Here is a 72,089-nt window from a genome sequence, read left to right as displayed (position 1 = left end):
TATAGTCTTCTGGTTTTAACTGACCCAGTTGGAAAGCAAAATCCTTTCTTTACTAGTTCTTCTTCACCTCACAGTATCAACAGCATAGTTATCAGCATCTTAATATTTTTCGGCACGTCTACTCATGTCATTTTCCCTTCAGACATTTAACTAAATTAAGTATTTAAAACAAATAACCCTTAAAGAAAAAATTGTTTTTAATTACCTTTTTATTAACTAGAAAATCTCCTTAAAGCTGTTAAGCATTAATGTTCTCTTACAATGCTCAAGCTGTGTCTTAAAGTTATAAATCGATTAGTCACTGTAATTATTGACTGAAGCAAGTCCAAGAATGTTGCGGTAATTTCTAATATCCGGGTCACGAACAGGGTTTGCGATCCCAATGCAGATAACTCGGATTTAGTTCTATAAACTATTACAGGAACTACACTATAACAATTTTAATATAGACGTTTTGCCAAAAGGTCTCTATTAATTGAACTGAAATAAAAAAAAACGACTTGATGTAAAACATCTCAAAAATAACATTTGCTTAACAAAGATATTTGCTAAAGAAAGATATGTTGCTAGAAAGAATAATGGTTCCTTAGTATTTATCGTGTGTTTTATAAGTAATTTTAATTAATATCACACAAGTGATATTCGAGACCGAAGTCAAACGTCAATTACCTAACTCCAAGCCGGTATTGGAAGTTTATGGCAAGGAGCCTCAATAATTAGCGATTATTTCAACCGAACCCAGGACTTCGTGTTGATAGGCAAACAAGTAAACCACAAGCATCAAACAATCTTCGTTTCGTAGTTTCCTCGACTTAGTTAAATACAAAGTAATTACGAATTACGAAGTAATATCGAAGGATGCATAAGTATATTTCATAAGGAACCATGTTTATTTTTTCAAACATACGAATTCAGAACATTCGAAGTGTTTACTAATGACAACCCTATTCAAGATAAAAGACTGACACGCACATAGTACCTACGCTACGCGACACGTACCTAATAAGGTGGCAAGAGTCACAAGATTTTAATTTTGCATGTGATAATGGGGCTGTATCCGATTTCTTTCTGTAAAAACTATAGCAGTGGTTGACTCAAAACTATTAGGTTTTCGGTTTCACAGTTAAATCTAAGAGACAGTACATAATGTAACGCCTGTGAAGTATTATTTCGGTTTTCATTTAAACGTTGCATAAACGAGAGCATTAACCACATAACGCTTAGAGATTAACAACCAAGAATAAATAAGTGTTTATAATCCTATCAACCCATGACCGACCCACGCTAGCTAAGATTTGTAGACTTCACACGCCCTTGAGAACATTATGGTGACCTCTCAGGCATGCACGTTTCCTCACAATGTTTTCCTTCACCGTTAAAGCAAGTGATATATAATTCCCAAGCAAGGTACGACCATCTGCTGCGGAACCTCTAGCAATCAATATCGTATCCAATATTTAAACGTAATGCTTTAAATAGCCAATTTATAAATGTTTTATCACCAACCCGTCTGCCCAGCGTGAAAGGCAAACCTTCCCGTTGGGAGTCGCAATTAGTCCAGTGTTGAACCGTTATATGCTATTAATAATGGTACTTTAGAATTAGTACGGAAGACGAAAAAGAGACGTGAAGTAGTACAGTATAAACCAAAGCATTATTTTTATAATTGTTGCAATCCGAATTTTGAGATCCGCGTTATTTAAAAACAAATTGCATATTATTCCGGTGCTGTTCATACAGACCTAAACAATTGCTTAATTGGCATATGGGCTAATCCGAAATAATTGCCGTTATCATACTCATCCTTTCACTGTATAATTTTTTTTATAGTAATAACTAGCGGTTGCCCGCAACTTCGTCTGCGTTTGTTTTTGTTTTTCGAAAGACATGTGGCATTCAAAGATTTGATGTAGTTTAAAAAAAACAATTTACATAATAAACAATATCTAAAAAGAACTGTATAATCAATCTCAGCTTCTCCTATCACTTACAAAGAATAGTAATCGTTAAAGGAAGAATCGAGATCGCATTATTAGTTGATTCATATGCTAAACGTAATGATAACATTTCTGACAACTTTTATTTAGTCCTAGCACCTGAGGGCCTTATAAATGTTACAGCACTTTATGTATTTAAGATGGCTAAGCCTTAAATGACGGGTTTGCTGCTGTCCGCTGAGTAGTTCTGTCCTATATCTCCAATCACATTAAAAATACATTATAACCTCTAAAGTACAAAAGTAATTATTTAAATCGGTTATCATTTGTCGGCGTTATGGTGTAAAATCGTCGAACACTTTCGTCCCCTCTCCCAAAAGAACTGAGTTTAATTTCAGGATAAAAAGCATTCTATATTACTTCTATTACCTTCAGGAATATGTGTACAAATTTTCATGGTGATCGGCTTAGTAGTTTTTGCGTGAAAGCGTAAGAAACAAACTTACATCTACTTATAGTAAATGAAAAACCATCGCTTATAAACATAGCAACACTTCGCAGGGCATGCAAGGAGCACGTTCTACAAATTACCTCCCTGTGTCTGTCAACCTGTTTGTGCTAAACCTCATGTGCCTGCAATTAGACCGGCAAGCACGCCCATCACCGGAACACCGCAACGCTGGCAGCTATAATGCAGCTAGTGGCAATAATATAAAAATAAGCACTGCGGTAATACTTCGCTGGAGGAGCTCTGTCACAAAAAGCTCGAGTATTACTGAATATAGTCTTCATGTAATATGTTTAAGAATATGGGACTTTTTTGCAAATTAATGACATCGTCGTAGGTATCTCGAGACTTGGAATCCATTTAGTTTAAAGCTTCCTCATAATATTTAAAGCTGGCTTCGCGGTTTCCCAAATGAAATATCCAAATTTACTCTTTACTAAACTTAAAGCTCCACTACTACTTAGCAAAAAGGTCTACTACTACCGTCTTACATCGGGGCAAAAATTCTCTGCTCCTCTCATATAATGCGGGAAGGATTAAGAGCAAAATTCTAACCCGCTTCCAACTCGGAATGTGCTATTATAAGTTTGCACGCTATCGCTGGCAGTTTCAATATCCGGAGATGCCATACCGAAGTTTGTTTGAGCAGTTGCTGCCGCGTATTACCATATTGTACTGGGCCATGAAGGATCCGTAGAAATTAACTTACGTATGTTAGATTTTCCCGTTTTCATACTATATAAAACAGTCCTATTGAAATGCTATCTTGTGTCAAAATGTTAAGAAATCCAGAAAACTAGTGGGTCAGGCTTCGGCATATCTTTTGAAGGGACAGAGTTCGATCCTCGGCACGCACCTGTAACTTTTGGAGTTATGTGCGTTTTAAACAATTGATATTATAAATATTAATTGCTTATTTTTTTTGCGTAAACACTTTTTGTATAGGTTTCCATTCAGTACTGGGCAGTCGCTACTTCAGTATCTTGGGACCACAGCGTCCTTCGGTTCTACCGCTGTTGTCCTGCCCAAAACTATGTACTTTAAGGTATTTATGAAGAACACTTGAAATTTTTTGAGTTTTTTGACTTTTAAATTTTTGAGACAAAAAGTACACTCATATTTTATTCCAGAATGCATTCTGGAAACAAACATGAGGGTACATTTTGTATCTGTGTGACGAGTGTTCTCAAGATTAGTTCATAGGTTGAGCCAATGTACAAAAGTATTTTTTTTTCTACTACATTTTGTTCCATTGACTGCAAGCTCACCTGGTGATTACCGATGATGCAATCAAAGATGGTAGAGGGCTAACCTGTCAAGTGTACAGCAGTTATCCTAATCAGATAAATCCCTATATACATTAGTATATAGGGGTTTCTACATTTGGTGGCACTAGAGGTTGGTAGGGTGGTAACCTCCCATCAGACCAGATCACACTTTAATTATTTCCATCGTTTCAGTACCAGGGTGTCAGATCAATGTGGTAATCTCCACTCCTAAAACCACTGTGCGCACAATTGCATTATTATTAAAGAAACTAACTAACAAACTTTTGCATCTATAGGTATGGAAAAATGGCTGAACATGCCCATCTAACTTTACAATTTTTAAACTTTACCGTACAACTGCAATCAAAATATGTTAATTTATACGTTAACACTTATTAGGCAAATTAAAATTCAACATGTTTCATTATTATTTCACGCACAATTTTTATAGTAATAATTGACTGTACAAACAGATGACGCCTATAAACTGGGCAATACTTCGCAGGGCATGCAAGGAATTCATACCGACCTGTGTCTATATGCCTGTATTTACACTGGCAACCATGGCCGTCAGACCGGAACACAGCTTTGCAACAATGCTGCTTACAGACAGGAATAAGCACGGTGGTAGTACTTTCCCAAACGAGCTCTGTTTTGAGAAGCTCGACTATTATTATTGGCAACGGCCAAGAGTTCAAACAACTTGCTTATTATTTATTAACTTTTATTTTCCTTATTCGTTTTTACACTTCTATTTTCATTTATCACTCGACACTATTTAACTCAACTTGCTACTTCGTTGAACGTTCGCGTTCGAATGCCTAAATTTTCGTACAATGGCCCCTGAGGCGCCATCTTTGTCCACTCCTAAATTGTTATTGATCACGTGATATTAAGCAAAGATGCGCGAACCGGAAACGAACTCGCATCTCAATTACATTCATAATTAACATCCAGAAATAACAATTCCCTAGTCATACTAGGATCTTGATTATGTTAATTTATATATTTAAACATTTACAGTAACAGTTTACGACAGTAAATAATCTTGAATTAATAAATAACCCTAACATTATTGAATATAGTATTTATCTAGTATTTTTAAGAATATGTTACTTTTTTGCAAATAAATGACAACGTCGTAGGTATCTCGAGACTTGGAATCCATTTAGTTGAAAGCTTCCTTATAATATTTAAAGCTGGCTTCGCGGTTTCCCTAAGGAAATATCCAAATTTACTCTTCCGATATAAAATAAACGAAATACCTATCTACGTTTTGGTATGGAAAAACACGTTTTCTACGCTCAGTTTTGTATTTTTTTGCTTATTGTTTGGTGTTGGATGAATTTAAAAATCTAAAATCACTTTCGAATCGTAAATATATATAACTTTGTTTTGGTCCACAAAAAACAAAGACCTCTAAATCTAGTAAAAACAGTACAAAAGAAAATATAATTATAATAATAAAATGATGTTCGACTAGTCTTGATAGAATCGTTTTGTTTCATTATCTCAAATCCCCGTACCGAGTTTAATTTGTTCGAATAAGATAAATATTAGCTTTACAGAATCTAATTTATATGACTTAGTGTTTTAGTTCACAGCTTTAATTCGAGCACCTTCTGTCGTAACCTGAACATTCCAAAGTTAAATTGGCTTAACGATTGTATTTGGATACAAAATTGGCAAAGTTAGATATTATTAGAATAAATGAAACACAAAGGGTAAAAGTCAATTACTAAACCTCATACATCATCATCATCATATCAACCTATTACGGGGCTCCTACCACGATGAGAAGGGTTTTTAGGCCGAAGTCCACCACGCTGGCCCAATATTTATTCTTGGACTCCACACGGCTTTTAGAAAATTATGAGAAACCCTCAGGCATGCAGGTTTCCTCACGACGTTTTCCCTCATCGTTGAAGTAAGAGATATTTGAATTGCTTAAAACGCACATAACTTAGAAAAGTTAGAGGTGCGTGCTAGGATTCAAACTCGGAAAGTGAAGTCAAAGCTCTAACCACTGGACTGGATCAACAGTTGATTAATTTAAAACTCGGAATGGATTTATTGCAATCAACAAATACCTAAAGAATTTCGCCTCTTAATCTAACTCTCTAAGTCGAACGTCTAAAAACAAAAAAAAATCAGAGTTGCTCTTTATACCATTATGTATTTTTTTTATATATAGTATTTAGAAACCTCCGTGATATTGTCGGTAATAAATTGATTACACTGGTTTATAAAGCGCTGTGCCAATCTCTTCTGATCTATTGCATATCAGCTTGGGGAGGAGCCGCTACCACGCATATGACTGAGGTGGAAAGAGCTCAAAGAGCTATTATAAAGGTCATGCTTACTAAGCCCCGCAGATTTCCTACAACTGAACTTTATACAATATCCAAACTTCTTACAGTACGGCAACTGTATATCCTACGTAGTATTACACGGTACCACCGGACCGATCGAATCCAATCTATTAAAATTTCTCCCCGTCGTCGACCTACAATACATATTCCTCGAACAAACAGTGCATTTGCACTGCGTCAGTTTTTGTATTTAGGGCCATTTTTATATAAAAACATTAATAAAAAACTAAAAATAACACATTTAAATAATTACAATGTTACAAATAAACTGAAGAATATGCTGAGTCATCTAAATTATCAAGATACCGAAAATATAATTCGTTCGTTAAGGTAAATTTACTAAATATGTATAATATTTTATTGAATATTAATTTGAATAAATAATAAATAATCACCCACACACATGCACGCACGCACACACAAACTACACACACACACACACGCATGCTCGCACACACGCATAAACAAACACTTATATACGTAATAAATACGGGCACAGCACATATGGGAAGACACTGACCCCCAAGACACGGGATATCCTAGTTTGGGGTCCAGGGTAATTTTAGAAAAAACATTGTACTTCTAAGCAAATAAAAACTTTTTATTATTTATTATTATTATACATTACCTTTTTATAACATGAAAGTTGTAGAACATCAATTTCTGATCGAATCTTGTCTAGACAACATTTACGAGGATCAATAGATTACATTATTCAACAAGAACGGAACGTAATCTGTAATATCCATTTGGTGTAAGTGTATACATCTCGAATAAGTTTTAATGAAATATTCAATGCCTTTAAGGTCATGAAGACGTGAGGTACTTCCTAGAACACCTCTAAAAATATATATGATCATCATATCAACCCATCACCGGCTCACTACAGGGCACGGGTCTCCTCCCACAATTAGTAGGGGTTAAGGCCGTGGTCCACCACACAGGCCAAGTGCAAATTGATGGACTCCACACACCTTTGAGAACATTACGAAGAACTCTCAGGCATACCTGTTTCCTCCCGATGTTTTCTTTCACTGCTGATTTTTTTTTTTTCTTTAATTGGAAAACCAACAGTTGTAAATATTAAATAGTTAACAAATTGGTTGACTTAAAACTAATAACAGGTTTCTACAGATAAGTTTTATGTTTGATAACAGGGCATTGCTAGCTAAACTAACACCTTTTCATTTTAGGTATAACCGACAGTCCTCTGTGCAGAGAATGCATGGAGGCAGATGAAACACCGACTCACGTATTGCTCCGATGTAGAGGAGTAGCAGAGCAACGCGCAGCATACCTTGGCTCTACAGCATCACTCCCTGAAGCACTTGGCGACCTGGGCGGTCTGCTAAGCTTCTAGAGTGAGCTCGGCTGGCTGGAGTGACCCAGTGGGGAGCTGTACGGAACGGTACCTTCCGTTGTACGTAATGCCACTGGCATTAAGTACAACTGAAGGTTCCGGCCGACCAATTACGGAGACCAGCCCAGAGAAAGAAAGAAGAAAAGAAAGAAGGTTAGTTTAGTTTACTGCATTTTTGAGGATAGAACTAAGCCAAAATGCAGCAAACTATAACTAATAATAAAGTTTACCTAATATGCAGTTTATCTTATAGGTTGCGACGTACACTATTTAATTGCCGAAAACGTACATTACTTAGAAAACACAGAGGTGCGTGCTGGGCTCGACCTTGGGCCCCCGAAAGTGAAATTGAAGTCCTATTCACTGGGCTATTACCGCTTAGTGTTACACTGATATAAGGTGTTATATGATGATTTATTATTAATGACTAGCTTACCCTTCAACTTCGTCTGCACCAAATCGGTTATTACCGGAAAACACGAATAAAATGTCATTTTCTAAAAATGGATCCTAGCTAGATCGATTTATCGCCCCCGAAACCTCTTGTATACTAAATTTCATGTAAATCGTTGAAGCCGATTCCGAGATTCCAATTATATATATACAAGTATTGCTCGTTTAAAGATACGAGTATAAGATTATTTGTAGGTAAATAATAAAAAAAAATAGTTTTCATGAAGTGCCGTTAAATTAAAACACTGTACCTAGGATAAGGGCTCAATTAGGCTGAGGATGATGATAAATCTGAGTCACATTTCTTTTTCCGCTCAAAAGTAATCCGCAAGAAAAGTTTGGTAACATTGAACACAATACCCAATCTCTAAATAACATAGCTTCTACGTGACTTGCATTGTTATATTTCTATAATATCGTTCAGATTTTCAATGGCGGTTGTTATCGCAAATGCCCCGCCGGGCTCACTACAACCCCCATCGGGGATTTGAAAAGGCTTACTTTGTTACTCGTAGCCGTCGCTTGAAAGCCAACGTTTTCCTAAATAGAACGCTATTACTTTTAGGATTTTGTCGATACGTTGCTTGGAAATGTTGGTTGACAATTTCGTTTATTTTGTTCGTATAGTTAAATTAACATTTCTATTATTCAAATTTATACTTTTATTTATGCTTTTTAATTTGTATATGCTCTGCGTATTTTTATAACATAAAGACTCTCGCTCATATGTCCATTGTCCAACATCGTTTAAACCACACCGGTTCAAACTCAAGATTCCCGATTAGTTGACCACGAGTGGACAACGCGTTTACAGCTTGGCATTGAGTGCTACCAAATCGACAACACGCAACTCAACGGGAAAGTACGAGTAGTTTGTCCTTCTTTTACACATACATTTCAGATTCCTAAAATTAGCAGAGTGCACGATAATAGTTCCAAGAAATGGTAAATAAATGTATACTAATAAATAAATATACTACGACAGTACACACATCGCCATCTAGCCCCAAAGTAAGCGTAGCTTGTGTTATGGGTACTAATATAGCTGTTGAATATTTTTATGAATATAATACAAATAAATACTTATAATATACAGATAAACACCCAGACACTGAAAAATAATCATGTTCATCACACAAACATTTTCCTGTTGTGGGAATCGAACCCCCGGCCTAGGACTCAGAAAGCAGGGTCGCTGCCCACTGTGCCAGTTGGCCGTCAAAATGGTGAATAAACAAATGGTGATAGAATCAATGCAATAAGCATTCACAAAGAAACCAAAGAGGGTTTAATTTATTCGAAGAGAAAATATTTTCTCAGTTCATCAAAATGTCCAAAACAACAATAACATTTTGCTAGAAACATTCTTCAAACACGTGAACGTTTAACAATCCTGTCGTTCTAATCTAACAGCTTATATTGAAAACCTTTTCGATCAAACCAAAAACTGCGTACCTATTTCATTCACACCGCGGGGGTGCTTGAATTGTTTATAAAATACACCTACATTTTTGCAATTCACTCTCAAACCCTTACTAAAGTACACTAATATAAATTTAAACGTTCTGTTTCAATAAGGTTATAACAAAATTTATAATTCACTTAAACTTTTTTTAGCAACTATACAATCAGGTAACGGTGCCAAGAATGCTGGCTGCATTTCTGCGTAGAACACCACGGTCAACAATTTCGGCCAGTTGCCTGGAAGAAATCGCTATGAAGCGATAAGGCCGCCAAATGGTATACGTTGTATTGTTACACTTTTATTTTTTTATATACTTTTTGTAGTGCGCAATTCATACGCAACAAAACTCCTTGGAACTCGGGCCTCCAGAGCAAACGGGACTAATATATTATAACTCTCATTGAGAGAGTTATTAAAGCTTCCCGCATACGGATGCGGCAATGTCTCTTATATCGCCATTATGTTATAGATGGTCAACATAAACTGCTTCTCATAAAAGGTTCCTACTTGCTTAATCAACTGCCGATAACTGTCCACTGCTGGACTAAATGCCTCTCCGAACGGAACGATTTGACCATTATCACAACGCTGGGTACATGGGTTAGTGATAGCGTAGTAGCCCGTTCTCCGTATAACTGAGAACCACATACTTACATACTAATTATTTTTTAAAAGCCATCAACTGAAAATAATAAATCAAAACAATATAATACCAAACACAAAGCAGATACCAGTGATAAACAAAAATACATCTATAATATACCACATACAAAACCTAAAATAAATGCCACAGTTCAGCGGTTTACCAGCCCCGTATTCCGATAAACGCGCAGCATTGTTCAAATGTATAGTGACAGATAATAAATTGTTGAGTAAGAGGAACAGCCTTTTGTTCTCAGAACAAATTCAATTCTGCCGATAACTTCACGAGCGAGTAATTTTATCATAGCGGGGAAAGCTTGTAAATGTGTAAGTTCATTTTGTAATACATTTAATGTCGGGAAGAGTTAGACAGCGTGTTTTCTATTTCTGAAAATTGATTTATATGGGGAAGGGTAATTTATCAGAAGCTAATAGGTTACGAGTTGACTTATGGCTCTGAAACATGGTTGCTAGCTGTGGTAGTACTCGGAATTTCTCTGCGTGATCAAATTCGAAATAAAGAAGAAAGTTTCTTATAGAGGCATCTAAACTAGCAATGGGCGAAACAGGTGCAACGTGTATTAGCTCAGAGAACAGATGGACGCTGTAATTCCAAGTTGGAATGTCAACTCTGTACCGAAATATGCGCTTATTAACTTTCCTCTGGGTGGTCAGATAACATCAAGCGAATTGCAGGAATCCACTGAACTAAAAGTGCCTATAAACTTTAAATTGAGAGATCTCTATAAAAGACCACTTCCAAGCAATATCGACCGATTGTTGTAGACATAAATCGGTCCAGTGACGTTCAGTCACCTGGGGGTGGTGTCTCTCTATCTTATTTTCACTAAATCCAAAAAAAAAAAACATATCTAATATTGTTAAGAATTGTTGTGCACGCCATTGGTTATCAGTTTTCTTTGAATTTATACACCATGTTATTGCGAAGACATCTGCACGCTGCTGGATGACATTTTTCACTGAATGCAAGCACAATAGTGTATGCGACGGGTTGTGAATTTCCTCTGAATGCATACGCAAACCATTATTGCTAACCCCGTAAACCTTTATTGAAATCTGTTCAAAACGTTGGGGCGAATAGGAAACTTGAATCTTGTTTACGTTATATATTAAAAGTTACAGTACACATTTCCGACTCGGATTGTAGCTGTACGTAGAATTTGTTTACTGGTGAAACATGCTTACAGGGTTCTTTAAGGTTAAGTAAATAAATAACCCTTTTTAGTCGGCACTCCGTAGGTTTATTTCTAAACTCATAAAATTGATTGGCACTATTCGTAACATTACCAATTTTAATAGAAGAAACTTCGAACTGGAAATTCTTTAATTTCTGTGTGTGGATATTCTTTATACATTTATATAGAAGAAGCCATTTATATTTATATTTAGATAAATAGTAGATGAACAAAATACGCAGATCGATACAAACTCTATTATAGTAGCGGTCAGAGGTATATCTATTTTGACAGTTGATATAAAGAGCTGTCATAGATTTTGCAGTCACAATATTCACATACGATAACAATGTCATAAAAATGCGGACATCTCTTTAATAGTAAAGCGAAAATGTCACTATAATATTATGTAACTACAAAAATATGTTACATTATATTCAAAACCTATAATTAGAAACTATTAATAAACCAATTTGGAGGGAAAATAGGGAATGAAATTTTCAAACCATTAAATTATTACTAAAGCTGCTTTTCGCAATATGTGACTTAATATATAATATGTAGTTACAATTATTAAGTTCCAATAAATTCCATTGAATGCGGTGGCCTTAATATTTGGTGCTCACGTTAAGATATGCGAGCAGCTTTATCTTATATAGTAAGTCGATATAGATACACTACAGGATAGTTTAAGCTAGGCTGCTTACGTAGTCAGGAAAATTAGACATTTTACTGACGTTGCAACAGCTAGGCTTCTTTACTTTCCGTTATTACATAGTCTAGTCTTATTACAGGGCAAAACGGCAAATATTCAAACTATATTTATATTGCAGAAAAGAGCTGTGCGGTCAATATATTGGCGAATAACTTCGTGAAATATTTAAAGAAATAGATATACTTACAGTAGCTTCACAATATATTTATAATATCGGTGATAGTCACTATAATGAATTTTTAAATTAGGTTTCTTTTTGTGTGATAATTTCACGGAAAAAGAATCCTGGTAAATAGAAATGGTGGATAGATGTGGGTTTAAAAAAAATAAAACTTAAGCGTTAACAGCGTTTTTCAATTATACAACTAAACAGTTTTACTCGCTAAATTAAATAAAATGCAGACTAAAATCTTCTCGGCGTGAATTTTGTAGATAGCTTTTCTTTATTCAAATGAGAATTCATTTTAGAAAACGAAACTGTTCCATTGGAGTGTAAATAAAATTTAATAAATAAACACTTATTTTCTTTAACCAAGATCCGACAGTATATGTTTCTTAAGATCACTACAATAGGTTTAATTCTATGTTCTTCAGATTTAAGCTCTAACCTCAATACAACTCACCAAACCATAAAACATAAACATAAAAATAATAATTATACTAAAATCTACCTCTCTGAATGAATAGTTGATGCGCGCGACCTATTTTTTTTATTTTTAAATAGGTGCCTTCTCATATACCTACTATTTGGCCGACGTCTTTTTTTTATTTTCCGGAAAAAGTTATAAAACACGGTTAACCGGCTGTCTCTCGAGTGATATCTGTTGTTTTTCAGTGTCTGGGTGTTTATATGTATATTATTCATTAAAATATTCATCAGTCATCTTAGTTCATTCATTCAATGGCCTGTACGTCTTGAGAGACGGTTCAAACACTGTCTAAGCGACACTACTTTGTATGGCTAAATAAGCCGATGCCCGAGCGACATTCACGGCAGCAAATTTGGCAGGTAAACCCTTCGGCGCAATCTTAAGATCCCGTGGTATGCCTTTGCCTTCTTTGAGCAAGAACACCAATCCAAGCTTCGTCATAGATACGGCATCCCTCATTAATGCTCTTGCGCCATTCAACTCTTCCTTCCGCACGCCTCTCCCAATGTCTAGTCATCTTAGACAAAAAGATACCCCTACCACCCTAAACAAAAAGACTTGTCGTTTCAAAGATGCTTTATAGAAGCCTGATCGCATTCGAATTTGATGTAATATTAATTATGCCAGGGTATCAGAGTAGTTTTATTACAGATACTAAAATATATATTTTTTTTTTCATTCGTTAGACATTTCAAATACAATAGATCCCGATATTAAATCTTAGCTTGGCATTTTAGTAGCCTCGTAATATTTGGGTAACGTACAACAAAGGAGACGAGGGTGTACCGTGTATAGGTATATACGCTGTGTCAATATGAGAAATTTATGTCAAGAATACACATGAACTAGGCGGGCGAGGCAAAATCTACGCAAGGCGTGCTTTTGTGTGATCAGGGTGAACTGTGTAACTTGGTTATTTTTACATCAAAGATATGATTTCCCACATTTCTTGTTAAGAAAAGAGTATCCTTTTACACAAAAATATATATGACTGACATAACGAAGCGGTAGTTTACTTTGAACGGCGTAGCGAACAGAAGAACGTGAATAAGGACCCTGAACGTGTTCGAAATTTATAGAAAATATTTCCTAGAAAATGCAAATACTTGTATCAAATACGGCTACTATGAATATCAGCTAAACTATCGAACGAAGTTGAGTAAAAATATTGACAATCCCACAAAATATTAGTAGGAAAATACCTTTTTGCTCATGCTCCGAATGATAACATCTTTAAAGAAAGGATCGAAACGAACGAAAATTAATATGAAAATATTTTCATATTAATTTTCAAAGTACGTAGGACTTATAAAGAAAGTTTGCCTTAATTTTTCAGTCATTGCAGAAAACTTCACTTTCTCTTCATAAATGAATCCGGTCTCTTGTACCAAAGTTAATGAGAAAAGTTTAATTAATCTAGACGTTTAATTACCCTGAAAATTGTCAAAACTTGAAACGATTCTGGAAACAACCATTAGTTAAGGAATGCCGGTTGCTTTTTTATCAAAGTTTTCGTGGAGACTTTTATTTCTGCCGGCCGGCCACTTGAGTTACAAAAGTCAGTGCACGGGAGCTGGTGGCTGAAATATCTACAGGCATAGGATAAAACAAAAGATTTTTAGTATGCTCGTTCTGTTGCAAAAAATTGGTCCTCGTGAAGTACAAAGCAATTCAAAGAAGCAACATATTATATTTACTTGTTGTTATTTTTCATGTTTGGTTGAAAAACTCAACTGTCACTGTTTAGTTTCTCCACAACTGCACAAAACCTGGAAATGGAACCTAACCGAAAATGTTTTGCATTCCAATATAAATTAATGTTAATATTAAAAACACTTGGAATCTATTGTTCTGACGTCTGACACTTCTAATTTAGTTTGTCCCAACGTCTATTTATGAACGTAGTTTAGTAGATGGTGGTGTTTATAAACATAACTATAAGCTAAGGATTTAAGCAAATTAAACTTGTTGTGCCCTGATGTATTATATACTTTCGTAAAGAAACAGGTGCTTAGCTTAGACTTGCCTCGATTGCCTTGCTATGACATTTATTACCTTTACTCTCAAAACGTAATAAACTAATCATATTTTAACCAAATCAAATTGCTACTAGCTCCCGAACTATATCGGTAGGTGTGGAAAATGACTCCGCATTTTTATAACGAGTCTCTTAAATTGTCCGATAGCTTGACGTTAATGTCACAATGAATTCTTTTTACTTCGTATAAAAGAGACTTTAAATTATTTCACGCTGGATTTCATAGGTATCTTTTGTGTAACGGTATCGTAGATAAGATTTACTTAATTTATATTTTATTCGGTTTAATTTTATAACAAGCCCTTAGATAACTTTAATTAAATGAACAATAAACTTAAGTTGCTATAATTCGCGAAAAGCAGGAAAATGTTTATGGTGTAAATTTTATTGTCTTCAATCTTTCTTTATTCTTTATTGTGATGTCACAACAAAGAGATCTTCAAAAATGTTCTCACTACGCACGTTCGACACCAGAGCATAAGTGATGTTAACTTTACAATGTATATCTTATCAATTGTTCATTGTAAAGTCAACATGAAATCGAATACTGCAACGTAATGCCAACTTCTATGCGATATAACTTCAAATCTTTTGTTGTTTTATTTTGTTAGAAAACTTGTGAGGTATTTTTAAACCACTGTCGGACATTTCTCAAACTTGGCACAGGTGTGTGAAATTAAATTGTTGGTAATATAATTTATGATTTCAGATAATAGCGTAGAGCTATGCTAGCTAAGCCGAGTATGGGATAATTAGAACAATCATCGTTAATTGCAGTGAGTGTAGAGTTTTATCCCCGTCACACAACTTAAAATTTTCAGGGTTATGTGTGTCCGGTGATCTTTGGCAATGGGAGAGGTTGAACGATAATTTATTTTGTTAATGAATTGCGAAATAATTCTGTTACAAATTGTCAAGTGCAAACTGTGTCACGTGGCCATGATCATTTGTTTGAAATGCAACTTGACCCAAATCGAATATTCCTATTTCTACGAGCTCGTAAATTTTGCGTTCAAAATTATCATTCCAATGGGACTTTTCAATAATTCCTTAAAAACTTTTGAATTATTTATTGCTCTCTTATCGCGAATTGCAAGAGGAAAGAATTATTACAAATTCCGACATAGCATTGTTAATAAGATGTTCTTTAAGATAAAAGGGTTTTGTTTATATTCTCTTTGGGAATTTAATAATTCTTGTAAATAACCATTGATTGAAAAAAAAAATTTAAAAGTAAATTAAAAATAGACCACTGATTTTATTAAAAAGTAGCTAATGCCTAAACTAGTTTGTTTAGCTCTTTAAAGAAGCGCGTACAATCAGTTTATTTACCCGGGCTTAAAAACTATATAGATGCAAAATTTACTCTTGGTTTTACTGCTAAGCCATTGAAAAATAACATTTCATTTTCAGGTCACAAAGTTTTAAATGTCCTCAAGGAAGCAAGCTATCAGTGTGTCAAATTTCATCAAGATCGGCGAAGGTTAAGCCAAACATAGAAAGTAAACAAATAGACCGACAATCTTTCGCAATCGGCTTACGGCTTCATCTTCCATCTTACCTGTTATACGTTTAACTCCCTATCATAATTTACTGCTAATAAGTAACAGCAACGTTGACTTCAAATAGTAAATTGATGAGTCACTCAATTTGGAGGTTTGAAAGAATTTAGCGTATGCCCAATCGTTAAATTAAGAGACAAAAACATACATAATTATAATGCCGTAGCTTAATTGGTGAAAGCGCTCAGGCCGCGATTGCCCGAGAATCGCAGGTTCAATTCCTGTCGGTTCCGAAAATTTTTATATGCATTTTAAATTTATAAAATTGATAATTCCTCCAAGTGTAGGTAAAAACACTGAAAAAAAAATTATAAAAATACATAATTATAGTTGATTAATTTTCAGGAGATTAAGCAAGAAAATTTCTACCATTTTATTATGAGGTGTCAGCAGACATGCCCTCATATTATTTGTGGCATGTCTGTACATATAAGGCAACTTTAAGTCGTTAGTCAGTGGGTTGCTTCTGTCGGCTGAGGAGATATTTTCTCTATCTCACCAGTTATGTTATTGATATTCATTAGTTCGAAAAAAAAAGATTTATAAAAATGAATTTTATAATTAGTAATTAATTTTATTATTTATTAATTTTATAATTTATAATTAATTTTATTATTTATTAAAATTGGTTTCCATACGACAGAGTTATGCTGTAAAATGGTCTAAATCTTTTGTCCCTTAACCCTTCAGGAACCTAATAGTTGTTTGGAATGAAAACCACTTAAAGTTTAACCAAGAGTATCATCTATAAGTATACTTAATTACACTTAAAGTCGTTCAGTAGTTTCCGCGTGCGCTAACTGACAGACAAAAACAGACAGGGAGCTCCAAATTCGCGGGCCTGGGCCGCTTGTTACCAGCGGCTTCCAACGAGTCGCTTTAAGTCGTCCGTCCACCTCACCGACTTACGCTGCTTTCACTGGTGCAAGGTTGTCATTCCAGCACCTTAGAACCACAACGTCCATCGGTTCTCCGAGCTACAACGGAAAGGCCTTTGAATATTATTGCATAGGAAAATTTGGGTCCATATCTACAACGTAAAAAGGTTATTAATTTAATATTTGTGAGATTTAACAACAATAGTAATAGAGATATTAAGGGAATTCAACACAATAAATGGAAAAAATATAAAGTATTCCCAGCTAATGGACTGAGATAATATGCTTTTAGTAGAGGGCGTGGAACGCAAACAATATTATGACTTTGACCTTTAGCCCTTTCTTTTAATCACTGCTTCAGAGTTCGCTCGGTATTCGTGATATAAAGATTTTATTTTTAGGTGATTATTCTAAGTAAAATCGAGAGAACTGGTTAATTGTGAGATGGTGATAACAAAAAAAAAATTACCTAGCTAAGTTTGTGATCCTGGCCCCGCGATTGGAACCCTCGTAGCTTTAGGTTTAAGTTTGCGAACGAAGTTAACACCATCCCCACAATTATGTAAAGATATTATATATATGAACGCTTAATAAGTGCCTGTGAAATGAATTTGGAAATAAATGAAGTTTATAGAAAACACATTTATATTATTTGATATTTATAATTCGAATATTTACAAAAATTATACGCATAAGGGTGTTAAAATTATACATTTTTTTAGACGCAACCAAAATGGAGACGTCTGATAATACATAAATAAATAAATAGTTTTTTCCTTCAGCCCCACTTACTTTTTATTGGCACCACCAATGGTGTGATAATCCGAATTAAAATATAACACTCAACAGTAAACCCTGTCTTCATACTGATAATAATATAACTATTATATTTGGCAACATTAAGTAACATTAAAATAATATTATGTAACAATATATTATTTACAATATCTCTATTAAACGCAGAAACTTTTTTTTAAACAAATTGGCTATATAATTTTTGAGCAAAACTTTATAATTCTTCTATATATTAATGTTGTTGATTAATAGTAGGAAGTTAAACTAAGAGTACGAATCCAGAACCATTTCCATCCAGAAGTTGTATGTATATGTGAAGTAACCTAATTAAGTACGTGGATTTTACCTCTCTATACCTATACATATAATATTACCATCACGCTACGAACATTAGGAGCTGAGTTAACGAATAATATAAGTTTTTGTCAAGTTCATACACGGAAAATTTACCTTAGCATATTATAAAACAGAGTCCCCGTCCGCTACCGAACGGATTTACACTCGGAAGGTATATTTTATTTTAGTTACCTGCGAATTGGCAGAACTGAATGTTTTTTTTAAATAATTCGACTGAACTAATCTTTATTAACTATCAGAGCTCTAACTTTTTTTGGTATCTTGTATTTACAGGTTATTGGATAGTGCATAATAATTCATACAGAGCGGTTAAGATATTGAAATTAAAATCTCAATTCGTTGAAAACTACTAGTTGATACACGATCGGAAATATATTTTTACCTTAATCTTGTTACGTGTTAACCAAAAAATTATAAAATAGCATTGGTTGATTAAAATCCTTAATGGTTTAGCCATTTGGTACTTAAACACCAAATAAGTGGACTATAACGTAACTATCTATTGCGCTCCTACCACTTTTTATTTGAACTATTTTGGAAGCTCCTATTAATGATCTAGAATTGTTTTATTATAATCCATAATATTCCAGTCCTTCAGTATTTAAACACCAGTTGACCGGACTGTTACTATTACGCTTCTATCGTTTTCTTTCGAATATTTTGTTTGTAAATATTCGAAAGGTAAATCGTGTTAGTAATAATGAAATAATCGGGACTGATTAGTAAAATTATAAAAAGTCCATTAATTTCGCATTTTTGCTGCAAATTACTGATTTTTAGTGCATACTTTTATTACTTTGTTAAGGTAACTCTTATTAAAAATAATAATAAAGCCTCGACTATAAAAAAAACTTCAATAGTCCAGCCATTTGGTATTCAAGCACCAAATAACTGGACTTTAATGTATCTAATCTAGTACAGTTCTTGTACCAAGACACTCCCACATTTACCCTTCTCATATCTTGCTTCAAAGTTAACACTTATTATTGTAACAATACTTTACTGGAATGGATTTCAAGAAAATGCATTTGTTCTTATAGAAATTCACTTAATTAATAATAATTTCCTATTACATCTAAAACATGTTTTCTTTTAGGAACTTCTCCAGTGCGTGGTAAAGATGCGGCCTCACACCGCCCAAACCATGGTCTTCGTCTGTATAACTCTGAAAACGTCAAATAGGGTAAAAAAGAATTATTAAAATGTGAGCAAATTGCGTATGTTACGTAAGTACTCACAATAATGCCGATTCTGTTGTACAAAAATCTCTAAACTAATTTGACATGTCTGAAAGTACTACTGTCCTTTTCGCAGGTTGGAAAATTACCATTTTATTTGTAACTATTTAGTTCAGTTGAGTACAACAGACTTAGCAGCAATGGTTGAAGTTAGTTTAGTATTGCATATATTATGTTAATTGATTGCGAGTAGATAGCTATCATTAAAGAGTTTGATTGATGGATTTGCCAACTCGTATCTGAATGGTTCAAAATTATTAAAAAGAGAAACATTTAATCGTTCTACGACGCAGATACGATCGATCGATCGATCGATACGATCGAAAGCAGATAAAACGAAATTTGATCACACTAATTACACGATTCATTCAGAAATAGGACTACATTTCTCAGTCCTGTTTCTGAATAAACGGACGTTACGTAATGATGCATTATTGTAACAGCCTATAGAAACCTATTTAGGAGTATGGCTTTATTGTTACTTCCGTACCCCTTAAGCCATACTCTTAAATAGGCTAGGCTATACGGCTATGATGATAAATAAATTTTTCTCGTGGGAGGCGATACTCTTAAATAGGCTAGGCTATATGGCTTAAGGGGTACGGAAGTAACAATAAAGCCATACTCTTAAATAGGTTTCTACGGGACATCGTGCCGGAACACTAAATCACTTTGCATCACTTCTTTGTCCGTGTGGTAACTAGTCACGCCTCCCACGAGACAAATTTATTCTGAATGATTACTGTGTCCGTTGTTTAATAGGGCAGAGTACAAACCATTTGATGGAAGTAGACATCTCGCCTCTGCAGCAGTCTGGATATCAACATGGCGTGCTGGTAGTGCACGTTGTCATCTTCTGTGCCGTGCACAAGGAAGTAGCGCTTGTTTCTGTATGCCTCCACCTAAAGTAGGTACAAAGACTTTTACTTACAGCTGAAAATACCGCGAGAACCGTTAGCTATTCTGACTATATATGGATTTATTAGTTCGTCACATCGTTCTCGATAATAATGAAAAGATGGGTATATTTAGATAACCCCATCTATTGATGGGATATGGGTTTAATATTATTACAACACCCCGAAACAATTTAAATCAGGGCCCTCTTTTAGAATGTTCATGAACTACCACGGACCACGACAAACTACGTCGTGTTTCTATTTAAAGTGTTAGCATCAATACGTAACTAGGGGCCATTTATTGACTCGCAAAGATTAAAATATTATTCGTTTATAGGTATGTCTCTAAAATAGGTAAGGTTCATAATTCTGAAACAAGAATGTCTTCAATGATTAAGCCATGGTTATAAGCCCCCTGTTTAGAGACATTGACTGGGATTTAAAGTGACAAATTGTGCTACTTTAATTCCGGGATAATGTAAAGGTAAAACGATTAACTCGGATGAGTTTCTTTGGAAATTTTATGAAAACACGAGAAATATTTGTGAAATAACGCCATCTAGCGGCAAAGCAGCAGACTTCGCACTCACCACTTCGTCAGTCAAGAGCGAGGAGTTCAAGTAGCCTTGAACATTGTTTTGTGGAGTGTCCATATACCTCTCCGTGTAGATGGTGTCTGTAACAACAGCATTACAAACTTAAAAACCTTTTTAAAGGAATTAAATATTCTAAATTGGAAAAAATCCTGTATTTTTTAAAGAAGTTGAATGTTTTAAGACAAAAGTAAATTATCGCTGGAAGATACTTGTAGCCACGAAGTTTCACATAGTTTTTATTTTTTCTTACGAACCATAAATCTTATTGAATTGATATTATTTTGTCTGCTTGAAGGCGCTAATCTCAGAAACCACTGATTTGAATTATAAAAATCTTTTTATGTTGAATAGTCCATTTATCGAGGAAGACTATGGGCTATATATCATCACGCTACAGAGCAGATGAGAAAGGTTGCAAAAACGGGTAAATTTATTCCCTTTGAGCTTTTAAATTTGAAATTGTATGCGTAAACGGTTAAAATTACGCCAAAATCACTAAGTTATTCCCCTATAAAACAGCTTATATCTTAAAGGTTGTATAATCCCTCTAGTTGATAATAAGCAATATTAAGTCTACCAATCCGCACTTAGCCAGCGTGGTGGACTGCGGCCTAAAATCTTCTGAATGAGACCCGTACCCTGTAACCATAACAGCAATGGGCCGGTCATGAGTTGTTAATAATGATGATGATAAACAAATAAGTGCTTAATTTTTAGAAAAGTGCATTAGTATTTAAATATCCTACCGTAGTATCGCCAGTCAACCACCGGTGCGACAGCAATAGCGCATCTGAACACATCACCTCCGCGAGCCAACGCTAGAGAAGAAGCGTAACCTCCGTATGACCAGCCCCAGATGCAGGTGCGGTTACCGTCAACCCAGCTCAGGTTCTGCTGGAGGTATCTACGGAAAAAGGAAATACAACATATCGAAAAACATTGGTAAAAAGCAGGCGCTCGCCATCATTATCAACCCTGACGGGCACCTGTCTCCTCTTAGAGTCAGTAGGGTTTTGACCGTTGCTAACCAAGCTGGCCAAATGCGAATTGGTAGACTTCACTCTTATTTGGGAACAAAGCAGGCGTAACCTCGCGGAAATCCATGATTCATCACAGTCACTACTATAAATCAATGCTAATAGATATTCTACGTCTACTCAATAATAGTTTGTTCTTGATAAAATTTGGCACAGCGATAGCTTGCATCCCGAAGTAAGATATAAAATGTTTTAGTCGGGAAAATCATCTGGAGACAGTTTCTGAGGGGATCAAGAAATAACGTTTGAATATCTCAGAAATGGCTTGCAACCTGGAGACTGTCGTAAATTATTTTTTCATCTGATGAACTTTTTTTTTAATTTAAATAATTGAAGGATCTAGCAGATGGCCGACCTGATGCTAAAAGTAGAACCATAGCTTATAAACAGAGCAACACTTCGCAGAGCATGCAAGGAACAATTCCTGCAATGTGCCACCCTATGTCTATCAACCTGAGGCGAAGGTTTTAAGCCTCACGTGCCAGTAATAACACCGACACCCACGCCCTTCACACCGGAACACAGCATTGTACAGCATTGCAATGCTGCTTAGTGACAGAAAAGAAACATGTTGGTCGTACTTCTCCGGACGAGCTCTGTCACCAAAAGCTCTACTACTACTTAAATTTGTGAAAATTGAGAAAGACGAAGGTGGAGGAAGTCAAGAGCAATTGTTCGTTCGTTGGATGTAGAAAAAGTTATATAACAGTCCCAAATACCTGGTAACAGAAATCTGGTCTTCAATTTCAACTGTTCCAAGTTTCCTGTTCACAGCAAACATAGTTTCGACTCCTTGCAAGCCAGAGCCTCGCCCGTCGATACGTGCAACTGCAATGCCGTAGCGATTGACCAGAGATGTGCCCCAGTCAAGAGTCCATTGCTTCGTGACCAGCGCCGTGTCCGGACCTCCATAACTAAAATCAATTGGATAGAAGCAGATGTTATTTGCAGAATTCATTGATGTAACACAAATTATTGGAAATGAATGTCTTGACAGCTATTCATTGTCAAGTCAAAATCATCCAGAAAGCGTCATTCAGTGGTGGACCGAAACGAGCGTAGATAGTGCATCTTGTAAGATCTGTTTCGAGTGGTAAATAAGTATTAAAGAAATCATAAATTGCACGGTACTAATCTATTCTAGTTTATTCTGTTCTGTTCTGTCATGTTCTATTCTGTTCTGTTCTATTCTGTTCGATTCTGTTCTATGCTATTCTGTTCTATTCCATTCTATTCTGTTCTGTTCTGTTTCGTTCCTTCCGTTCTTATTAGATTATTGATTGGATATAAATTGCCCTAGTTTTTTATAATCATTTATAACATTATATTCTATTCTGTTGTGGTATTCTAGTCTATTCTGTTCTGTTCTATTCTATTCGGTCAGTCACGGTACTGATTTATCTTGTTATCGCAAATTATACAAATACAAAGTAAGCTAACTTTCACCGTCTTAAAACAATTGCTTTTTTCTTTATTTCTTGAAATTCAAGCAACATCACAAAAATCAACTGTTGTGTTTTCTGAACAGGGGATCACATGTCTACTGCTCAATCAAAAGTATTTAATACGAAAGCGTTCTTGTTTATTTGCTACCTATGTTGGGCTCAACTACTGCACTGAAATATATATATATATCTCATATCCTAGAAATATTTGACATTTTTAATTCCGGAAAAACATAGATTTTAGATTTTTAAAAATAGCCATTTTGTTATATATATACAGCTCACCAAAAATTTTGCATCTTCATGCAAAATTTTTTATTTTCCACCCTGGAAACAGACACTTTCAGAACACGCAGCTATGTCGTTAACTCCTGTTCTTTTATGGATATAAAAAAAGTAAAAAGCTTTACCGATATCCCTAGTTTCTTCACGTAATAACTTTCATCATCAGTTACTGGCAATCCGAAAAGCTTAAAAATTAGCCAATCGACTTAAACTTACACATAAACTAAAAGCGGTACATTAGTGCGGGATGCATAGTCCGATGGCACCTGGATCATCACATCAGCTTCAGTCTGACCAATGCCGGTAACCGTTTGATGTAATGTCACTGGTATAGTGTGTAAGGCCAACAAATCTGCTACTCTCGAGTTGTCATCCCATACTGTTAATAAAGTACCATTCTGAAAAAGATAAATGCGTCTTGAATTTCTTACATTTCCGTAAATTAAAAATAGATGAAGTATTGAATTTTTTCAACTTCTTTTGACCAGTTAAAAATAGGCTTTTATTAATAACACGTGGTTAGTCACAGTTAATAGTAAACCTTTCTATAATAAAATACATCACACACTTTTAATGCGCACATTCTGTCCAATTCAATTCCTGTTAGAGCAGCCTAGACTACATTAATTCGGGCTGTTTGGTTTTAAAGATTTTTTTAATCATTTAATTAAAGCTTCGCCGAGCTAGGAGACTTATAGGCGAGGACTTTTGGCTAAACTACAAAGTCTTGATCATCGCCGTAAGGTAGCCAGTCTGTCGGTGTTTTATCGAATATACTTTGGAGAGTGTGCTCAGGAACTATTCGATCTCATCCCCTCCTCACCATTCTATCACCGCACTGCAAGGAACCGGGCGGATTTTCACCCCTATGTTGTTAATATCCCAAAAACTCGCACGAATTGATTTGCATCTTCGGTTCTTATACGCATGGCTCAGGTTGGAACACTCTTCCAAGTTCTGTGTTTAAAAGGATTTAAACACAGAACTCGGAAGACTCAGAACCTAATTCTTACAACCTGGGTTGTAAGAATTAGGAAAATAGAAAAAACCAAAGTAGAGTATCAAACGCCTGCGTTTGATACTCTACTTTGGCTGTCTTCATTTAGAGCGTCCCTAAATACTACGCTACACTTGGGATATATTCGGCGCCCGTAGCTTAAGAAATTGCATTAGTTCTGTGTTGAACAATCTACTAATTCGCATTGGAGTTTAGCGACAAAGACTCACCTTATCGTAGATGTAGATCTGTGGTATCTCCGGTCCAGCACAGTTGACAGTGATACGGGAACCGGTGCTAATAACTGCGTCATTGTACAAACATTGTTTGCCGTCGGGTCGTTTGATGTTACAAGTAAAGCAAGACACTTGTCCATCAGAGGTCACAGTGTAAATGTGTTGCTCAGCCCTGTCTGTTATACCGGTCGCTTTGTACCAACTGGAATTAGAATTTTAATACTTTGTGATTGGTTTTTTCATCTCTTACCGCTGTAAAACCCTAATTAAGGAGTTAACAACTGCCAGTAATGAACACTTCTCTCCCTTGAAAATCATCTTCTACCTAGTGTCAAGTGTAGTTGTACTTGGCCAGCAAGTAAAGAAACTTGGGGAAACGCGACGTGCGATGCCTTGCAATAATAAAATATCGAAACTTTTTTTAAAAGAAAATATGCATCATAGGTTTATTGTAGGAGATATATAGAATCAAAGACAACATTAACAAATAAAAATAAATGTATTATTATTATTAAATCCTTTTAAAAGGTTAGCTTGATTTTATCTACGTCCACCGTGCATCGTCACGCTGGTCAGTTTAGATGTTAAATATCAAAATCGGTTTCACAGTTTTGACATGAGTTTTTTTTTTTACTTACATAACATTATCATCAGTCCATAGCAAAATTTCAGCAACGGTGTGAGCAGTGTTGATGCGATTCGATGAACTCCATAAACCGGAAGTTGACAACTTTGTTACTTGCACAATTTGCTTGTAACGAACACCGCCCACTTCCTGAACATTAAGAACAGTAGTTCGTACAACGGTGAAGGTTACTGAAACTTTAAGGCAGAACGCGCTGTGTGACTGTTACTTGACAAGCTAATGCAAAAAATTGTTAGCAACTTGGCCAAGAAACCCGTGGCCAACTGTAACCTAATAGAAACCAATTAGAAACCACGAGGAACTCCAATAAGATAACCTCAAAGATAACTGTTTTAATCTTAAACTAAGCTTTGTCTGGTTGGAGACTTCTGCCGTGACTGGTTACAACCCTACCATGATAGTGACGAAATTTAAATTATAGGTATATAAATTTTAAATTTAAAAATCTCTGACTTTAATTATAGTTATTTCATTATTCTAATGGTCGAGCCCTTTCATTTGATATACACATTAAGAGAGTTGTAAAAAAATATAATTCGCCATTTTGCGGTGGCGGCCATCTTGGATTTGAAAAATGCTATTATCTATGGTACACTACTAGTCAAGCCCTTTCACTTGTTACCCATATAGAGGGTGCGCCTAGTTAAACTCCAAATCGGTTCATCCGTTCGGAAAAAACGATGCCACAGACCTGTGACCTATGACATTCGGACGTTTTTGCGTCGGGGGTAAAACTGCAGATACAAACGAAGTATAAAAAAGGCCACTTGGTTTAAATTATTTAATAAAAATCTACCGAACCGCAGAAAAACATTTATTGCATCAATGTAATTTAAGTAAATTATACTTTCCAAGTCTTGCGGTTGTGTATGTTCATGTTTTTATTTTTTAATTAACTAACTGCATAGCAATACATACCGCTGGCAAAATGGTGATAAAAGCATTTCCTTGCGTATTGAATAGCAGAGGAATGTTGTCAATCCATCCATCATCTTCAGTATACCTGTAGATCTGAAAATAAAGATAAAAATTGAATCAATCCAGTCCTCATTTTGATGCAAATTGTCATCTTATTATTTCACTAACTGACCGGCGGGGTGCATAGGCGTAATCTTGCAATCACTACTGTCAAACGTCACTTTTGTTTATTTATTGTATGGAAAAGTGATGTTTGACAGCAGAGTTTGCAAGATAGACGCCTGTCGCAAGCCGGTCGCGAGATACGTAATCACCCTGCCGGTGAACTGTATACCACCTAGAATAAAAAAATTCTTTGTGGTTCCTACTAAAGTTTAATAAGAACCAAAGTTAGTCGATTCATCCAACTATTTGGTAAGCAACTATCGGTAATCTTTGTTTATCCAGCGATATGTTTATCAAGTATTAAATAATCATCCCACCATCCTAATCCCGCCATCACGCCATTAATGCTTCACTCAAGTCAGAAGGTTTAAGCTTTAAACCTTCTTTTCTGTCGAGGCTCACAGAAAAGAAGGTCACAGAGTTTATCACCTTACACTCTAACCTAAAGACAGTCATGTTGGTAATAAAAAAGAGACCCAAGTATTAACATGCACTCCGAAGGTGGTACTATGAAAATTTCCTAACTTCCTGAAACCTTGAAAGTTCCTTGATAGAAAAATCCAATACCTCACAAGTTTCACCCGGTCTCTAATATCCAGGACTTCGTAATTTACAGTGGTACCCTACCTAGTACACAACAAAAGTTATCAAACTTATTTAACCCATTACTGGGCCATTACAGAGCACGGGTTTCCCCCCACAAGAAGATGGGCTTAGGTCGTAGTCCACCAAGCTGGCCATGTGCGGATTGATGGACAGGCATAATAAGACCACCCCGACTGTTTAATCAGGAAATGGCAGTTATCAAACCTGTTATCATGTATTTTGTCTGATCAAATTAATCTTACCGCATTGCAAGTGGCTGGTATTAATTGAGTTGCTTCCGTGCATAGATCGATTCTCAATGCTGTCTGAACTCTATTGGTCCACATGACAGCAAGTTCGTCGTTCCCGACAAATGATACGGTTTTCAAAATTGGTCTGGAAAAAGATAACAAAAATTTACATTTATAAGATTATATCGATTGATTAATGTTATGTACAAGTAGTTACGTCGATCCAGTTTTTTTTATTATTGTGATAAATTCTTGTAATATTTTGTTCATGCAATGCATTTCTGTTCTAAGCTACCATCTCTCTCATATATGTACGAAATAATTTCGTTTACAGACAACAGTAAATCACTCTCAATCAGTTCAATAGTTAAGTGAACCGTAACATTTTCTACGTGTAAAAGAACCTTAGCTTGTAACATAAATTAAGGTTATCAGCAAACTTACTCTTCAAGATCAGATGGCGCATTTAATTTTGTATCAGTGTTAGTCGCGATGTTCCGAATAGTGACCATCACTGATGGATTTTTAGTGCCAGGCTGTAAATAAAAAATATTATTTATTTGCGGGAGTTAAGGGTGGAACTGTGAAATTATATGGTCATCTACATTGGTAAGTGATTTAAGTTAACACTTATTGTAAACGGGCTTTATTGATTGTAAGTGCTACTTCGTGGAAATCTTTATATATATATGCATCGCCGTGTTATTATTTATCTCTAACTCTTGGATTATATCGGATATATTTTAATAACAATCACGACACGAATCAATTATTTAATGATACATTTTTATCCACAACCTCGAGCAGAGCAACCTCAGAGATTCTTCGTTTCTTTGTGATATTGGTTTCCTTTAATATAATATTATGCTGTTTACATGAATATCTATTTATATAAATGTTTTATAATTTGTATTTAATCACAGTAAATATAATAAATATAATACAGATACAGAGTATGTATTATGTATAATATATAATTCGTAAATCTTCAAGGTCGAGAAAAGGCTAGCCCTCCTAAGTACTGACAATAAACAAAAATACGCTCTACGGCATTTGATTGAATCTCTTGAAGCATAACATTTGGGTACGCATGTTTTCTTAGAAATAATATTATACTTTTGTTACAGCTCATGTACGGTCCGTTTGAATGAACGTAAATATTTCAAAGGTATTATTATGATTATTTATCTTTAATAATTTACTGGTTTCAGTTTATATCAAGTCTTACACCGTCTCACAAAAAAACTAAAGTTGGTTGGATTTAAAAGTAAAGTATGGGACTTCAATTATACGTACTTTTAGAAGGTACTTTACCCGTGTTCTAGAAGTTTATGTACAAGTATTTAACCGACTGACAATTAGACAGGTTAATTCTAAGCTCAGCCAAACAAATTTGGCAACTAATTTTTTATTTGATAAAATATTGTTGTTAACGTTAAAGATATATATTTTCATTATTGTGTAAATTGATAGGATTAAGGATATAATTTTTATGAAAAAATGATAACAAGGAATTTTGCTACGTAAATAGGAAATATAGTGAGAATTCTGGAAATTGTTTATGCCTAAAAGAAAAGCAAATTTAAAAAAAAATAGACAAATAAAACCCCTTTGATGAAAATATTAGTTTGCTTTAAATTCTCACATACCTTGGGATAACGAATATCTCGGTGCGTGGTATATTGATACTCGACAGATCCAGGAACTCCGAAGTGAGGGATCTTCATCACGCGGACTTCAGAATCGTTAAACGTTGCGTACGCCAACTTAGCACCATCAGTCGAGAACCAAATTGCATTGTTGGAACCAAACACCTCCTCTGAAAAAATAACATTTTTTCTTTTCTTCATTAGGCTGTATCTCATATAATTAATATAAAATAATAGGATTAAAATAAAATCGACAAAAGTTTTTTTTTCGTCATCTTGTAATGATTTTGAATCTATAAAAGTACATATTATGTTTCAGGAAAGTGGCAAATCAGTTAATATGCTTAAAAACCATTAAGTTTGTTCATTGTTGTTGATCTTTCAAATATTCTTAGACCTGCTAATACAATCAAAATCTTTACTTCCACACCCAACGAATTGTCACTACAATGAATCAGAGTTTACATACCCTCGTATACCCAATCAGGAACTCCATGGCAAATATCATTTTCTAGACCCGTTGTCGTCAACTGCTGCGCTGGGGTAGTTAAACTCTGTTGGTAGTATACATTGTTGGCGTAGACGAATGACAAAGAAGTTCCTGAAGGTCCCCAAACAAAGTTCTGTAGGGTCGCGTCCTCTGCTGCCACTCCTGGAGGGACAATGTTGATCATTTGTCCAGAGTAGCGGTCGATAGCCGTGTATCGAGCGTTGAAACTATGTCTGTATACCTGTATCAAAGTAACATTCAGGTTGCAATCTCTACATTTATCGGTATTTATTAAACTGCGGCTTCGTTCGCATTAACAGATTTTGTCAAATTAGAGATGTCCATCTAAAATAGTTATTTTTCCATACATCACAGTAATTATTTCCTGAATGGAAGGTATCCCATATCCCCATCCCCATGTACCCCGGTAAAACTGTATGATCATCTTGATGATCGGTTGAGCTTCAAGACGTGAAACATGAAAACCAAACTCAAATATGCATCTATAAAATAATATTAGGTTAGAATTAGAATTTATGGTGTTCTTGCTGGAACTCTATATATGTACGAGTATCTTAATACATTTTTATTTATTATGTGGAATAACTAGATTTAAAAAACTTTATCTCGACTGTTTCGTTTTACCGAAGTTGAAATTAAGATAGCTTTGAGAGAAAAAAAATCGTTAAAGAATCGTTAGACGAAGAACTTTATCTATTCTTTAATTTTTTTTTTAATAACGATATTCGATAAAAAAAACACACATTGCTACTATTTAACTGGTAGGTAAAACATAAAATACAAAAGTATAATTATGCTTATGTAAATTACCTATTTTATGCCTGAAATATTATTTGCAATTTCATCCAAACACTTGTGTCAAGAAATGGAATTCTTAACGAAAATAATAAAAAATTGCGTTCTTCAGTGGCAAATGTAGACGTAAATGGTGTTTAAGAGTCGACTGACTCAGGGCCAATTATTCTCTGCCTTAGTCGCTATAGCCCCTCAGTGTTAAAAAAAACTGTGAATCACACACACTTCACACGTGGATGGTGGAAAAAAAAATCATTAATATAATATTTTCTAGGCTGATAGAAATTAATAATTCACTATTTTCAATGTAACTGACAAAGCCAACTTTGTCCCTAACACCATGAAACGTATTTTTTTCTTTGTGTTTTGTTGCAATCAAGAAATTAGCAAAAATAATGTGTAAGCGGTGATCTCCTAGTGGGTAAGGCTGCGGCTTAACTTCCGGTGAAGGAAAACATCGTGAGAGGACCTGCATGCCTCACAGTTCTTCATAATTTTCTCAACGGCGTGTGAAGTCTACCAATCCGCACTTGGCCAGCGCGATCTACACCCTTCTATTTTTGAAACGAGACCCGTGCTGTAGTGGGCCGGTATTGGGGTGATGATGATGATGATGATCTATCTCTCCATCTAATTTCATAACGAGAATTAACTCTAGTTACTTACTCTACTCTAGAAAATGATTTCAAAACAATTGTTTGTACTATATTGTTTACTTTTTATTATAAACTAAACTTGCTTGCACATTCGCATCAACACATTATGGAAAACTCTCAGGAATTCAGGGTTCCTCACGATGTATTCCTTCACCGTTAAAGCAAGTGATGTTCTTATTAAATAAAACGCAGATAACTTAGAAAAGTTAGAAGTGCGTACTGGGATTCGAACTCGGCCCCTGAAAGTGAAGCCGAAGTCCTAACCACTGGGCTATCACCGCTTCATGTAAAATCCCATAATTATTATCCACAATGTTCTTAAGGACCTGTAAAATCTACCAATCCTCACTTGGCCAGCGTGGTAGACTACGGTCAAAACCCAACTCAGGGTGATGATGATGATGATGATGATGATGATGATGATTATCTATCTATCTATCTATCTATCTATCTATCTATCCATCTATCTATCTATCTATCTATCTATGTATCGATCTATCTATCTGTCTATCTATCTATCTATCTTCATAACGCGAATTAGCTATACTCTACTCTAGAAAATTACTATAGTGACTCTACTCTAGAAAATGGTTAGAAAACAATCGTTTGAACAATATTTTTTTGCTTTTTATTAAAATGAAACTTGCTGGTTTATTATAAATATTATCTCAATTATAATGAAGCTAACCTAGCTAGAAATAATGAAAATTAGGTTAACAAACGATATCGCTGAACATTATTTAAGATCACGTACACTGAGGTCTGAGCATTAAGGGCTACAGAGGGAATCGCTACTTAATTTGGTTTACTCAGCGTTGCTTACTTTGTGAACTATGAGCACAGTGATAATTAAACTCCAGTAGCTTAACGGTACAGCGAGAATTAGTTCACATTCAGCTCGGTTTATTTTGAATCATTAGTATAGTACCTAGTTAGCAAATCCGACTACGAATCACGTAGTCATAGACTCGTTACTCAGGTCGGTCTGCAAAATGTCAGGTATAAAAAATATTCCGTACAAGATATGTATAAGCAAATTTGCGTAGTCTACCACATTAACACAGAACAGATTACTCTGTCAGTTGGGGCTTTAATCACAAAGATGTGTTTACAATCATTGAAGCCTGCAAACCTACACTAGACCAGCATGGTATCAATCTAACCCTGTCCAAAATAGAGACCTGCGTCTAGCCACCAAAACCACCCCAGATTAAAATCCTGCGATAATAGCTTTGGGGCCTCGTTGGTAGATGCATCTGGGTGAGCGTGCCGTTTCGAACATAATGTCTTAGCTAGACCATAGTAAATATTATTTATTTATTTATTTATTCCCATCTTACATTTTTGTCATTACAGGAAAAAGTTATCCTAATACGACAATGCAGCATGTTATGTAAATGACTATAGTGTATATGATAAAATCCAAATGGTCTAGCGTTGAGGCATTAAAACCTATGGACGATGATTGTGGCAAGACTTTTAGTATTCCAGATTTATTTGAGTAATCCATTCACATTATCTTAAAATGAGAGCACGATTTGAGTTGACCTAAAGATTTACAGTGGTAGAAGTAAAGTTGTTAATACCCAGTGACTCTGAATAGACGAGATGAGATCTCGTAATATCTACGGAATATAATTAATTCATTAGTTAGCGTAACTAAAAGGATTTTTCACAAGTTAGAAGATAAGTTTGCCTCGATATGAAAGTTTGCATAAGTAGATTTTCGTCGTTACTCTATCACCAATTGACGGCTGAACGGTTATCAGTCGAATTAACAAAACCTTTTATGTAATTAATGGATGTAAATAAATCACAGTATTAAATGTTATATTCTTACCGAAACTTCGTTATAAGAAAGCACCACATAGTTCCCATCAGCGGATAATGATGTCACACGGAATGATTGTTGCAATATCTTAAACAATAAACAAACATATTAGGTAACCATATTACGAATAACATGTACATTAAACCTAGAAGCTATTATAAGCACTACTGTAACCAATAAAAATAACGGTTAAAGTTTAGGCCTAATAATTACTTTCTGAAGCTTTACTAATACCTACCTATTAGATCAACGAAATATGAATAAAAACCTATATAAACCTATTAATGAATAATATTTCCTTCTCGTGTAGGTAAATCACTATTAAACTTTTTTATAAAATAATTAATTAGAATAATAAATTATAAAACCTATTAAGTCGAAAGGTACAATGATGTAAGTACCTGTCTGCCTGCTTGAAATAAATCGAAAGTAAAGTATTACTATGAAAAATGTTTACCTAGTAGGTAACTAAAATAAATATCGAGGTTTAGAGTAAATAAATAACTTCTAAATATGTGCACTGTATTAAATTTATGTGAGCCTAAACCATTATTTCTAACAGTTTCAGAAGATCATATATTAATGTCGATACTATCTTCAAGTTCTATATAGTTGCACCAGTCAATATAATAATGATGACACAGATTTAAATCTTGTGACACTAAGTATGGTTTTTGGCATCGACTTAAACCAACAGACACTTGTGACTGAGAAACCGCCAAAGCAGAATAATTATTTCTTTAATTATCTTGCGACCTAATTTGTATTTTGGATAAGACTGTAATTTCAATTCAGATTATTAAATTAAGCAGGCACCCCCGCAAGTCAGCCATTGTGAAGTTGACCTTCAATCCTATCCCAGGATAGGCACTTGTGGAGATCACATAAAACTTGCATCGTTACTAACTGTGAGTTACTAACTTTGACAGTTTAAGTTAAAATTAAGCTTCAACTTCCAAAATTAATACATCTATGCTAACTAAGTTCAAGGGCGTGCGTGTAAACTATTCTCAGCTAAGGTTAAAATCTAGTTAACGCTGAAAATTCGTATCACTTTGGCAAGCGTCATAAATTCTAAACAAAAGGATTTTTTCTTCTCCAGCGCTGCGGCCTGTGATTTAGAAAAAATTTAAGGTTTGATTTTCAGCCGGATCAGTCTGGGAATTCTTAATTACTAAATTTGGTTTGGTGGGCTGGTTGGTGACTTTGCCGCTGTGACGGTTATTTACCGGCAATTTTGTTATGTTAACGTTCTTGAAGCGGCTATTTAAGAGGTTGATGAACAGAGAGCGGCAGAGAGAGAGACCGTGTACCTTGCATGCCCAGCGAAGCGTTAGTCTGTTTATAGATGCTAGTTTTTCACCTCCATAAGGTAGGCCAACTCATTGGTTCATCAAATATTACTATGAAAACAATTTTAGACGCAATCTTGAACTGGGGACAGGTTGGACACTGAAGCTATCTCGCCTTTAAATCGCGCGTACTCTACTCACATTACTAAGTAGATATATAAATACCTAACCTACATATAAAGAATATCTAATCTCATATCTCCTGCATCATCAAGTTACAAGCACATATACATACCTGAGATTCGTTCCTGATAAGAATCGTCCGGCTATCGGTGTCAACATCGTATAGCACCAAGTCGTTATTGCTATTCCTGAATAATATTTCGTTTCCTGCAACCATAAATTATTTGATAGTAAAATAAAACGACATAAGAATGCTCATGATGACAATATTTCTTTCGACGTGTAAGAATGAAATAAATTACGGTGCACACTATTTAACAGGGAAAAAAATACACGAAGCCGTAAACCATAAAAATATTATAAATTGAAAAGAAAACAATAGACTAATTAAATTAAACTGATGTTCTAAATGGTATTTTTACAAGAGGATATGCTGTATTGAAGTATAAAAATAATTACTAGTCTTTGCTTGTAATATTAAGCATAAGTTGCTGATCTTACTCTTGTGTTTGGAATGATCAATAGCGGATTCTTAGTACCAGCCCGAAGTAGAATAATGGGCGGTGTCTACAATCCAGGGCTAGCACTTTAAGCCGCCATTCCCGTTATTTGTCACACCAATGGATTATGGTGTGTTGGGCATCTGCTCCAATACCCACTCATCTACGAGAGGCTAATGATGAAATATATTTGACCCCACAGACCCGTGATACCTCATTTATCAAAAGCTATCAACCCGTATAGGCTGCCGCATTAATAATAGAGAAAACACAAGCGTGAAATTAATTAACATTTATTTTTATACATAGGAATATATGACGAGCACTTTTCTTTGTTCCGTATTTCCAATTATACACAATAAGTCCGGATAATCCGAGCATTTAATGATATGGCAAAATTATTTAGTCTAAATAAAGCGGAAATAAATAGAAGATAAACGATGAGAGCAATCTTCACAGAATCGCTGTGATGAATTGAAGTATTTTGTCGCTTCGTAATATAATAGGAATGTTTAAATGGAACTCCATCAAAGGATCATTGTAAATTAAATTTTGCGTGTCTTTGTATGGACTTGTGAGATTGGTATTCTACCGTCAAAACGCACAGATAAAAAATAAAAAGTATTAATATGAAGATGATTTTATTTTGAAGTTTTTATTACCGGCCAACCCATTATCGGCCAACTACAGAGCACGGGTCTCCTCCCACAATGAGAAGGGGTTAAGGCCGTAGTCCACCATACTGGTCAGTGCGGATTGGTGGACTTCACACGCCTTTGAGAACATTATGTAGAACTCTCAGGCATGCAGGTTTCCTCACGACGTTTTCCTTCACCGTTGAAGCAAGTGATATTTTAATTACTTAAAACGCACATAACTCAGAAAAGTTAGAGGTGCTGGGATTCGTACTCGGCCTCCCTGACCCGCTATCTCCGCTTCAAAGCTCACGATCAAGTAATTGTTCATTATACAATTAGACAAGTTCCCTGCCGATTTTGGGCACGGTGGTCAATCTCCAGAGAGATGTTCCAACTACGTGAAAGATAATATTGTAGTAGGTACACAAGTGTGAGAGCAAACATAGGAGCACTTTCAATTCCCTCACTCCCATAGTCCGGTGGGACCACAGATCCGTCACGAACTGAAATACGTCAGGTACAGGAACGAAACCTTAACGTTTCCGAGACAGTTGGCAAACTCCCGGCTGTTAGGAAGAAATTCTTGGTAGAAAAATTCATTTAGCTTATCCCGGGATCGAACCCAGGACCTCGTGATGTACAGTCGAACATGCTCATCACCAGACCAACGAGTCCCTCACCGGTATGCGATATCGAAGACGGACAGTAAATACTTTAAACTCCGAGACATTAAGTAATATCGGTACGGCTACATACTATGACCTAAACTATCGACAAGTAGACTTGAATTGATATCTACGGTTTGTTAAAAGTTGGTATATATATTTTTAGAAAAATTATGTAGCATTAGTGAACGTTTTTTATTTAATTTGCTTTTCATTAGAATTTTTTGTCATTGATCGATCATTGAAACACAATTGTCATAGCAGACTTAATGTAGGATCATGTACATATTTTTAAATAGCACTCACCTGAAGTCCAAGTTCCGTTGAAAGAAGGCGAAGAATATTCTCCATTAATAATATCTTCAAGTTCTATTTCCGGCAGCGGAGGCTGTGTTGTAGGCGCTTCTGTTGTAGTTGTGGTGGTTGTTGTGGTCGTTGAAGTGGTCGTTGTCGGTATTGTTGTTGGAAAAGTGGGCCCCTCGGTTGTTAAGATTGGTTCAGATTCAGCTCCCTCGTTCCCGGAGAGCACCACCACGAGGGTAATAACAACACCAATCGCAACCAACATTGCTACGAAGCCGATTGCATATGTGGTTTTCTTCGACTTCTTTGTAGCAACCAGGATCTGGACCAACAGAGATTTGTTGACTTGTGTAACAAGCTTATTAAATCATTGGAAACAGCTGTCAAGGTTATACTGATATCCATTGTTATAATGCCGATATTATTAATACAAGTCCGTATGTATGTTTGTTATTTTATTGCGGTGATTCCACTAAAAACTGGACGAAATCTTTGAGATATCTGTCAGTAAGTTCAACGTTGATATAAAACGTAAGCCTATTGTAAAAATACTATTATAATTTTAAAGACAACATAAACGTTAAAAAAACTTGAGTATTAACTGCTCTGAATTCACAGCTAATTAATAATTTATTGTGAGATGGTGATAAAAAAAATACCCGACTAAGTTAGTTTTGGGCCCTTTTTGCACCAGGGAGCTTGGAACCCTCCTCACTTTAGTTTTAAGTTAGGGAATGTAGTTCTTACCATAAACTCACAAAAATGGAATCCTATAATATCTATGAACGTTTAATGACTGTGCTAGGTTAGGTCTACATGAATAAAAAATTTATGAGTTTGAATATTTTATTTACAGTATCCACTGACATATAATACCTGAACGTATACGTGTTCCACACGAACCAGGTAACCTGGAGGGAAATTCCTCAAGGTATTTTGTTTCCTCAAGTTTGCCTTTGTACACTTTATTTGTTTGCAAATAATTAAAATATACCGATGAGCTGAAGCACGGTAACATAACCGAAAAGTTTATTAATTTATGGATACCAACGATTCCCCTGACCCTGAATATACTGATGTGTTCTGAGGAGTTCCTTCTCCTATCTGGCAAAGGACTTCACCATCATAAGTTATAAGGCTAACTAAAGGGAAACAACATGTTTTGGAATACAAAAATAATCGTGCTAATTAATTGCGACGACGACAATAACAGTTCAGGGGACATACTACTATCACTTAAAGCAGTATTATTTTTATATTCTTGCAGTTTTGTTTTAAAATTATAATATTAATTAAAACGCTCATTCTTAGGCAAGATTTAAACCATCAAGGTTTCAACTGTCGTTTTAAAATGATACTACTTTAAGTAATAGTTTTTTTTTTAATTCACTTTTAATTCCTTGTATTCTATAAAGTCTACTGTATAAAAAAGATAGTGTTCAATTTGTGTTTAACCTCCCCCTAATGGGAAACAAAATTATACGACACGGGGAAATTCACGGGTTATATCTACTTCTCAATAAGATAAGATTAATCTAAAGATAAAGTTTCAAAGATAAACGATCACTTTAGAGTATTGACAGAATTTCAAATATTTATCAACGTATCAAAAGACATGATTGCTCTCTTTGCATTATATACTTTATCAATTTTTATATTTAAAGTAACCCACTACCACATCAGTTAATACGTTTGTGCATATTAATGTATTTTACGCAATCCAATTACTTGTACGAACAAGAATAACTCACGCAAAATATAAATATATTACACTAAACTGTGCCTAAATAAAATAATTGCTCTCTAAGAAGAATTTTTGGATTACATCCCAACTGACTGAAATACCTTTCTTATCATTCTCCGGAAATAAATGATCCTCCCTCTGTTTGGAAAATTCCAATATTATGATTATAAAAATATTTTAGTATCTAAGGAACACTAGCAGGGAAACGCTAAATCTGATTTTGGTAATGTAATGTCATTTTTGTCAAGTTTATTCTAAAGTTGCTAAGTAAATTTTTGCTGGGTCATTTTACTAAAGTACAATTTAATTTAATAAAGATTTACGATAGCCATTATTTATTCGTTTAAATAATTATGACATACTACAAATCTACTAGTGTAACTAGTAATAACTTATAGATGCGCACTAAGACGATAAAATATTTATCAAAATTATAAAATATATTAGCTACAAACCTTAAGAAAAAATTTTATAGTATTTTTTATCCTTGTCCGTGATAATGATTTTTTGTTTGCAAAATAATTACACAAATATCTAAATATCTCCTTTTGTATGTTTTTTTCTTATTCACTACCGTACGTTTCGTTCAGTTTAATGTTTATTACTGCACGATAAGACACTTTACTTTGATTTCTCTTTGATGTATCATCAGTGAGGTTATCTACTTGACTTATGAACAAAACAAGTGTATAGTAAATATTTTTATATTTATCGGAGGTTTTCATTCAAATAGTACTAATCAGTATTACATTTCGTTGTGTTTACGTTTTAAGTGGCTATAGTTGGTTTCACATACCTAGTGAGTGCTTTCATTACGCTTCTTAAAATTTCAAATCATCTTGCGTCAAGCGCAAGCGTTACTTGACTATATTTATTTAATTTTAACTTGCGACTAGCATTACCGGGTTTTTCTTAAATCACTAGCCTGCACTTTTATATTTTGATGCATCTACGTTTTTGTTTTTTTTCCACTACAAGTTAGCCCTTGACTGCAATCTCACCTGGTAGTGAGAAAGTGAATCAAAAACATGATCATTAGTAAAATTATTATTATCTTTTTGATTCTGTCTGTCGCAAAGCAACATTGTTACAATACTGTGATCCGGTCGGAAGTGCGTGATTTGCCAGCGTAATTAATTACACACTTACTTGATTGCAACTTTTTTTTTAGTACAAAAAAAACGGTCTTGAACGGCCCGCATGCAGCGGACTCCCTGTAAAAATTAAGCCTATACCAACCTGGTCACTGGTTCCCATTTCCATGGAGGAGTTGCCGTTTTCTTGGGCCATTTTGTGGTGTTTGGTTCACCTGGAAGTTAACAAAAATACTGTATTGAAAATCATACCTTCAAGTAGGTAGACAGAATTCAAAATCAAGATTTTATAGAAATAAAAATATAATTATAGATATTTTTATTTCTATAATTATATCCAAAACATCAATTATTATGGTGCAAGTATAATAAATAATTTTAAGCTTATTTACCCTATGATTGTTTAGAAAAGTAACCGTCAATTCGCTTGTAACCGTCTATATCTTGTGTATATTATATATTATACTTATTATTTTGCCTGTTACATCATCCCCATACTGGAAAGACGTGTTGGTAATCGCAGTAGATGGTAGTGGTATCACAGAGGACTCTGCTGACTGCCCTCCGTTTAGACGACTTATTTCATTAGTCGGCATTAACGACTCGAGGGTTGGTTACAACTATATTATGATCTGCCGCCACCACACGCATACTTTTAATAGGATCATAATTTCATTGCTTTTTTCCCACGGATAAGATATCTCCTCACTGCTCTAATCTAATATATTCTACTTACTAACTACTAATAATCTAATCTACTTTGTATTCGCTCAACTATTATTTATTTTTACTCTTTATTTGTACACCACTCAGAAAAACGAGACAAAAAAAGAATAAACACATGTTGAATGAAACAAGATACAAAAGGCGGCCTTATCGCTAAGTAGTGATCTCTGCCAGGCAACCTTAGGATTAGGAAAACTAAAAAGAAAAACGAATAGGTAGGGTACACTATTTAGTACATACATACAAATATCTACATACTAATACATATTTTAACATACCATAAATATTATTTTATTGGGTACTTCTTTCTTTATTAATTTTAATATTTTATCAAAATTCTTGGCCAATTGTCAATTGTTTTAGTTACTACGTTTCTTGATCCAGGTTTAGACTTTTGATAGAGGTAGGCGACAGACGGACCGACAAAATATAGTTTCATCCAATGATACTTCGCTGGATCAATCAGTAAAAGTCTCACTGTAGGTGATATCTATAAGTAGGTTCTTATTCATATATACCGGTATTATTTTACAAAATGTGTGCCAATATGTTGTTCATCTCCAAGAGATATTCTGTCTGTATTTTAAATAAACATTTGAAATTAATTTTATGCTATCGTCTAGCGCAAGAATTTATTTTATCTCTATATAAGTGGAAAAACCATAAATTATAATAAAAATACAAATTCATGTCGACCAAAGTATTCAAGATTCAGGACGTACTTAAAGGAATATTCTTGCGTACATAGGCTTTTCTAATAGGTACATCTAGTAAATTTATACATGGGTTATTTCTGTAATAAATCGCTTGAAGCTGTATTATTTTAATAATGTTGAAGCTCTTGTTTCAGAATTATAATCCTTATTTTAGAAACGTCGAGGTCTGTTAGGTAAATAAAACAGATATTTTAAAATAATACTGCTAAGATTAAAAAGGACAATTATAGATATATTTTTATACTGTTTTAAGTTGGATCAACGAAGTAAATTGATAATAAATTTATTGCCACTATTTCTCAAACCATAATTATGTTATAATATTTTTTCTTAAGTATATCATTAATATCTTATCTCTAAAAATATCAGATAGTCTGATAATGATTCAACAACAGATATTAAAGAATAAATTATAAGCGAAATATGATTTAACCTTAATATGAGTTTAATTCACAGACACGTGGCGTTTCACAAGATACTATATTAAAATGTTAAAGATTTTTATTAAAATATCTAAGAATTTTGACTACTATCGTATTAACGTTAGGGGCAAGGAAAGAAGGTTCCACCAAAGCAGTATTTAACAATAGGAAAAGACGCTCCCACTTTTTAAATAATGTCAAAAATGAAGAAAAATAAATAATTTTTAGCTTAAGCTATTGGGTAGTTTGATTCCCGCATTTTCAAAACACTTCGAAGATATGTTCGTGTAAGCAATTACATTTACGATTCTTTAACGGTAACGAAAATCATAGAGAACAAACCTGCAGATCTTATTTTACTCGTAAGAAGTCGTAAGTCTATCAATCTATAGCTGCACAGCGTAGTGGACTACGCACACCTTTGCCTAAAAAGGAAACTATATAAGGGTTGACAATAATGACGAAGGTGATGATATAATTTTTACCGATTTGTTTGATTATGCTTTCAGACCAATCACTCTGCAGGTAGGTAGAGAAACAAAGATTCATTACCCTTTGTATCCCATTCCTTTCTCGGGAAAGGTTTCCTCTAATCTAGAGCACACACGCACACACACACGTTTCTTCTTAATTGTCATGATTTGGAATATATTTCTGTGAACTTTTTAATAACGAATATGGTTGAGGCTGCGATGTTTGATATCTAGGTAAATTTCCTTTACCATTCTTAGTATTTCATCAAGTACATACTTAATAATTATAATGATTTGATTTGTCTAATTCGAACATTATTCAATATTGTTACCATAAATCAAACTCCTTTAATCTAAGACTAGATACAGCTTTTACGTCTACTACAAAACAACTAACACAGAAGTGACGTAGTTTAAACAGCGAAAATTGATGTTTTATATACTAACAATCGTAGAAAGTAAATGGACTATTTATTTATCTTTAATCAAACCAAACGTAACAAGACTCACCTCAAAAATGTAATAATTCGGAACACCAGCCCGCGGATGAATTGCCGCAGAACTAAATATAAATTTTAATTTGATGGAACTACAAAGAGATTAAGATATCCGTATCGTTTTAAAGATAGTAAAAATTAATAATCACCAATCGGATACTTGTATAGAAGGTGAAAGATAAGACACTGCAAATCAATTGTTCTAAATTATTAACTTTCAACCATGTGCCTTCAATACGCAAAACTTCCCAAATTTTAAACGAAGGTAAATAAACAAACTTGAAATAAAGCATAAACAAATACAAGCTCCTTTATTTCATGTACTTTGCAAGCACTTTAGAAACTTAAAGTAGATAAACATATTTTTGTTCTTAATATCTTGTAGTCTATCACAACATTTTTTATATAACAAGTAAGAAAACAGAGGCTATATCGTGATTGCTGAGGAAAGTAGAGTCAACTGCTTTTAATCTTTTTTTTCAGTACAAAATTCATCAATAACCATCAAATATCCTTGAATTTATAGATAATTTTCAAAAGAGTTTTTAAATTATCTATTTTTTTTATATTGTAGGTACAAGGTGTACAAGTAAAATACACGTCTATAAAACAAGTCAAGAAAAATAAAAGTCTATCCAGGATTAGTATAGTTATAAAAGAAATCTCTAAAACTCCATAATCAAATATTTCATTTTTAGCCATATTGAAAAAACAGCTGCAGGGTTTCCAACAAAATAAATTAAAATTCCTTAAACAAATACCCGGAATGCTGAATACACTTAAGATTGGAGAAATTATTTTAATAACTTAATGTCTTTCTCAGTTGGTTACCAGAAGATTACTTGGGTCGATGAGTTCTTAGAAGATAACGAAATATGAAAATGTTGTCTAGATACATAAATTCCTATTTCCGCCGTGAACTCGGTCGCTCCAATTTCCCGCTACCATTTCCTTTCGCGCCTTATTTTAAAGCAACCGCGATTTATTTTCCTTTAAGCATGTTTCCAGGGGATTTTATGTGTCCAAATCATGATTGACAAATACCTTTTTCGAAATTAGCTTAGCAATAGCCTGTCAGAAGTTGTTATGCTTTTCAAGGAACTGTATTTACCGCAACTCTATTAAGAAGGGGCGCAATACATGAAGACTTTATCTGTTCAAACTTATGCCTATAATCGAGAAGCTAAAGCTGTGAATGTACCACCGATTCGGAATGCTGATAGTACTGAGAAGAACCGGCAAGCAACTCAATACTTGCTCTTTTTACATATAACAAACAGACATTTTAGCAGGTAAGTGGCATGGCAAATATGGTGCAGCTAATATGACACGGCTCGCAATAACGCGATATCAAAAGTTTAATTATATACCCACTTTATAAATTTACTGTAACATTATACAAATTTTTTTGGGTACTTCTACTATTAGCACCCAGTATAAAAGACCTAGAGCGAGGCCCATTCGATCTCGAATCTTATTGCTCACATTTTTTTTTTGGTCCTGGTGATTGATTACACGTTAGCCATAAAAAAAAATCACACCAAGTATTTAAAAACAGAAGAATATCTCAATTCATTAAAAACTACAGTTACATACTATAGTTTTTAGTTTAACAATAAGTCTTTTTTATTATACATTTTTCCAAATGAAATTTTACTTCGATTTGAAACAATTATAACGATTTTTAGTGTCTACTAGCCGTTCTTCGTGACTTCGTCTGGGTAAAGACCTCGCCGCTACTAAATTGGGCTTGATAGCCCAATTTAGTATTTTTTATTTTTATAAACCCTGAAACAATTTTTTTCCCAATTTTAATGGTCGATCTAAATATAAATTTTCATCAATATAAACTAAACAATGGCGGGTGTTTATACGAAATTTAAAAAGTAATATAACCCTCTCTACCAATTAAGAAAAAAGATTTACATCCGATTGATAGTTTCAGATACTACACAGAAACCAACTTGTTTTATTATTAGTATAAATATCTTTCGGCGGCTAACCTCAATAATGATATGACCTTGATACTTACTTCGTAGGTAGATAAAGCTAATTTTTATCATTTATATCGTTTTTCATTGCCTATTTACTAAATAGATTAAGACTTTAAAACGCTCAGTGCTAAGTTTATCTCCTAATATACCTACACTTTATATTATTGTCCTAGTCCAGTGTATCCTTAGAAATACACATTACATAGGTAGTCTAATTTGTAGGCCGATATACCTATAATAAAAAAACTGAAAAACAAAAGACCGTTTTGAAAGTTTTACACCCTTAAGCCTGAAGTACTATAAGGTTGTAAATATCACAAAAAAATCGGTAAATTATAGCCAAATGTAAAATCTTATATCTTTAAATGAGCAATTCTTGTATATATATATAATTGGAACCTCGGAATCGGCTCAAACGATTTTCATGAAATTTAGTATACAGGGGGTTTCGGGGGCGATAAACCGATCTAGCTAGGATTCATTTTTAGAATTTGGTGCAACGAATTTGCACGGGTCAGCTAGTTAAATAAATGAATGAAAATCTCACTGCATGTCAATTTATCTATTTAGTATCCACGATAATATTAAAATTTATTGTTATCAATATTTTTGTGCAAATAGTCAATTACACCGGGCGGTATTCAATAAAGCCCTGGGGCACATTGTCTAACATTTCCATTATTGTCAAAATCCCAATGATTCTTATAACAATTCTCTTAGATACTTTAATAAATTTTTCTTCGCATCACGTATCAGTTTTCGTACAGGCCATTTGTAGGTCCCTGCCTGCCTTTCGCGCCGGCTGTTTTAAGAGTGACCTGAATAAGTAATAGCAACACGTAATATAACACAATAACATCACAATGACACTTGCGTAAAAAGTTTCGAATTGTTAACCAATTTGATTGAAATCTGCTAATATTAAAATTTTAAGAAAATGTATTGTAAAAATCTTTGTATTGTGAAAATCAATATAAGAGACTTACTTTAAACATTACTTTTTCACTTAACTTTATAAAATAAATAAACTTCTTCCTCATATATATCCTTAGGACTTTAGCAATAAACGGTATGAAGTAAGTAAAAATATAGTTATTTTCAATATTCGCAGAGTACCTACCACTTTAGTAGACTATATTAATATAATATATTATATAATGTATTTTATAATGTTTATTTTTTTATTTTATTTAAAAAAAAAAAAGTTTAATGTCATCTTTCATTCATTTGCGTTATAGTTATCCATAAATAATGTAGTTCCATCTAGCTAGTGTACTAACGAGATGTAAAAATAATTAATTAACAATTTTTTACTTATCACATTATTCTGAGAAAGGTGTAACTGACACATGCAATCCGTTTATCCGCAATGGGCTTAAAATTAAAAATGTTAGTTATTAGCAATTTAGTGACACCATAACTATAATAAAATTAGTGTCCTTTAAAACAATTCATACTAGTTAAATGTGTAGAATGTTGCAAGGAATATTGTAATTAAGTAAAATTTACAAGAAGAAATAAATGTGTCTTAATATTTAAATGCATGGAAAATGTTTGGATCATCCTCGTCATCGTTAAACCTAATACGGTTCCACTACAAGATATAGGTCTCCGAATGAGAATGGTTAAGCCGACGCGTCGTCGTCCACCGGTCTCGCGCCGACCAAGTACGGATTTGTATTAACTTTGGCGAACACTATAGTAAACACTCAAACAAGACTAAGCAAGTGATGGTTAATTGCATTGAACTTCGAAAAGTTAAAGATGCGTGTCAAGAATCGAACTTGGTAACCCGTAAGTAATATCGAAGTTTTTACCACTCTGCTATGACCGATGATCGGATCGTATCCAAAGTATGACTTTCGGCCTTACAAACAAAAGCTTAACGATTGTAGATATTTTGTAGGAAGATTAACAAACCATTCAGATTATTATCTACGTATAACTACGCAAGAGTCATTCAATTATCAAGTTGAGTCAATGAGATATGTCGTTGACCTTACATTGTATGTAATGATTGTAACCTTGAGACTCTTGAATCTTTACATAACATTAAAAAGCTAAAAAGTTTCTATATTTATGGGCCTATTCCCGAAATTCCGGTCTAGTAATGACAATTTTTTAAGACAAGTGACAACCCCAATACATTCTTCTTCAACTTTGCATAGAAAATCTTCATCATCATCATCATCAACTCATTACCGGTCCACTCAAGACACTGGTCTCCTCTCATCATGAGAAGGGTTTACGCTGACCAAGTGTAGATTGGTGGACTTCACACCGCCCTTGAGAACATTATGGAGAACTCTCAGGCATGCAGATTTCCTCGCGATGTCCTCGCGATGAAAAGTAAGAGGTGTGTGCAGGGGATTAAATGAATAAATATACTACGACAACACACACATCGACATCTAGCCCCAAAGTAAGCATAGCTTGTGTTATGGGTACTAAGATGACTGATGGATAATTATATGAATATTATACGTAAAAAATCATTTATTTCTAGTAATATTGTTTCTTTAAAATATAAATATAACCTAAAATAAACTATTTAAAACTAAATAAAATCTAAAACGTCCTCGAAACCACCGCAGCGAGGCACGGTTCCTAAGATGCTGGCAGCATTGCCCCTTTGGATGGCCAAACTAATTCGTTGGCCAAGGTAACTGCCCGCTCTAGGATAACCGGTAGACTCGATAACCCTTTTCGATAATTCTTTGAAAAGGGCTCTTGCCTCCGGACCCCACGGTCCCAAAGTCTGTACTCCAAAAGGCACAAAAATGAAGCTGCTATCAAGGTTTTCACATTTACGCCTCTTCGCCTGCTCGGCACTGGAAGCAGCCGTAAATACATAAATACGTAAATACTTATAATATATAGATAAACACCCAGACACTGAAAAACATTCATGTTCATCACACAAACATTGTCCAGTTGTGGGAATCGAACCCACGGCCTTGGCTTAGAAAGCAGGGTCGCTGCCCACTGCGCCAATCGGCCGATTGAAGTTGGGCCCCCAGAAAACAAAGATGAAGCCTTACCCACTAAGCTATCATGGCTATATAAAACACAAATAACTATTAACTTTAAAATTTTCATTGGGTCAAATTCAATATTTAATGGAAATATGGAGTATAATCGTCAAGAGAGAAAACAACTACGAGTAACTAGTGTAACCTCCTTTTGAAAGACGGTTGAAAAAAGACTCAACACTGATGGCACGCTTTATCCAGATAGTGCCTACTTTCCTCATACATTAGTTCCCGCGAAAGTCCCTTGTGTACAAAACGGAAACTAAGCACTTACGCTTAGGGCTGCCACATCTATACTTTAAATATTATAAATAGCTAAAGTTTGTGAGTTTTTGAGGTTGTAGAGGGTAATCTCCGGATGTACTGAACAGATTTTGATTTTTTTTTTTACTAATAGTAACCCACATTATTTGTGAGTGATATAGATTATATATTAATCCGAAAAACAAAAAGACTTTTTCATGGTAGACGGATTTGCAAAGTAAGTCGGAATGAAAACGGTCGAACGAAAACGTTTCTTATGAACGCTGCCTTAAGTTGTAGTATTTTAAGTGCTATATCTATATAGCGCATTGGTAGGAGCTCGACTTCACTTTCTGGGGCCGAGTTCATATGCCAGCACTCATAGAGTTGCGAGAGACTTTCCTAAGTTATGTGCGTTTTAAGTAATTAAAATATCACTTGCTTCAACGGTGAAGGAAAACATCGTGAGGGAACCTGCATTCCTGAAAGTCATACATAATTTTATCAAAGGTGTGTGAAGTCCACCAATCTTCACTGGGCCAGCGTGGTGGACACCTACAAGCAAAAATTTGAACGGATGTTCAGATTGAAGAAGCATGGGCCATATTATACCATCTTGTTGGTCTACTTATAATTTGCTGACGATCTGATGAATATCTGCGGAGTTAAAAAATACGTTTCAACGGACAGTAAAATTCAGACGCAATCAATGCTATTGTTAAAATTAAAGTTTACCTTCCTTCCACTATCCAGTAGGTAAACATTTGTTGAAATCTGTTGTTTTATCATCATCATCATATCAACCGATAGACGTCCACAGCTGTACTTTGTGTCCGACTCCCCGCGACGCGCTTGATGTCGTATGTTTACCTCGTTGGCGGTTGACCAACGTTGCGCTTACCAGAGCGGGGCCGCCATTCCAGCACCTTGGGACCCCAACGTCCATCCGTTCTCCGAACTATAGTACCTGCCCATTGCCAATTCAGCTTTGCGATTCTTTCGTTGGTTCTTCTACGGATCACCTCATTTCTGATTTGATCACGTAGAGATACTCCGCATAGCTCTCTCCATCGCCCGCTGAGCTGTTGTTTCATGTATATTTTTAATTAATATACTAACAATAGATTATTATCTGTAATTAGGTAATAGGAACGATGAGAGAATGTTGTCAACCCTACGAATATCATACAAGTGGGGGTCACTCCCAAAATGGTGGAAACTGGATTTACGAACGAAGCTATTTCCTCTTCGTAACAGGATTATCGTGATAATATCTTTGTTTCGCTTCTCCTTTGAAAGGTTTACTTAATCCTTAATAAGATAAGCAATGATAATGTTATGTGGGTACCTAAAGCTTGTTCATATAAGAATGTCTCAGTTGATAATATCTTTATCTAAAATAAATAAAAAATAACTCGTCCACATATTATTATAGCTCTATGGACCACTAAAAAGAGGTATTATGCCAATTACAATATACATGCAAAATTATCCTGGTAGGTATCAAAACTTTTAGATACATACCTCACAAAGTTTACATTAAAGAAAAAAAAGTCTAGCATATTTTTCAACCACAAGACTTAGAAGGCAGGCAATATGAAAAGTACTCGCTGTATGAATTACTACTAATTACTTGCTCATTTGAAAAAGATAAAATTAAAACACTAATGTTCTGCAATGTCACGTTCACCTACATCACGATCACGAGTAGGTTCGATCAAAACAACACTTCAAGCTCTTTAATGAGTAAACAGATATATATTTTTTTATATTTTATTTTACCATATTCGCGAATTTTCTTATCATTGTAGGTTCTTTATTTTAGGAATTAGCTCGCTCAGTCAACGCTATAGCGTTGATCGTGAACCGTAGGATAACAGCTGATAGCTTCAAAGTATTCTTAAGTGAAACATAAGAATATGACATATATGTTCGAGTATAACATTAATTGTTATATTGACTCACGAACTGGTAGCGTTCCAGGCATCACAGAATTCCCCTTACCAACATCTACAGACAGTCATGAATCATGAATTAATGACATAACAAGTTAACAGTCGGCGCTGCTTTTATCTACCCACAATTTCGCATAATAATTATTAAATTTTAATAATTATAACTGTTTTATCGTAAAGTGTTTCTGTTAGAAAATAAGAGATTTATAACTACCGGGTTCACTTTTATCTGTAAAATCTGTCCTTTGCTGGTAGAGTTACAATACAGAGAGACTTGACATTTCTGATGTGATCTTAAATTTATGGTTAAGTACCAGGGGTTCTTAGAAAATATAATAAATTATTTGCATATTTAGACTTTCACATAATATTTGCGCGGGAAACAAGTACGAAGACACAAAAATTACATAGTAAACTCATAAACATAAAACATTCGTAATGAATAATTAAAAATAAATAAATAAATTTTCTATCTATTATTAATCACACTGTATAAAATTACTTTTTATTGGGATCTCTATATGTTTACTTGACTAAGAACGAATTTTCTCTCGTAATTGAATCTAATTTATTTACGCTCGAAGTTTTCAAGAACTTTACGTTTAAATTGAAATATATCAAGGGTATTGACTTGCAAAAGTTTGGTTAGAGATTATACATAATATTTTAATATGCTCTATACTGTGTTCGTGAGGCTAAAAGGGGCTTTAAAGGTAATTGGAGGAGAATTCGTTATTAGTTCACTCATCAGAGTAGCTTAATTACATCAGAGAACTCTCTGAAAGTTAAGTTAAGCAACTCATGTAATTTGTTTCGTGTTTGTTGAGTTATTCAATCGATTATCAAAGTAAAAATTAAGATGTCAGAGGTATAGTTAGGAACGGCCTACGTGCTCTACGAGGCAATGCCAGGTTTGTCCACCACGAAGGCTAGTATATAGGTAATTTCATGACAGAGAACCTTTTTAATACCTTTGGTTTCAATAATTTTGGTCCAACCCGATCCGTTATCAAAAGAAGAAATGTTACAATAATTTTTGTAAAGAAGAAAATTATAAAACTATAACTGGATAAGTACCAGATAAAAATATAATAAAATAAAAGGCCTTTTATTCCATGCAAAAAATAATAGGAAAGAAGTATAAAATAAAATATAGTGTTTGCTAGATATTTAACTATATCTTACTAAATAATAAACATGTTACGAATGAGCTGGAACAGTTTATATTTAATTTATTGAATAGGTAACATATTTTTATCAAAATCTGTGTTTTAAAAAATCATAGTTATATCAAATGCTATCTTGTTGAAAGCAAAGCCACATCCGTGTCTTAACTGTCGTTACACTTGACCAAACGAGAAGGATTTGTAAAAATTACAGATAGTGAAATAATCACTAAATTAAAGCATTTTATATTACGTTAATACCTAAATGTTAAGGTGAAAAGAGCTGTCGTTTCATTTTTTTTTTAACTCGGGAACGAGATCAAGGTAAAGATGTGAATGTAGGGCGTGCCATTAGATACTTACTATTGTTTGTCTGACGTCGAATGCCACAACTTCAGAATACATAAATCATGCACAATATCATCGTTGCTAATACGTAGATGGTATTTATTGTAAAATCATCATTTCAACTTTAGCTAAACGTCCTGCCTCCGCTCTCGTTTAGGAGAAAATTTTTTTTAGAGAGAAACCCACCAAGGTACTCCAGTGAGGGCTGGTGGGTTTTATCGATTATTGTCATCTTAGTTATTATAACCTTGACTGACAGTTTAAAGCACCCACTCTCGAACGTATATAGCTAGCATTTTTTTGTTACAAATCCCTGTACAATGCAATGCAATGAAAATCCCTGTGCCTTCCCGAGAATCGAACCCAGGACTGTTAGATGAACGTTCTAACTACTAGACTAACGAGGCATTTTTTATGAGCGTGTATGTGAAACTGTGAGAACGCATATGAAGTATATATAGTGGTTCCCATACTAGTACCCTAGGTTTATATTAGCAGGTGAAAAACTCATATTAAGTGATCTGAATTCGAAGTTTGATCTTGCCAACCAATAGTTTACAGCGTAATCAGGAATTACTCTCATTTTAAGAAGTTTTAAACAACGATCGGCGAAGTATTCTCCAACATAACCAATGTTACTAGTCTTTTTTTATCCTAAAATTAATATAATTAAACATTGAACATTCAACTATAAAATATTAAACATAAAAGTAATTTATAAATACATCGTTTTAAAAAAATTTTTTTTTTTTAAACACAATTATTGTCCTTCTCTCCCGAGTGGTTCGGGTTTATTGGCCATAGCAATAGATGTAATATGGCCATAACTTAATTCTAGATTTAATATTGTTTTTGGTAATATTTTCTATTTCATAGCACCTTGCTTGCTCTTGAAAATATTTAGGGCACATGTTTTCAAATTTAGTGCAGTATTCGTGTACAAAAAAAGGGTCATGTACATTGAAGCCATGTAGATTTCCTCACATCGTCACTAGTAACAGTTAGTCAATATTTCCCTTTTTTTTTGTTTATAGATCAAAGAGTGGTTTATTTTTATTTGCATTTTCTTTACATCCCATAGTTTTTCTCATGTGTTTTTGATTTTCCTTACGTTAAATTCATAGTCATTAGAAATCTTTTAGCTTGCATTTTTTTCATTAAAGCAAACAATTTATTTTCTTCAAACAAAGTGTGGCCCATAGATCCTGTTTTATTATTATTTGCCTATTCTTTCCAATATTTTTCTCGGAATATGGTACTGGTAAGAACGGATAATCTATCATTTTTCACAGAAATAATAGTTGATTTTAGTTACTCTTGTGACCAACTACCTCTCACGGCTATCGCATTTCTTAGAAATTAACAAAACAAATATGAGAAAAATAATAATTATTTATGTCAAGTGCAGATTGTTAGACTACACACGCCTTTGAGAGCTTTCAGGGGAACTCTCAGGCATGCAGGTTAAGGCAAGTGATATTTTAATTGATTGCGTGCAAAACACGTATTGCATGAAGAAAATATATTTTTATTTATTTATTTAAACACACTTGTTCTTTTAGTAGTTTTCCATAAGAAAAGTTAGTACAAATAGAGATTTTTCTGTAAAATTTCGTTTAAACAATGTTTTACTTTAAACACAAAAACTAGAATTGTAGCCTGAATTGGTTAACTATTTTTGTTAGTCTGTTACAACTATATATACCGCACGTGTATTTGAATAGTAAACATGTAGGTTCTAGGTACGTACCAACTATTGTGGTTTCTTCCTACCGCCTGTACGTGTTTGAGATAAGATTAAACAATAAACATGTTACTAACATTGCAACTACATTGCAATGAAATTATTTAGTTTATGAGAGAAGTGAACTAGGAGTAACAATACGAAATTAAGTTGTTTACTTCACGAGTGAGTTAGATATAATTATAAAGGCTTGTCCTACTTCATGCGGCACTTTCCCGCTTTATAAAGTTATTTACGTTGTTACAAGTTTAACTTGCATGAACCATATCGACATGTAGTCGAATATTTGTGCCATTTGGTAAAGGTAGATAAGAATACTTTTGTCACCACCCCTTCCTCCCGCATGTCTCGTACGATGCGACTAAGGGAATATAACCGCGAACGTGCAGCATAATGGAATATAAGAGTTGGGTATATTAAAGATAGACATATGCTGCCGCATATTTTTTTTAGAACATTTAAGGCAAAGGAAAAGTTTTGTAAAGCTTTAGTAGCAGTAGAGTTTTGCGTTGTGATTTGCGTTACCTATACGCCATATCGGAACGCTTAATCGGTTTGCGATACATCTTTATTAGTGGAGTGGTAACCAGCCACGGCCGAAGCTCTACCGGGAATTGAACCCGGGACCTCCAACTAAAACCACAGCGCTCACAGTAGTGAGCAGTACGCGCAGTAGCGCCGGGAAGTCGTCAAAACTGTGCTATTACTACCATCTACTCCGGTCACCAATCCCCCTGCCCAATGTTGTGATTATGGGGACAACCCTCCCGCTGGGACAGCGTTATAGCCCGATAGTGGGCTTTTAAAGGCTATTGATAATGATCATTGCTTTGTAATGCACACAATTCCCAGGTCAGGCCGAAACTTGTAAATATTGATTGAGGTTTGCAAAGATTGTTATTATGACTGGCACGTGGTAATTATTAATCACTAGTTCCTGCCCGCGACTTCGTCTGCCTGGACTTCAGAATTGGCTGGACTTCAGCTTAGTTAACAATTATAAATTTTACCACGGGAACTATTTGAGAGATCATTTCCATTTTATAGCACAGGTGATATGCATACCAAATTTCAAAGCTGTCTACCTGCGGCTTAGCTCGTAAACAATTTTCAATTTTCCCTCGGGAACTACTTAAGGCATCGGGATGGAAGGTATGTTCTTTTTCATGTCAAAGGCTACACGCATGCCAAATTTCATCCAAATCCGTTTTAAATTTAGCCGTTTTTGCGTGACTGAGTAAATTTATATTATAAGTATTTATTGTATATTAAGTAAAAAATATTCATCAGTCATCTTAGTATCCATAATACAAGCTACGCTTACTTTGGGGCTAGTTGGCGATGTGTGTATTGTAGTAGTATATTTATTTATTTAATGAATGAATGAATGAATACACTTTTATTGTACACCAAAGAAAAAAGTAGTTACAGAGATATAAATACATATCAAGAGAGTACAATTTGGTGGCCTTATCGCTACATAGCGATTTCTTCCAGGCAACCAATGGCGTAAAAGGAAAAAACATAGAAAAGAGGTAGCAATAAATAATATTTCAAATTATACAAATATAAAATATAAATAAATAAATATATTACGACAATACACACATCGCCATCTAGCCCCAAAGTAAGCGTAGCTTGTGTTATGGGTACTAAGATGACTGTTGAATATTTTTATAAATAAAATACATAAATACTTAGAATATACATATAAACACCCAGCCACTGAAAAACATTCATGCTCATCACACGAACATTTTCCAGTTGTGGGAATCGAACCCACGGCCTTGGACTCAGAAAGCAGGATCGCTGCAAACTGCGCCAATCGGCCGTCAATATTTCAAATTATACAAATATAAAAATAAAATATATATATTATATACATATATTATTTACTATTATTTATTTATTATTTATTATTAATTTAGAGCATCATTTATTTGTATCAATAAGTAGTGCGATAATAATCGTTAAAGCCCGCCAACTGTTGGTGCAGGGGCGTAGTGAAGAGAGAAGGCCAGCAACCAGCACTGTGACAACAATAATACTATTATGGTGATTGTGACAATTTTAACACTAAACCGTCGTTTAGCGGTTCCTACGTTTTATCCGACGGGCCTCTTACAATCTCTCGTAAGTTTCAATGAGGTTCATATCATTTAATTGTATTTGAGAAGTGAAACTGTGTTGCGTATGGATGAATGACATAACTTCCTCTAAGGGTAACTTCAAACGTACTTACCTATCTATGTGACCTCAATAATATGTCTTACATTGACTCTGCGCCAAAAATAAAAAGTGACCAGTAAGGTATTGTCTTGCGATGGCTGTTATAAAAAGGCCAAGAGCCACTCCGCGGCCGATGCAGAGGGAGCTATACTCGGAGTATCTCCACGTGATCAAATCATAAGTTAAGAGATCCGTAAAATAACTAGAGTTACCGACATAGTAATAATACACCCCACAGTTCTGTTTCTCTTTCTTTAGTTACAACTGGTTCATGTATTTGACAATTGGAAAATAGAAGTTCTTCGGGAGCAGATTTTATAGTAGAATTTATAGTAGTAATTGATGGACAAAGGTCACCCACCTGATGGTAAGCAGAGCAAATAGTAAGCATATCCTATTAACAGGGCAAAACTTCGCAAGACGAGTCCTGAAGAGTGCCCGCTCACCCCTGTGTCCATCAACTTAAGGCGTAGACTTGTGTAGGTACCTGCTATTACACAGGCATCACGCTCTTCAGACCTTAACAAAGTATTGCGATAATTGCAGTAGTACTTCCCTGGACGACCTCTGTCACCAAAAGCTTTACTTCTATTAACTATGTTGGCATATCTATGAATCGATCATGTGATAAGCAGATCGCTTGCGGTTGCCCTAACGTATTAAACAAGTAGGTACCAACATTAGAATGTCGCTCAGTACCCTTGATATAACCTAACTTGATATAAATGTTAAGAGAACTTGTTATCAAGAAGAGGGAGTATTTTTTCTACACAACACAATTTTTCTTTTAAACTTGGTTATTTTGATAAATCTCGCTGTCGTTAATCAACAATGTCAATTGCCTGTATAGGCAATTAGAATATTAGTATTAATATTCTAAACTAGCGGTCCCTCGCGACTTTATCCGCGTATAAGTCAACCTTAAAAGATAGACATATGCTGTCGCATATTTTTTTTAGAACATTTAAGGCACAGGAAAAGTTTTGTAAAGCTTTAGTACCTAGCAGCAGAGTTTTACGTGACATAGATCTTCCGGGGAAGTACTACCGCCATGCGTATTTCTGCAGCATTGCTGACCTTAGGCAACATTGCTGTCGCCAAGCAGCATTGTGATTGCGAAGAAGCGTTGCTGTGTTCCGGTCTGACGCGCATAGTTGCCGGCACATGAGACTTAACAACTACACATTAGCTTGATGAGGACAGAGCGGCACGTTGCGGACGTGTTCCTAGCATGCCATACGAAGTGTTGCTTTGTATATAGTCGACGCCAGAAGACGAGGGCGCGTTTGGAACCCTCGTAGCTTTAGTTTTAAGTTGACGAATTTAGTTCGCCATCAACTCACTTCTATGTCGTATTATACTGTAATGTACGCATCAAAAGTGCCACCTATGTGCCTATTTGAATAAAGAAATATTTGAATTTAACTTTGATTAATTTTCACTGTGGTCGGCCATCAATTATACCTAACTATAAAAACCTGGTTTGTAGGTTTCTGAATTTGATAGTTAATATAAGTGGTAGGTACCACTTGGCGACCTGGGCGGCCTGCTAAGCTTTTGAAGTGAGCTCGGCTGGCTGGAGTGACCCAGCGGGGACCTGTATTAGTGGCACTTCGTACAACGGAAGGTTCCGGCAGACCAAGTACGGAGACAAGCCCAGAGAAAAAAGAAGAAATGGTAGGTACGTTACTTTTTTTACAAAATAACTTACACGGCAAGGTTTACAAAACAGTTCTGGATCGTTACCAGCACTTATTCGAGAATGTTAGTAGCCCGGCCTGAGACTTTAAACGATGGAAGAGGGATGTCTCTACTTCTATACATGTCCTACTTTGTCCTAAAGGAAGTGTAATTTAATACCGTTGTCGTGAAGAAACCGATTAGGGGTATGGGCTTAATATAGGCTATAGTCTTGACATGTTATCCCGCTGCCATTTTAGACTGCATCATCACTTACCACACGATGAGATTGTAGGGATAGCTAACTTTAAAACTTAAACATTATTTAAATACCTATGATACTCGGCACGCATGTTTTGATAAAAATAAATAATAAAAAAAGAGACCTATCATTAGGTGTCTTAGGTACTGCTATCTCTTAAAGCAGTATTACTTAAGAATTAAAGACGTTTTAGATGCTGTTCACTTAGAATTAAAATTATTCTTGCATGTATTCTAATATACAAAATCTTTTCACTCCTTTGTAGTGTGTAAAAGTAAGTAAAAAAAAAAAAACAAAACGAAAAAGAATTCGTTTATGTTAAGAAACTACCACACTGGTTTATTTCTAACTTTTACTAGACTTTACCTTCAAAAGTAAAGAATAAGTAGGTATATCTAGTTAATCTTTAACTTACCTTAAAAATAAAAACTTTTTTTCCGAAATTTCTCCATTCATCACATACCTAAGTTATTTACACAAACACAGCTTATTTAATATGTAACCTAGCCTATCTATCAAAGAACTTATAACCAAGACAATAAAAGATGTAGGACCTTTTTCCCAAATTATTCCCTATGCTCTCCAGAAGATAATCTTTTAAAACTTGTTTCGCCTAAGGTATGAACACGTTTACACCACACGACATATTTGTAAACATAAGGATAAAAACATTCGACGGATGTTCCGTACTCGGTACTTTACCGCACGGGTGTCCACGAGAGACTGACGATGTACCACGGTCCACCGTAAACGTAACGCTAGTTAGCTCTCTTCGTAAGTTAACTCGACTTAATTAAACCGCTTCTTATGCCCGTATTCACTAACGACGAACAAGTCAAAGCCGAAATAAATAACGCCTAATCTAAGGATATTCCTAGGCATACCAATATACATTATAACAGACCTTTGAACAATAGTTATTACCTAGTTGGTATATTACTATACAAAGGGCATTCGCTTTAGGGGATTCCTAGGTATAGTGTAAACGGGCATTATTGTGTCACAGGTTTACTGGAACTTTGAGAGCGGAAAGTTTTCAAAGCACTTTCGCTGTTTAACATTATTTATTAGACAATGAAAATTAAGCTTTGCTTAGGCCTAAATTTTATTTCATATTTTTAATTTAATAAAGTATTTTTACCAGCACTTCGAGCGTTAAAGTGGCAGTAGCGTGCATAGAGGATATGCACAGGGTATGTAGACGATATATAATAAAGAAAATCTCCAGTACAAGTTATAAAAACTTTAGGGTAGGCTTTTTAAACTTCTACTATCTATACTTATGTTTTTTATAAACCAATTTGGCGATTTTTTTTATAGTTTCTTTTGCCCGCTTAGTGTATACCCTGTACATACTCTGTATTCACGCCACTGCCTAGTGGGTAAGACTTCGGATTTCCTCTTGGGGGTGACGAGTTCGATCCTCCTTTATTCACATCTAACATTATAGAGTGCGCACATAACTCTGAAAAGTTCAAAGCAATCAAATATCACTTGCTTGTACGGTGAAGGAAAACAACGTGAGGGGACCTGCATGTCTGAGAACTCTTCGTAATGTTCTCAAGGCGTGCGAAGTCTACCAATCCGCTCTTGGCCAGCGTGGTGTACAGTGGTGTGCATAGACGGTATGCACAGGGTATGCAGATGATAAAAAATTAAGAAACTCTCCAGTATGAGTTAAAAATACTTGGGGGTAGGCTTTTTATAACTCTTACAATGCCTATGCTTAAGTTTTTTATAGTTCGTATTGGAGATTATTATCATTTTATATCATCTGCATACCCTGTGCATACCCGCTATGCACGCCACTGGTGGTGGACTACGGCTTGCACACTTCTGATTTTGAGAGAACACCCGTGTTCTGTAGTTTGCCGGTATTTTTTTGATATTAATGATGTTGATAATGACCTACACTTCGAGGATCTCATATAATAATAAAATTACGGAGAACGTTCAGATATTACGAGTTCCCAGATTGCTCTAGGTTGCTGATGATACACTTTGACGTTTTGCCCTGCATACAAAATTACAAAGTGAATGTGACGTAGTATATTTATAATTTATTATTATTTACTTTTTAGGACGTATTCCTTGTATGCGCTGCGAAGTGATTCGATTATAGGCCATGGTTTACACGTGGTATATGTGCTTGGTCCGGCAAAATTTACCATAAAAAAACCTCTCTGGCATACCTTCATGAAAACTTACAATAAAATGATAAAGATCATTAGGAATAATTGTACGATGTAACAAAATAAACCAGCTGGATACGCTATAGAATAAATTAAAACTCTTGAAAGCGAGAAGCTATACATAAAGTATTTCGTATAACCAAGCTATAGCGCGACCCGTATAAGACGAACGAGGTTAGTTCTACCGCGACTTATACTTTAACAAGCTATGAATATTCAATGAAGCCTGCTCCATTCATTTGGTTGACAGTTTTGTTATACTTACAGAAGATTCAAAGTTCCAATGAGTGTAAGGGAAAAATTTGGTCTTACTAAAATAATTTAAAACCGGTCCGATATCATTCGATCGTCCTGAGTTTAAGCCCGGATGGGCCCAAAAACTGTGGGGTACTGAATTAGCTCAAAAACAAATTAAGCCATTGCATCATGTCTCGGCTCCTCAGGGAGCATCGCACCGGAATAAGCACATCAAAGGTTATTCGAATACCCCCATTTAAAAAAAAAAAAAAGCACGTACTTTTTCCGGTTTTTCTGTCTTGTGTCTGATGTAATAAATACATTTTTTTTTTAAAACCCGTAAGATAAGGATGAAAGAAAATGAAAGAGAATCCTCCCGTCAGTGGGTCAATCAGTCGGAGGGCAATGCTAATTTATTCATCCATATTAGGTTAAGATTAAGTCTGCTGTGGGTGGCCCTTTGCACGAGTGCACCAGGCTTTCGGCCAGCCGAGAGAAGTGGCGGATGCTCGTGGGGCGTGTGACATCTGCCCTCAAAGACGCTTCTTGATGACCACGACCACTCTGCCAAGACGACAAAGAAGAAGAAGAAGAAGATTAGGTTAAGGCACTCGGGTGTTATTTTAATTACCAATAATAATAAATTCATAAATGCACAGAATTGAGAGCATACAGAAACCAACGACTAATATTGAAGCATCAAAAACCTTCACTTTAGTAGCATTTCGCGAACAGGCGGTTAGCCACTTCATTCTATTACGCAGTTGACAGTAATTATTTTACCTCTAATGTTCGAAACCTTTACCATAAAATAGGGAAAATGGGAAAAGTTTGTGTCCGCGGGTGTGAAGTGTGTTTTAACTGTTATAAACACAATGCATGCAATAATGGCTCATTGTGGGTTCTGTATGTTCTTAATTCTGTGCCTAATGAGATTTTTTTTTTAAGAAAGTATTTTTAGAGAATCGCGGATGTTCTAAGAATCGCTGTATTTTCTGGGAAACCCGTGTCTTTTTGACAGAAATCGCTGAACAGAGCTTTTTGGCCAGGGTAGACAAAAATAGGAGACAGCATAAAATGGGAAAATCCTCCTCTTATTCACGTTATATATTTATTTGGATAGGTAGTGCGTTTGCGCATGCATGAAGTGCACCCCACTGCTCTGTATAATGAAACACTCCGCAAGTAAATAATATTAGTAACGTAGTACTACGTCATCAATCCTAGGTATTTCCCCGAAACCGATACAAATATAATTAAGTATAATTTTCGGTTTCGGGAAATGACCTGTTAAAAATTTATGTGCTCATATCACGCACAGTACACACTATATTTTACTTAATATTATTACCACTCTCGCGTTATCTTGTTTAAAAAGAAATGTTAGGTATGGATATTTAATAAACACTCGTGATCGAAATTTTACTGATTAATTATTAAATATATAAAGCAAAACGGCAAACTCGCCTTTTTACCAACTTTTTCTCTCACGGACCAGTTAGTTAGTCATTGTTAGTCATTAGAGGTGAGTAATTATTATGGTTTACCTACTCTTTCAAAATCAGCACCAAGTTGGTTTTTTCAAGTTCAAATAACCCGCCTCAATGAGGCCACAATAATAAAATAATACAACTTTTTAATTAATGGCATTCGGTTTTGGATTCTAAAAATCTCTTAATCAAAAAAACACAATATATACAAACATTACTTATAGAAATGAGAATGTAAACATGCACATTGAATTATTCCTAGCTATTCAGATTTTTAGAAAACTAATGATATTTATAATAAGTTAGTTTAGAATATTATGTAAAAACTAAAAATTATATTGATTCTTCTTTAAACGAATGTTAGGGCTGACGCTGTTTCTAAACAACTGTTTTGTTATTATCTGTAAATGACAGGAGCTGATCTTTGCGGCTTGCGCCTGATGGCTGACATTGACATATTTTGGTTTTGCTTTTGGATTGCCGAACCGGAAAAAATATCTTGCTATTTTTGCATATATAGGTACCCTACTATCTTAAAAATACTTTTAGTATTAATCAGAAAATGTCATCAGCTGTGGAAAATAAACCTCACGACTGCACAGCATGCAGAGTAGTCGGATCAATCGGATTGGTTGGTATTGGCGCTTACCTCGCCAATGCTGCTTGGAAGAACAAGACTTTACCTGGAAAAATTGTTATATCTACGATCTCATTTGGTAATTCATCAGATTTAATACTATTAGGGATAATATTCATTTTCTAGGCAAGCGGACCTAACCTAGATCGCATTGCTTTACCGGTCATGGTATTCAAGTGCAAGCCCATGTTAACTAGTCCTAGAGGATAGTTAACGCGAATGTCAGTTTGTTACTCATCACAGGTCATCAACAAATTTTGCCTAAACATTATCAGGAGTTCATAGGGTATGTGTCATCCAGACAAAAAGTGCTGGTCCGTAGCAATGGGTCTCCTGAGATCTGTGTTTAAAGATACAAAATTAATTTTAACAATAAACATTATCATCTCAACCAACAGACAGCTTCTTGTGGTTAATTTTAGTGATACACACAGTAATATGTGACAGATAGATAGTAGATATTGTTTGCCCACTTAGCTTGCATTACATGTTTCCTATTGTGGTGTGACTTGTCCAACATCTTCGGCCACAACTATCTGTCAGTCCTTTAGGCTGTGTAACTGGCTGGCAATAGGTGTGCATTGATCTGTGTTGGTAACTGGATTGTAAATGGATCAACTCCAATTTAATTACATTATCACACTTTCAAAACATTTTTTCATATACTTGTATGTTTCCCAAATACAAGTCTTCTGTCGATAATAACACAAAGGACCATAATAAGTTTGCATTGTATTTTTAGTTTGTTGATTCTTAACTAATAATTCAGGTACTGGGTTTTAGAGATTAAATGTGTTAACATACACGCAGAGCTTCTTGTTTGTTACTTCCCAATAATAAAGTGTTAGGGCTATTATCTAACACACTTGTAAAATCATCCTGCATTAAATAATTCAGATATTATATTAGTAAATAATTAAACAACGTAAGTGTCACTAACATATCATATTTTTAACTTTGGTGATGTGCCTCGCAGAGTATTTTTAAACCTTGTATACTTTATATTAATTGTTGCCTAGTATTAGGAGTTCTTTGTTCCAGCCCACAGACCTTAATTAGGTACCAGCATCTAATCCCTTCCTATTGAGTCCACCAATCCGCATTGGGCCGGCCGGTTATGGACTACAGCCTTAACCCCTTCTCATAGTGGGAGGAGACCTATGCCCTGTAGTGGACAGGTAATGGGTTGATATGATGATGATAATCTCTATTCCTCTTATAAGAGAGGAGGCATGAGGCTGTAGGGCATTAATTAAAATATACTAAAAATATACTTTGACAATACACACATTGCCATCTAGCCCCAAAGTAAGTGTAGCTTGTATTATGGGTACTAAGATAGCTGATGAATATTTTTATGAATATAATACACATAAATACTTATAATATACATATAAACACCCAGACACTGAAAAACAATAATGTTCATCACACAAACATTTTCCAGTTGTGGGAATCAAACCGAAATTTCAGAAAGCAGGGTTGCTGCCCACTGTGCCAGTCGGCTGTCAAAACTGACGTTAATTAGGTTAATGCTTGATGATTTTAAAGAATATTATCATGTAAGTATATAAAGTATTGCTTAAGCAAACAAATATGGGGTACCACTTATGGTATTTAAATCTGTCTTAAATTATAAAACAATATCCTGTTTTATATAAGAAGTATATTTGCACTTTGCCAATCTGTGGGCAATGCACTTACAGTTAAACTAATATAATATTTTTTGTTTCAGCATTTGTAACTCTGGGTGTGCAAAGATATAAGAACCAGTATCCTTTCAACAGAAAGGTTGAAAAATCATAAAACAATAGATTATGTGTATGTGATAGTTATAAATACAGTATATAAATATTTATTATGTATAGTTAGTGTAAGAATTATTTGTTTGTATATCCCTAATAAAAACTGTAAATAATATATTTTTTTAATTTTACTTTGACTATTTGGAAGTTTGTACACTTGTAGTGCAAAAAAAAAGCATAACACTCTGTGCAATTATAGCTTTTGCAAACAATAAATGCAAAAGCTAATAACAGCACCCAATTTGTTAATTTATTTTGTATGAAATAGTTAAATTTATCACCAAGAAGTAAATCGTAGAAGACTAGGTGTTAGTATTGGATTGTTATGTGATAATTTATAATCTGAGCTGAGAAGCTGAGAAGTATAAATATGCTTTCTCGAAGCTCGTTCCAAAAGTTAAACAATATAAAATAAATCATGGAGAAATACCTCTCTTTTTTGTAAAAAGTAGCGACATCTATAATTTTGTAAGCTAGCTACGCTGAAGCAATTATTCCAATCGTATGCTAGTATGACACATACCGCATAGGTGGCGTTGTAATCAATTGCATAAAGTTGCAATAGCTCAAGCAAGCGGATTATAGCAAATTATTCATTGTAAATATAGCTATAGCAGGTTTTGTCACACTTCAAATATCGTAGGGTGAAAAACACTGCTTTACTACTCCGACTTTGTGCTACAACTTGTAGTAGATTCATATAAAAACAATAATATATTAATGTTACAAATAAATAAAATGTGTGTTATAAATTATTATTTTTTGTATCTTCATCACATCAACCCAATATCGGCCCACTACAAAGCACGGGTATCAGCCGACAATGAGAAGGAATATATATTGGTATTTAAAGGATGTGTAGAGGTAAACCCGATAAATTAAAGAACGTATTTAAAAAAGGCGGCTGGTCTCGTACTATCTATATTTGTGTAAGTATCTTAGCGATCGTATTTTATTAACCGTGGGAAAGTGCTTAACTGCTCGACCACGCTCGCGCACTTAACGCGCTTCGATCGGCGTCGCATAGCTTACGCTTTCCTGCGATAAAATAACATACGATTTGTTTACATTTCATCAAAAGCCAAATAGATACAATAATTTTCTTGAAGTACCTACCTACGATCACAGAGTAAGGATAGTGATTTCTTGATATTAGGCTACGGATCCTTCAAATTTGTTTATTAGATAAATATTTGCGCCCTTAATTAATGTGTCATGCCATGCTCGTAACGTGGATCTCAGAATATCGCTTTTAGGCTCATAATCCAAAATATCAAACAAGTGTTTATAAAACTGTATTGCACTTCTGATTAGTTACATCCCAATCGAGTTAAGGTTAGTAAATAAATCACACTCCTTATTTAACCAGGTAATTACACAGTTTATTTCAACAAAGAGTTTCAAGTTTCTAGGTTTACTGAAATTATTACGGATGAACTAGCTTTCTAACAGGGAAATACTTTTTATTAGTATTTTTAAAGATAAGTAGAGAGTGTATCTTATCAAGTTACAAGAGGATAGGCTGGTTGAGAGGTTATGGGATTTGTATCTAAAGTTTTATCGTAAAAGACAACAAAATGCTATGCCAGAAGATTGGATAGTGTTAAACATATAGAAAGTTTTGTTTGCGTTAGTTAATCACGTTTGTAACTTGATAGCACGGGACACTAGGAAAACTAACACCCGATAAACAGGTTCTAAGCCTAAACCTCTATAGCCTTATGATGCCCATCTACTAGGCACCGATTTCCTCTCTGATAGAAGAGATACTTTTAATTTAATGAGTGCACTTATCATAAAGATGTTTAAAGTTTTGCGTTAAAACTTGATTACCTACGCGCCTAAAATGAGGTGAAAATCATCATCGCCACGTAACTAAAAATAGATATACCAACCATAATACCAACGTAAACAAAGTGTATTATTATAACTAGCTGACCCGTGCAACTTTGTTGCACCAAATCGGTTATTACCGGAAAACACAAATAAATTGACATTCTAAAAATGAATCCTATCTAGATCGATTGGTCGCCCTCGAAACCCCCTGTATACTAAATTTCATGAAAATCGTTGGAGCCGATTCCGAGATTCCAATTATATACATACTTACAAGAATTGCTCGTTTAAAGATATAAGATAAAGCAATGAAAAGCCTTATATTTGTATAAAAATGTTTTGAGGTCGAAAGTAATTACTTACACCCAAAATGATGAGAAACAAAACTACCGACTAAATAAACAGTCTACGAACAAAAAATAGATTAGACAAAACAAAAGCTTTAAGCTTATAATCAAAAACCAACGCCTATCATCTAATACGAATAAGGGCAATGGAAATGGTTGATTACAAAGTCCATTCAAATGAGTGCCTTTATACTCTTTATAGCCACTTAACTATAGTCTCCCGGTACAACCAAATGAATGTTGTTATACTATGACGTCGCAATAAAGTCAACATCGCGACACAGATCACGATTTCAAGTAAACAAGTCTAATGATAAACGTCGAACAGACCAGTCGTGCGCGCCCGCCCGCCCTATTCGCGTGTCTCCAGGACGCTCAGCAACAGAACTCTATATCAACAGGCGACAGATACTCAGCCGGACGTCACTACTAATGGGTACGTAGTATTTTCCTTAACAGAACAGCCTTTCGTAGCATCTTAGTCGACCATATGGCAGCGTTCTCGCATACAAAAACAAGCCGTGCTACATAAATAACATACCGTAACTTATATTGCAATTTATAGTGAATTACTTGGGTGTGTAATGTGGTTGAACTTTTAAGAGCTTTTCGCGTCAGAGGATTTACAGCCGTGTTTCAATTATTCTTAAATCTGCATAATGTAATGACGTCTAATCTCGGTCGGAAAGATTTTCGCATTTCGTTTTCCTTAGCTGTTATTTACTTTTAAAGTAAGTTTGGAGTGAAAAAGTACGTCGGAGTACAACGCCATTTGTCTACCGAAGCCGGATCGATGTTACATTATTCTGTGCAACTAATTTCGTTATCAACAGATAAGCTGTGGGCAGAGCGGAGTCAGCCGAGTAGGGAACTTTGGGACGGTCGCAAACACGGCAGTATGGAGCATTATTGGAAGAAATGGCACGTTGGATCGACTCCGAAGACTTTAAGTGGGGAAACAAATTCTGCCCAAAAGCAGGTACTGCTTCCTCAAGCGCGTGCAGGAATAAATCACGCATGGGCGGAGAGTAATAATGCTTGGAGCGCAGCCTTAGGTGCTATGGGAGGCGCCGGAACGGTTTTGATCATAGCAGCCCTGCTGTTTATGTTTAGAAGACCCAAGAAGCAGGAGCCACCACTTCTTGCGCCAATGGACCTTGGACAAAATGTAAGTTTTTTTTAATGTATCCAATAGTTAGGAATAATATTTTACCAAAAGAGTAGGTAGTTGTATAAGTTGTAAAGTGATAAAAAATATATAACTCAATTTCATAGAATTACTTGATGTAGATTCCTTGTGTTGATTTTAAAGTGTTGTGTTGTTCTTATATTATATACTTATTTGTATTTAATGTTTATAATTCTGACGCACATACACGCAATAGAGGATATAATTTTGTCTATAGTATGTTTATATGTGTCATCGTAGCGCTCAATAGGAAAACCCGATTTGAATACGGATTTTTAAAAACACTGCACTGAAGGATTATAAAAAAAATTAACCGCTTAAGCCCACACAAGAGAACATAGCAATTATTTTCGATTTTCGCATTATACGGGTATCTTGGACAGATTTTTACATATTATATGTTTCAAACGCTGCGAACGCTTCATTAATCTGTACTATAAAGCTAAAGAGTTTTTTTTATTTATTAAAAATTATTAAAATCCGATTGGTACTTCCATAGAGTAGCTATGGAAGTACCAATCGGATTTTAATAATTTTTTGATAGTCAATTTCTTTTCAAAATTTGACAGTTGGCGCAGTGGGTAGCGACCCTGTTTTTTCCATCTAAGGCCGTGGGTTCGATTCCCGAAACTGGAAAAATTTTTGTGTGATGAACATGAATGTTTTTCAGTGTCTGGGTGTTCATCTGTATATTATAAGTATTTATTTATATTAATTATTCATTAAAAATATTCAACAGTCATCTTAGTACCCATAACACAAGCTACGCTTATTTTGGGGCTAGATGGCGATGTGTGTATTGTCGTAGTATTTTTATCTATTATTTATTTAATTTCTTTGGAAAGGTTAGGTATATAGTCTATTCAATATACGGTAGGACCGTCAGCCAGCATGCGAAGTAACATTGGCAGTCGAAACGACACAGTGGATCAGGGCATGTTGTGTAGATTAGCGCTACATTATATTAAGTTTGACGGCCGATTTTCGCAGTGGGCAGCGACCCTGCTTTCTGAGACCAAGGCCGTGGTTTCGATTCCCACATCTGGAAAATGTTTCTGTGAGGAACATGAATATTTTTCAGTGTCTGGGTATCCAAATGTTTTTTTATAAGTAATTATTTATATTATTTATAAAATTATTCATCAGTCATCTTAGTACCCATAACACAAGCTACGCTTATTTTGGGGCTAGATGGCAATATGTGTATTGTCGTAGTATTTATTTATTTATTTAAGTTGTACTTAAATAAACTTTTAATAATTACTTTTATTTCAAAGTGAGTTTAATATATTATTTCATCATCAATAGCCTATAACAGTCCACTGCTAGACAAAAGCCACTCACAACGGTATGCTCATTATCACCATGATCAGGTTAATGATTGCAGTAGGTAGATGGTACCAAGTAGAAGAACAGAGAACTCTGTAGCCAGTTTTTTGTTATGATCCCCTAGTCGCCTCGTACATCATCACCGGGAAGAATTCTGATCTGCCATCACCACACGTCAGATATTATATATAATTTTTATTTATTTATTTAGCAACGCACCCCGTTAAGACATTATACAGTTGCCCAGTTCGTCACCCCGGAGCTATTAAAAGAATTTAACAACAAATAATAATAACCAAAAATAAAAATCAAATAAAACATAAAAATAAGCTATATAAAATTAAGAATTAAAAAAAAATAACAATAACAAACATTCAATAATAATAAAAACAAAACATTCAAACATACTTATAATTATTATCTTAGATCACCTACTCTCTAATAACATTTTAATTTGTTTTTGGAGCTGAATTTTTCAGGAGGTTTGTTTTAATATCAAGAGATTTATCTCTTCCTAAGTTACCACCTGTGTGTGTCCGTTGGTTGGCAGCTTTAGGTTGGCAGCTTTAGGTTTCAAATCGATGTTTTAGTATTAAATATTTAGTATTACTACTAAATATTTAATACTAAAACATCGATTAGTAGTGGTAGTATAAGTAGGTAGTGTAGTGGGGTAGACCTTTTATTGAATTGAAATAAATTTATAAATATACCAGCTTTTGTCCCTCTGCAATTCGGTTATCAGCATCATCATCAAAATGTATGACGTGTTAAAATGCCCGCCACGCCAGCCTTTCTTTCTTTTTATAATCATTGAATTTTGTATTTGAAAAGAGTTATTGCTGAACGAAATATTGTGTCTGTATATAAGTACCAACAAAAAAGCTTACCTGTTTAATGGAAAAACTTTTATTGGTAAAATACAATAGGCTTATAAAACACGTTGGAAAAAAGAAAACTTTTTTAGATATACCTACGAAAATCGAGTATGACCTCGAGCGTACTTTTTGGACATTTTACAGAATACGGTACCTTTTTCATCTAACACGGCGCACAGATAATATATTATTCAATACTCCTAATACTACTCATAGTATCCTACTCATAGTTAAAACATGAAATAAATAAAGGCGAAGTAAAAAAATGTTTGTTTACATATCACGCACGTAAATATGGGTCCCGGGATGATAATATCACAATATCAATATTATAATAATATAATATCATATATCCCCTTAAAAAGTTATACAGCAATCTCACAATAGCTGAACTAAAGTCCTCCCCATATGAGAGGCCTATAATCACCATGCTTTTTGGTGATCGCAGTAGATGGTAGTACTTGGTCGCCTCGTACGACACCCGTGGGAAGAGGAAGGGTGGCGAGAACTGTATTCTGATCTGACACCACACGACATAAAAAAACTTATACATTTAGCAGTACAATTATATTTTTAGCAGCTAAGAAAATTTTAACTGGTTTATAAAATAATACCTATTGCAATTATTATTTGAGGTATAAACTATTCTATCCTATCCTATCTGTTAAGTAGGAACAAAACACACATTAAAAAAAAGCTGAAATCAGTTCAGTAGTTAATTCCGGACGCTGAAATTACATATATATCTCTATAAATATATATAGAATAATATATACAGAGAATTTCTCGCCCAATTTTTTGGATCCTGTGTAACCAGAATGTAATTTTTTTTGCACTTTTTGACAAAGTCAAGTTAGTTACAAATGTTGTATAAATTAAATCAAATCCTAAGTTCGTATGTATGTAGTAATGCCTACATTTATGGTATTTTTTTATTCTATCCAATTATTTTAATAGACAGCTTTAACAAAACGTTATTTTGAAAATTTTCGTTACAGGTAACATAGTTTTTTTTCAATACAGAAAATTATACTGAATCGTGTAAAACGGAAAACCATTAATTTAGAAATATGGTTAGAAAAACAAATAATTTTTTCGCTCTGAAGAACTGCATATAAGATTATTGATAGTTCTTTAAACCTCATTTAGCAGCACTCAGCACCTTAAGTCGGTGAGACAATCCGAATAAAAAAAATAGCCACCTTTATAGCGCAGTGTACCTCTAAGTGGGAGGTCAGGGTAAGAATAATAAAAGAAAATTGTTGTATCTCCGTTCTTATAGTACCCGCAAGACAGCATTTGGACACAAAACCTTATTACCCAATAGTTACACGGCACGGCGGGTATCTCGGGGGACAGGGAACGTGTACAAACTACATAAGTCACCGATTGTTAGACTTAAAGATTTACGCCCACTGGCTTCTAGACTAATCCAAACCATTAAAAATAAACGAAGAGTTCGTACACTAAAAATTTTGTAGAAAATATTTATTTCTTGCTTTTTGGTTGCTTTACAAAGTCGGTTCTTTTTCTGCCATTAATAAATTCCATAATACGTCGCTGTAATAAATGTCTACGTCTAATCATCATCATCATTACTTCAACGTATTGAAGTCCACTGGTGGACATAGGTCTTTTGTAGAGAGTTCCAAAATCCACGGTCCTGGGCCGCTTGTTTCCAGCGGCTCACAGGGACTCGTTTGATGTCGTCTGTCCACCTCGTTCGGGACCGACCAACACTGCGTTTACCTGTGCGGCTATGTCTATGTATATTTTCATATTTCACTAATTTATGTCGAGTAGGGTGGTAGGTATCGGACCGGATACCTACCACCTTACCTACACCAGGCACCGGATGTTGACCACTTGCAGCAGTAACTAAAACCTAAAAACACAGGCCACGATTGGGTTTTACTGCTGTCTGTCAGGTTTACTAGCCTGAACCAGGATATTGCAAAGAACTAAAAGATCACTATAGAAGACCTATTAAACCAGCAAAAAATAAAAAAAAATCTTTAGAAAAAAAATTAAAAAGGCCTTTGCGTCTCCGTTAGAATTAGAATCTCAGAATCAACATTAAAAAAATTGGTTAACCTCTGGTACAAATACGGTCAACAACTGGAGCCTAGTGGTCCACAGATCCCTAAATCGGTTGATGATATCCACTTTTTGTTTATGTTTTGATTAAAAAAGTTTTAAACCCTTTGAAGGTCGTTTTTTCACGGAGTCGTTATTATTTTTCTAAAAGAAAAACAGCTTAAGTTGCATATACCATCAGCCATCTTCATGTAAAAACTCCTCCTAAATTGGTTCAGTAATTTCCTGCCAGCCAGATGTGGATTATTTTTAGAATTCCAAAGGATGCCTTCACTCATAGGAGAGAAAGCTGCATAGCATAGACCCACCACGCTGCTCCACTGTGGGTTGGTGAATTATGCCGAATGGACTCCATTAAGCCTCTGTACTAATGTACAGCTAGCCGTCCTTCTGTGTGTCAGTAAGCTTATTAACCGAACGAGGTGAAGAATTATAATTTTCAAACAGTGTGTATTCTCTTGCCGCTATAACAATAAACCGATCACCTGCGTGTGGGAGTCGCACACGAAGTAATATTTTGTAAGGAACCCTACTTGTGCGGGACCGACTTACACTTGACCGGTTTATTAATAAATATAGGCAACCCACGTCCTTCTCCGCGTAAACACAAAACTGCTTAGTAAACAGCTTTCAGCGTTAAGGGCAAAGTTCAATCACGCATCATTCATAATCACGTCGTATTATCTCATTGGAAAAACGAAGAATTATTGATTATGATATTCAATTTAATATTTTAATCAAGTAGGTACTTTTTTATTTAAGTACCACCTTTATTAAAATATCAAATTGGCAAAGATTTCGTTACTTTTTTCTACGAAGTAATATTTTAAAACTAAAATATTTGTAGTCTGTAAAATAAACAACGAGAGAAAAAACTACACGTGGCATACTGGCATCATAGTAAGTACGGGAGCTTTTGATTGCGATCTCTAAATAATAAAACGACAGTGCAATGAAATTGATACCATAATTCCTTCGTTTTAAGAGTCATATTCATTGCTAAAAACCGAGATGCACGAACGGAATATATGTTGAAAACAAACACGGAGTCAATTTCATCACGCACTTGGATGTGTGTACTCCATATGGATCATCGATTGGATGCACGCGGTTGTGTTTCTACAGCTTATTTGTTTTCAATTTGTCTGGTGGGTGGCTTTGGGCGTGGCTAGTTACTAGTCTACTGACAAAGACGGATTACTTAATCGAT

The 72,089-nt window shown here is 34.8% G+C and overlaps 1 protein-coding gene across 4 annotated transcripts; it reads right to left on the bottom strand.

Moving 5' to 3' along the window:
* Positions 1 to 18,018: 18,018 nt before the first annotated feature.
* Positions 18,019 to 57,551, bottom strand: LOC120623826 (venom dipeptidyl peptidase 4-like). 4 transcript variants are annotated; one of them, XM_039890082.1, is made up of 18 exons: positions 57,258 to 57,551; positions 39,501 to 39,570; positions 36,521 to 36,839; positions 34,524 to 34,618; positions 32,946 to 33,023; positions 29,613 to 29,874; positions 29,144 to 29,313; positions 27,939 to 28,030; positions 27,507 to 27,639; positions 26,494 to 26,586; positions 25,568 to 25,704; positions 24,924 to 25,131; positions 23,913 to 24,094; positions 22,686 to 22,880; positions 21,676 to 21,833; positions 20,924 to 21,009; positions 20,211 to 20,336; positions 18,019 to 19,361 (listed from the first exon to the last, which is right to left on the bottom strand). In XM_039890082.1, the coding sequence occupies exons 2-18, from the start codon at positions 39,549 to 39,551 to the stop codon at positions 19,272 to 19,274; spliced, it is 2,475 nt and encodes an 824-aa protein (XP_039746016.1). In that variant the 5' UTR covers positions 39,552 to 39,570; positions 57,258 to 57,551; the 3' UTR covers positions 18,019 to 19,271. The 4 variants fall into 4 exon arrangements, with proteins under 4 accessions (XP_039746016.1, XP_039746018.1, XP_039746019.1 ...); XM_039890084.1 differs by having other exon boundaries at positions 57,397 to 57,551; XM_039890085.1 differs by lacking the exons at positions 39,501 to 39,570; positions 57,258 to 57,551 and adding an exon at positions 38,717 to 38,840.
* Between the last annotated feature and the right edge of the window lie 14,538 nt (positions 57,552 to 72,089).

Source organism: Pararge aegeria, chromosome 5, assembly GCF_905163445.1.
Source record: "Pararge aegeria chromosome 5, ilParAegt1.1, whole genome shotgun sequence".
NCBI lineage: Eukaryota > Metazoa > Arthropoda > Insecta > Lepidoptera > Nymphalidae > Pararge > Pararge aegeria.
The sequence above is the reverse complement of the archived record's forward strand: the minus strand, read 5'-3'. Positions and strand labels throughout refer to the sequence as shown.

What these genes read in the sequence shown, in the direction of transcription:
- LOC120623826 (XM_039890082.1), bottom strand. Translation starts at nt 39,551, where the DNA reads ATGGCCCAAGAAAACGGCAACTCCTCCATGGAAATGGGAACCAGTGAC. An exon ending in CAACGGAACTTGGACTTCAG is followed by an intron (nt 34,619 to 36,520) that starts GTGAGTGCTATT and finishes TTATGGTTGCAG; the next exon opens with GAAACGAAATATTATTCAGG. An exon ending in TTATCACCATTTTGCCAGCG is followed by an intron (nt 25,705 to 26,493) that starts GTATGTATTGCT and finishes CTTAATGTTCAG; the next exon opens with GAAGTGGGCGGTGTTCGTTA.